General features: G+C 35.9%; 5 protein-coding genes and 1 pseudogene across 6 annotated transcripts in view; 4 read left to right on the forward strand and 2 right to left on the reverse strand.

Annotated features, from left to right (window-relative positions):
• Nucleotides 1–8,623: 8,623 nt before the first annotated feature.
• On the reverse strand, nucleotides 8,624–10,925 carry LOC139882931 (protein FAR1-RELATED SEQUENCE 5-like; annotated as a pseudogene).
• Nucleotides 10,926–15,494: 4,569 nt separating this feature from the next.
• LOC139882932 (probable RNA-binding protein ARP1) lies at nucleotides 15,495–17,078 on the forward strand. The gene is made up of 6 exons (XM_071867178.1): nucleotides 15,495–15,737; nucleotides 15,846–15,981; nucleotides 16,259–16,376; nucleotides 16,478–16,514; nucleotides 16,609–16,840; nucleotides 16,933–17,078. The coding sequence occupies exons 1-6, from the start codon at nucleotides 15,495–15,497 to the stop codon at nucleotides 17,076–17,078; spliced, it is 912 nt and encodes a 303-aa protein (XP_071723279.1).
• Nucleotides 17,079–18,504: 1,426 nt separating this feature from the next.
• LOC139882936 (large ribosomal subunit protein P1-like) lies at nucleotides 18,505–19,168 on the forward strand. 2 transcript variants are annotated; one of them, XM_071867183.1, is made up of 4 exons: nucleotides 18,505–18,576; nucleotides 18,810–18,942; nucleotides 18,979–19,019; nucleotides 19,115–19,168. In XM_071867183.1, the coding sequence occupies exons 1-4, from the start codon at nucleotides 18,505–18,507 to the stop codon at nucleotides 19,166–19,168; spliced, it is 300 nt and encodes a 99-aa protein (XP_071723284.1). The 2 variants fall into 2 exon arrangements, with proteins under 2 accessions (XP_071723284.1, XP_071723283.1); XM_071867182.1 differs by having other exon boundaries at nucleotides 18,810–19,019.
• Nucleotides 19,169–19,902: 734 nt separating this feature from the next.
• LOC139882933 (pyruvate dehydrogenase E1 component subunit alpha-3, chloroplastic-like) lies at nucleotides 19,903–22,421 on the forward strand. Its single transcript, XM_071867179.1, has 3 exons — nucleotides 19,903–20,157; nucleotides 20,456–21,236; nucleotides 22,144–22,421. Exons 1-3 carry the CDS (start codon nucleotides 19,903–19,905, stop codon nucleotides 22,419–22,421), a joined length of 1,314 nt encoding a protein of 437 aa, XP_071723280.1.
• Nucleotides 22,422–67,573: 45,152 nt separating this feature from the next.
• LOC139882934 (uncharacterized) lies at nucleotides 67,574–69,418 on the forward strand. The gene is made up of 3 exons (XM_071867180.1): nucleotides 67,574–67,900; nucleotides 67,990–68,877; nucleotides 68,963–69,418. The coding sequence occupies exons 1-3, from the start codon at nucleotides 67,574–67,576 to the stop codon at nucleotides 69,416–69,418; spliced, it is 1,671 nt and encodes a 556-aa protein (XP_071723281.1).
• A 2,004-nt stretch (nucleotides 69,419–71,422) lies between these two features.
• The window catches only part of LOC139882935 (protein MAIN-LIKE 2-like), a 1,046-nt gene continuing 379 nt past the window's right edge, over nucleotides 71,423–72,089 (reverse strand). Inside the window, exons 1-2 of the mRNA XM_071867181.1 lie at nucleotides 71,819–72,089; nucleotides 71,423–71,555 (exon numbers count right to left, since the gene is read on the reverse strand). The exon at nucleotides 71,819–72,089 is cut by the window's right edge and continues 379 nt beyond it. Coding sequence (XP_071723282.1) covers nucleotides 71,423–71,555; nucleotides 71,819–72,089 — 404 coding nt within the window. The remainder of the gene's footprint in view (nucleotides 71,556–71,818) is intronic.

The raw sequence follows: 72,089 nt of genomic DNA on the forward strand, positions 1-72,089 counted from the left end.
ACATTGAATTTCATCTATCATGAATACTTATAACTTGCACATCGAGTTAATTATCATGAAATTCAAAAAAAAAAAAAAAAAAAAAAGAGTTAATTATCATCACATAATTAGAGTAAAATATATCGAGCCATATTCAAAATTGGTTGGATCATATGCTTCATTTTCGATAGGTTCGGATCTAGAATATTGTCGATTTGTATATACTAAATTTTAGGTTTAAGTCCTTAATTAGGCATTTTATAAAAACTAAATCCATTCGATCGTCCCTGGAATATAGGATTTGATCTCATTTCACAAGGGTAATTAGTATTCGGAAACTCGGTCGAACCTATTAGCTAGCATGTGCATGCATGGACTTGTAACTAAGAGTAACATTGAATAATTGATTAAGAATATAAATATCTTGCTAGGTGAAAATGCTATATATGGGTCGATCTTGTTGATACAATTAGTTAGTATGAATCATATTAATTGTCCATCCGCACCGTAGTGGGTATCGACCAAAAAAATGGTATGTCGGAAACCTAGCAATCAATTTAGACCAACATATGCATATGCATTTGAGAAAACAAAATTGATTGGGTTAGAAGAATTGTCTTATAATTGGGGACCAACCGCCACTTGAATAGAACCAAGATGATTGTTAACTATATTGAAAAGCATAAAACGTACATGTCGAGGTGAAATGGAAAAGTGTGGTAAGCTGAAGCTGACGATACTTATTATTGTGATCATATGAATTACCTACATAATTTGTTTTCAACCAAGTAGTTGGTAAAAGAAATATCATGTAATAAGTATCGTCATGCAACAAAATATGCAAATTAAAATAAATAATTAAAAGATAAGGCCATCAATCACATTGCCGGTTAGTAACTAAAGTATAAAGTGGTTGCTCCGTCATTTATCATTTCGAAAACGATGATTAAAGGCGAGGAACTTAAGTGAATTCCTGAATGATTAGTTGTTAGACCTCTAAAAGTTTCTAACTAATTATATATATAATTTCACGTTTTGAAGAAATCTCATTTTGATTTTGAAAGTTTTTCAGGTCTTAATATATAATCAAGTCAGTATGAGGTGTGATGTTAATTTCGGTTTGACAATGGTAAAACCTATAACCATTATTCTATTATATTATTTTATTTTATTTTATTTTTTTTGTTGAATGTTACTTTTGGATCATTTGTATAATATGCTCGTGCACTTAAATGAATAATATTAGATTTTATACGTAGATTATCAAAAGTAATCGGTTTTTTTTTAATAGTAATCGGTTAGTTTTACTTTTGAATAAAAATCTGTGGTGATTTTAATTTCGTAATTACCAGGTACACGTCCGTCCTTTTATGAATGAATGAATGAATTTTGAGACGGAAATCATGATACGTATCAATTGAACTGAAAATGACTCGAATTTCATATTATTTGTTAGGTCAGTGTGATATTAGTGGGCCGGGTGACATGCTGCTACAGTTTGTGCTTACATATCCAAACTTCTTTTTAGTTTTGTGAATATTGGGCTAAGCAGCCAAATATGACCGTTGAAAAGTCAATGTTATGTGACTCTTGCATTGCATCCCAAGAAATAAATAATTACAACGTACCCAAAAAATTAAAATCAAAAATGAAGAAAAATCCACAGATTCATTCAACATTTTTTTAATACTTCAAATCAATTAATTTTGCTTTGATCATTCATCCGCCGAGGTTTCTTCTCATTCTATTGACATCTTGTCCATTAAATTGATATGCCTTTTCCAAGTTGATTATAATAATAAATAAAAGGTGGCCTTGATGTGAAACTAGCAGTGGATCCAACTTGGGCCCCACGATTTTGGCTGCTAAGCCCAGAAATTGTAAGTGCCGAGCTTCTAGTATCCACATTCGATTCGATAGAAAACCTAGAAAGAGTTGGAGCAATTACAAGCGAACTTGGACTTTATTGACACTATAGGCCAGTCCAACTAGATAAGGGCTGGGTTTTAGGCTTTAGATACTCAATATATAGCCCAAAACCAATTTATAGACTCTTCAATTAAACCAGTAATATCAAATTGACTCGACTCAACTATTGAACCGAAACTAACTCGATCTTATAAAATCTTCAATGTGATCGTTACAAGTTAGAACAACTATCCGACAACAGCTTCTTCTGGTCTCCCCGCAGCTTCTTGAAGGATCTTGGCCCTTTTCTTTTTAATAACGAGGAGACTAAACCCAGACTACGTCTAAAATAATGGCAGGCAAAATGCTTGCCTTCGGGAAGCCCGATTCAATCATGGTGAATGTGTACTGTGTGTGAGGGGGAGTAGCAAGTGTAATATCTCCGGTTTTTTGCAAAGAGTTTCCCTCCCATGCGCATGCTTTGTTTTTCTACAGAGAAAGAATGGATTCAATTTTGAAGAACAAATGATGCGTTACAACTTAGTAGAATAAAAAAATTATTCCACTGTGAGATGAGATGGTTAAACCATCAGAATCATAATTGCTGGTTGGAGTGTTAAAGTCTTTGGGGGGTCTGTCAGTACGTCTTAGAGTTTTTGTAGTGAGCTTGTGTTGAGAAGAGTCAATCAGACCATCGAGCTTATGGACTCTGTCGCTACGATTGGAGATCCCCAGTCTGAATTGTTGTTTCTATGGGCTTGTTCTAGCATCTCTAAGCTTTACTTTGTCTTACGTACTTCCCCTCCTAGCGCCTTTGTCTCGGCACAGACTTCCTTTGATTCTGCACTTCGCTTTAGTTTGGAGCGTATTGTTACAGCGTCTGGGCCTGGGTTTGGTGACTGGCAATGGTGACTTGCTACATTTCCTTTCCATTTCGGATGACTGGGTGTGTATGCCGTTGCGGATGTACTGTATTATGCCTTTATAGCCTCCCGTGTACAGACCTGTGATCTACAGATGCAGCTCCTCCGTCCGGCTGGGATCACGTCACCTGGTTCTACCTTCGTTGCTGGTTTGGATGTGTTCAATGAGGTTACCGGTTCTGCTATGCCATGTGACCCTAGTGAGATCGCTGCCCCGAAACTTATGAAGAAATTGGCAGATATATATTTCACAAAGGTTATTGCTTCTTCAGAATCAGTTTTCTCATTGACTCCTCGTCAGTTAGCTTTGTGAATGGTCGTACCTACAGGTGTGCATTGAGTTACCGATTAGGTGTGCCATTGTTCCGGGTGTCCTTACCTTGCCCTGCCTGTTCTAGGGTTTTTGAAGGAGACGCTGTGGCGATCATGCAGTGTCATGCGCTGGTTCTGTTGGCATCTAACATCGACATAACCTTGTTCGTGACACTCTTTTGGACATTTGCTTTCGCACGGGTATTTCTACAGGAAAGGAGGTGGATATCGGTTTGGTTGATGGTCATGACAGACCCCTACATCCTGGGGACATCCTGCTCTATTCTTGGGATATGGGGCTCGACGTGTGTGTTGATTTGACTGGGTCTTCTCCCTTGACCTAGTCCGAAATTGCTGACTTTGTCCCTAGACGTGTGGTGGAGGAAGCTGCTCGGCGCAAGTGTGTCAAGTAAAAGAATTTGTGTACAACGAAGGGTTATGGTTTTTTACCCTTCTCTTTCTCATCTTTAAGTGAATTGGAGGCGGGTGCTGTCACATTGCTCAAGCGGTTTCGGGAATTCTCCTTGATTCAGGATGTTGGAGCGCGAGCCTCTTTTCACATTTTCCCTAGGATAGATTTTGCTATTGCTAAAAAAGTGGGTGTCCAAATAGTATCTCGGTTGCCCACTAACTTCATATAATTATCGTTAATAATAAAATAATAATAAAATAATAATAATAAGAGTCGTCCAACTTTTTTCTGCCAAGTGATATTTACTGCAAAATTACATTAGGAGTTGCATGACAAACAAATAATTTGATTTCGATTCTTTATTATTAATAGCAAGTATTGAAATTTATTTGTGGTCCAAACATTTTTTTAGGAGTGATTTTCATTTGTTATTATTTGAATTTCTTTTTTATTTGTTGATTAAACTAGTCAGTGAATCCCGTCCGTTGGACTGAAATTCCGTACTTTATAAAAATTAATAATTTAAATATATCATATAATAATTATTTGTATTAAATATTATTAAATATATGTCAAATATTATATCAAAAAAGAATTATTTAATTTTATATCAATTATAATTATTTTAATTTTATTTCAAAATCTATAATCCTATTAGAATCAAAATTTAATTTTATTTTCAAAATAATAACCGTAGCAAAAAGTAAAAATTACATATCAAAATTTGATTTGATAATAAAATTTATAATTGCATCTAATCAATTCGGTTTTTTCTATTATTTAAAATATAAGATATGTTCATTTTAGTTAAGAATAGAAAAAAAATATAGTGAATTTTATTAGGAATAATAGTTTAATAAAAATTAGAAATAAAATAATATATATTATACTATGATTAGAATTTTTTTTTTAATAATATGTCCGTTTGATTAGGAAAAAAGAAGATATGTCCGTTTTAATTATAAATAGGAAAAAGAATATAATGAATTTTAATTAGAAAAATTATTAATTGTTTGAAAATAAGATATGTCCGTTTTAATTAAGAATAAAAAAAATATATAGTCCATTTATAATAGCTTAATAAAAAAATTAGAAAAATAATATATATTATAATTTGTTAGGAATAAATTTTTTAATAATATGTCCATTTGAATAGAAAAAAGAATACATGTCCGTTTTAATTAGGAATAAGAAAAAAGAATATAATGAATTTTACTTAGCAAAAATTTATTTAATAAAAAAATTAAAATATATATAGTGTATTATAATTTTATTAGAAATAATTTTTTAAATAATAGATAGGAAATTGATTAGGAATAAAATTATTATATTAAAAGAAATAATTGATAGAAATTTTATTAGGAATCATTATATTTTTATTGTGTTTTGATTTCCTAATTAAAATAGAAAAAAAATAAATCATTGACTTAAAATTGTAACTTAAAACCTAATTAAACTCAAATTCTAAATTATATGTGTCAAATTACTATTCATCAATAAATCGCCATGTGTCGAATTTTGATTTGGCAGTAAAATTTGCAATTGAATTTACAATTGAAACAAATTTAAGATTGAAAAAGTCTCGTTATTGTCTATAAGATTTTGATGTCATCCTATAATAAAACGATCAATAATCAAAAGATCGAAAAAGATAATTATTTCAATATAATTTTGTTGATTACAAAACAATAGAATGTTATTATGGTGGGAAAAAAACCGATCACAATAAAAACAAAACAAAGCTTCTCCTAATTAAAAAAAAAACCATCAATCACAATAAAAATAAAAAGAATCTTCTATTAATTAATTAAACAATTAGTAGTTGTATTGATGAGAGAGAAAAAAAAATCCCTACTAAGGTTTTTTTTAAAAAAAACAAAACTATCTTAGCAAAAAAAAATCGTACGGGAAACTTTTGTTTTACGGGTGTGAATTTAGTATGGTGCATATAGGTATATATATATACTCGTAAAGCAAAGAGAAAAGAGAATAAGAATCTCATATGATTAGGAATAAGTAATTGGTATCTGATTAGGAATAAATAATTGGTATTTGATTAGGAATAAGTAATTGGTAGAATTTTATTAGAAATCATTATTTTATTATTTTTTGATTTTTTAATTAGAATAGGAAAAAAATATTGACTTCAAATTATAACTTGATTTCTAATTAACTCAAAAATTTGATTCCTAATTGAAACGTCATGTGTCGGATATTGATTTGACAATAAAATTTTCAATTGAATTACAATTGAAATAAATTGAACAAATTGAAAAAGTTCTCTATTGTATATAAGATCGAATCAAATTAAACAATTAATCAAATAACGAATGATTGAACATACACACCTTTTTTTTTTTTAATAAAAAACACATTAACTGGTCAATCTGAGTCAGAAATTCATCGTATAATAATAACTTGACGGCCCATGCATCGCATAGTCTAGGCCTGGAAGAAATTAATAAAGGCCCACTAAAGAATAAAAAGCTGGAAATTAAATTATTATTACTAGTAGTAATAAAGAAAAGAAAAAAAAATGTAAGAAAAAAGCTTAACGCACTCTACTCCACTCCACTTGGAATTGGAATTGTGGACGGACATGTGCAAGTTCTGACGAAGTTCCTGCAATAGCCTCGCTGGAATTTCAGCCCTCTCATGTCATGTGGATCAGTCAACACAGCAAACAACGCTCTCTCATCTCATCTCATCTCATGTTTTCCTTTTCTGAGGATGTAGCTTAATTGGCTTGATTTCATAATCGGCTCGGCTCGGCTTTATTATCCCTCTTTTTAATTTCTCCAATCAGTGGCTAGATAGTAATTGGGTGTCTATATTTATTTAAATTAAACCTAATTAATATTTCATCCATTTTGGATTTCTTGCAACCATTCCCCACGACACGAACAAGATTCTGGCTCGAACAAGAAAATATATGCTACTACGTTTGCAAATTCCCAAATCCACCTTTTCCACTAATCCATATATATATATATATATATATATATATTATATATACACATACATATTCTCTACTCAAACCTCTGGTTTTTTACTTGAAACATAACCTTAGTAAATATAACCTTGCATCTAATGCAATTAACTGATTGAAATAAAGGACCATTAACCCATCTAAAGAGTATTTTTAAAGGAACGGTTCACATAGGTAAAATTTCATAGGAAAATGAAATTTGGGATGGAACTAGGGAGTTTAGAAGGGTTCACATATAACATCCAAAAGGTTGCAATTCCCCATTTTATAGGATATTCCACCCCTCCCCAAATTTCGGGCGATCTAATTTCCCAATGTTTATATTATTACTCTGATTACATTATATATATCTAGAGGGAGGATATATTGACACCAGGTTTAAGTCTTTTAGACTTACATCAAATCTCAGCCATCCATTTTTTTCTCTTTAATGGTCAAGATTAAATCATTAAAACTACTAAACTTCTGTTAACCCCTATTAAAACAAAGTCAAACTCACGTTAAATCAATTTTTTGTTTTCCAGTTATCCCGTTCATTCTCTTCTCTCCGGCACCGTCTCGCTCCGACACAGTGTCTCTCCGCTGCGTCGTCCTCCCTCTCTCTCTCTCCCCGCCCAATCGATCACTTCGCCTTACTGTCCGCCGACTCGTTTTCCGTCCCATCCGCCGGAAATAGAGCGAGCTCAAATATCGTTCGTCATTTTGTCTGGGTAAGTCGTTTCAAATATCAGTTCGATTGTTGGAGATGATTTGAAGTTTGAACTGCTTGTTGATTCAATTTCACATACTATTTATGACTCTTCGGCCTTCACTAATGTATGTTCAATCTCTCATTTTTTTATATCAAGTAAATAATCTTTTTCTTAATTTACAATTCATTTGATGAACTCCTTAAATCAGTGATTGTAATATCAAGTAAATAATCTGTTCGTGGAGGCTTGCTATTATTGATTTTGGCAATGAATTGTTCATGTTTGTTTTTTTCCTTCTATTAGTGTTCTCTATATCGGGTGCTTAAAGGAAGATGCAAAAACACTTGAATTTTCATAGTCTTGTTGGTTGTACCTTTACAGTAATCTATGATTATTAATCTCTTATCACAAAAATAATGTTGTATGTATATCAGTTACAACACTTTTTTAATTTATGTGAAAGTTGATTGTTAAAATGCTTCAAATTTCTCTTTTCTGTAGGATATACCCTCCTTGACCTCTGAAACCATAAAGGATCACCCAGACGTGTCATACATTATAATAGCGCCTCTTGAATTGCATGAGAAACTTGTGGTATGTAATTTATTCTGTATCGATTACTCAGCTAGAATGTATTCTCTTGTAGCTTCCCAGTATTCTATTTCGATTTCTTCCCTTGCCGAATGCACATTTTTAGATTTTAGCATGAAACCTGTAGCTGGTTAAACGTGAACTATCATGGCGCTATATTTTCAATCTGACTTGCATTATATACTTTTATTTCTCAATGATGAACTTGAAAGACTATTTTCTTTTACTTTCATTTTGATGCCCATGTAATTATATTGTAATTTTTGTTACAGTGCCAATGAGAAGGAATATCCCCCTATTGTGAATGACAGGATTAAACACTATTTAAGCCATATAGTTGGGGATGTCGATGAGTATGTAGTATGTGTTGGAACAAGTAGATGCAGGACCGTTGATACACTGTTTAAGCCATTACATGTATCATAGCAAATGTATTATATTATATGCAGAATGTTTATCTAGATTAATACAGTGAATGAAGATGTATATCTATACCAGGACCGATAACTTGTCCGATAGGACCCCTTTTTCGAATCATGTATTGTAGCTCTTGCAATAAAATGGCATTTTCACAATTCTTAATCAATAGGGAAAAAAATATAACTAAAGTAATTATTATGCGTCTTAAATCCCGCACCAATGGAAACTAGATAATAAAAACAAAGTAATACCATAAAATAATATGAAAAATTATGTTAACTCTAGATAATAAGAACAAAGTGCATCATTTCTTCTATGATCGAGTAATTTGTGTTCTCTGTTGCAGACCTTTCCGTGATGTATCAAAACTCATATTGTATCACCACAGCTAACTTTCTTACATAACCTGCAGAACAAAGTGATACTATAAAACAATACGAAAATTTGTGTAATTAATCAATCATAATAATTAAAATACAAGTCTAGTAGTTTTCACCTTATTTCTTGCAACTAATTCGATAGCGACCAAATTCTCCACAGTTTTTACACTTGCGCCTTTTCTTTTCTAATTGAGATAATTCAATACCGCTCTTGAATCACTTATTTTGCGTCTGTTTTTCATCATTCTTGCGTTGATTTTTTCCTTCTCTTTGTCGGCTTCTTTCTTTCGTCCTTTGGTATTTGCCACTAGGGGGTCTGCAATATGAAAATCTGGAAGTTCATCCACTTGTACATGGCTACCCATTGATGTTTGGATATTTGATTCTGAAAGAGGCACTTCTTTACTCGCAATCAATTCTATTTCCATGGAAGAAGCATCTTTAAAAGTCTTAGCTAGGTTATTCATGATGAAACTATAGATGGTCTCCGACTTTTCAGCAAGAGCGGCTAACTTATTAGCTTCATGACTCACATGCGTACCTCTTAATGCTCCTGACAATAGCGGATCACTAGAACTAGTTGTATCGTTTTGGCTGTTCCTTAAGCCCTTAGCAGCTTCTTTAGTCCAACGATACAATATATATTCACTTGGAATTTCAACAAAATTCTTAGCTTGAAATATTACCAAAATATGTCTACATAAGATCCCCATAAATTCATATAACTTACATTCATATTTGCACATCTTTGAGTTGTATGCCATTGTCACAATATACGAATCTCGAGGATAGAAATTGTTGGTCACTTTATATCTGGCTTCCAAGTCCGTCTTCTCAACCTTTTCTTTTGTAAGTTGATTAATCTTCTTAAGCTCCTCATAAAAGTACTTCTCAAAGATTTTTCTGGTATAAACAGATGCAGCATGCTCCTCAATTCTTGATCTAAGACTCAATATTCGTGACTTATGTATAGATTCATAGTCTTCATCTCTTTCTCTTTCGTAAATATGATCAATCGCCTTGTCATACTTGTCCATAAATTCACGTAGCGTAGTTGACTTATTAACAAAAGAACCAAAGAAATAATTCATGCTCTCACTTCTCTGAGTTGTATGCATTCCTGCAAAGAATGTACTTCTATTGTAGACAAGTATCCATGACTCCCTTATGTCATATAAATCACGAAGCCAATCATTCCCTTCTAAATTATAGGTAACCATTATTTCATGCCATTCCTTCTCAAAATCTTCAATACTAGGTGACTCTCAAATGCATCTCTTCAAGTCAGACTTAAAGGTCGAATTTTTGTGATAAACATGTGAAAGTTTCTCTGGAAACTTTTTCTTAATATGCCACAAGCATAGACGATGTCTAGTTTCAGGAAACACTGTAGCTACAACATTTTTCATTGCTAAATCTTGATCATTGATAATTGAAACGGGTGGTATGCCCTTCATAGCCTCCAACCATTCCTTAAAAAGCCATTCAAAGATTTTTTCAGTTTCATCTTGTAATAAAGCACAACCAAATAATATTGACTTACGATGATTGTTGAGTCCGGTAAATGGTGCAAATGGCATCGTGTACTTATTTTTTTGTAAGTTGTGTCAAATGTAACAACATCACCAAATATCTGATATGCCATACGAGCCTTTGCATCAACCCAGAAAAAATTTATCATACGATCATCATAATCATCCATCTGAATTGCGTAGTAAAATTCAGGATTTTCAGCTTGCTTCTTCCTACAAAACTCAAAAATAGCTTGGGCATCTCCAACATCTAAATTACGTCTACGCAAGGTTTTAAGATGATTCCAACAATCTTTGTTAGAGAATGAATGATCACCCGTATTGAACAAAGTAGCAACTTTCCCTCCTCATTAAACACCTCAATCAGATTCTTCGCTGCAACAGACATCTTCTTATGACACCTAAGATGCGAAACACTTTTGGGACTAACCATGAGATGATTATGATTGTTATTGTATTTTTTCACAACCCATTTGTCATTTTTTTTCTTTGACACTATAAGTAGTGCCTTACAACCTGTTCGTGCAGTAGAACACTTTCTCTTCTTTCTTTTTATCTCATGTTCATCTTTTGTAGTTTTGTCAACGTTCTTTTCGTGATGGCCCTTACATGAACAAACAAAATATTTATATTTGTCTTTACTTGACCGAGTGCGCAAGCCGAACCCTTTTTTAAAAGAAAATACCTCGTAGAATTTTCTAACTTCATCAATAGAATCAAATTGCATACCAATGTGAGGCTCGATTATTGGTTCTTCAATAAGAGAGTCGTCCGTAGAAAGAGACATACTGCCAATTTTAAAATACTGATATGTCAATAATTAGAAGCAATAGAAATAATTATCGACGAGTATCAAATAATTTATCTTAAAAACAATCTCTGTTTGCGGAGTTCTTGACTTGATGGCCTGACACTTTGATTTAAATACGTTTCTTTTTAGAAACAAACAATGATTTAAAAAATTTACATTAAAAGAGGACTAATCTATGAATTAACTTAAATAAAAACAACAGATTCAATATAAGACAACTAGTATAGTTTCTGTAATTGAAGAACCATAACTACTTTTTCAGTATTACCAAGATAGCTATAGTAGATAAAATCAATAACGAGAAGGTTCGTGTGATAGGCAATAAAAAAAATCAGTAACAATAAATTAAACGAATAGATAAGTACCTTGTTGAGAAGCGAGGAGATTTTGATTTTTTTTTTTTACGAATAAAAATTCCGATGAACCTATATGAAAGCTAGAAGAACGGCAAAAAAAAAAACAAAAAATAGGTTAGTTTGAGAATAATTAGTTAGAAGAAGAACGGCATAAAAAAAAACAATAGATAACAGAAGTTAGTAGTTTTAATTAGTTGTAATGATTTAATCTTGACCATTAATTGAGAAAAAAATGGATAGTTGAGATTTGGTGTAAGTTTAAAAGACTTACACTTGGTGTCAATATATATCTATATACCTCGACTAAAGTTGTAGTTAAAAAAAAAAGTGGTTTTTAAAAGTACCATAAAATTTGCATTCCAAACATTAATGATAGAACTACGTACCATGAAACCCGTGTCAATGTTGCACGGGTACGGGTACGAGTTTTCGTACCGGTACGGGTACGGGATACGACAAATCTAAAATTTATTTAGTAGGGATATGTTTTTTTAATAATATAAAAAATAAATTTTAAAAACAAAATAATGTCATATTACTTCAAAACAAAATAAAAAGAAATTCAAAATTATTAGTTATTACAATCCCATAATTCATAAAAACAAAACATCAAGAGAAGATGAAGCACTAGTACTAGCACTACTAACATGACCTGAAGAATCCATCAACTCGAAATTTTTGAACCCAAACTATCAATTGCAGCAAACAATAGGAATAATAACAAAACCTTAAAATTGGAGAAGAGAAGAGGTCGCTCGCTGGTGTGGTGGCCGAGGAAAGGAGGTAGACTCGTGGCAGAGGAGAGAGATGAGGAGGTTGTCGTAGGTGGCTGGTGGTTGTGGCGAGCCGGAGAAGAGAGGAGGGCCGTTGACGACAAAGTGAGGAGGAGTGGCGGACTGTCAAGGCAAAGGAGAGGAATCGTGGTTCGGTGGCCGGTGGTCGTGGCGAGCTGGAGAAGAGAGGACGCCGATGATCATGGTGGTGGAGATGGAATGTGTTGAAGTGCAATGGCGACTGGCGAGGAGGAGAAGAAGCAAAACCGATCACTTTATTTTTTTTTATTTTTGTTGTTTTATTTTCTAAATGCTTCATTGGGTCTGAAGAAAAATTTTAGGTTCAACCCAAATAATATGTCAATTGAATCAAATTTCTAAGATTAGATTGCAATTGAACCGAATCGGGTGTTCAATTTCGTTTCTTCTTGATAGAAATGTTTCTGCCGACGTTTCCTATAAATCAACAACATTTTCTATTTGTTTGACCATTTTTAGTACTCCCAATTTTATTTCGAAACATTTTCAATGCGTATCGATACTGGTATTGATACCGAAAATATTTTCGGTACGAGTTCGCCATATTAAAAAAGTATCCGTACGTCATAGATCATAGAGCCCTGTTATTCATATATATATTGTTGAAAGAAAAAAAAAACAAGACAATAATATGTATAGATGGTTAAATGGTCTTCATAATCATAGGTCTTAGTAAAGATTCTATACGATCATATTGAAAAGAAAATATTAAGATAATGGGCAGTATTAAATCAAGTAATAATTAAATCGGAGTAGTCTTTATGAAAAAAAATTAAAAAAAAAAAAAAAAACTTTCCTACTTCGAGATTCGTATCAGCTGTCGATGTCAACGGTTGTTTTAACATCCCAGAATTTTACTCAATCGTACGATGCAACAAAAATGGCGATCACTCGGCAGCAGCATTCTGACCTACTAGCCGCCAATAGAGCCGACAAACAGAGAGCTTAATTATTTCTATATTAAAAATTTATATACTCAAAAATAAATACAAATTTATATTAAAAAATTTAAAACGAAGTTTATATATATTTAAAAAGAAAGTTTGACTTTGACCAAAGTCGAATCTAAGTCCAACTGTCGTTGTGTGTGTTAGCGACTGTCATGATTCGATTTTCTTTTTTCGAATTATTCTATGCCTGAAATCTAAAATGATTCAAATTTGAATACTTACTACTGTAGTTATCTTATTTGACCATAAAAACGCCGGTTACTACGCTAAATAAGCGGGTTCTCTTAATTAAATTATTATATTTTTTTTACTACGTTTACAACACTATTTTTTTCTTTTATATCAACACAATTTTTTTTTTTAAAAAAAAATTAGTATATTTCTTTTATGTTTTAACTTTTACCATTTCTGTCCAACTGTCATAACAGCTCATAGTTTCCTACTTTCCTTACCAGGTTTAGGTTAATGATTTCTCTATCTAATAATCCTAGGTTCGTTCGTCTGATTGTCTCAGTGAATCTGGCTCAAATTAATCCAACTAGATTATAATTCTTAAATATTTTAATGCCAATCTTTCTTTCGTACAATTTTTATTATTATTATATTCAAGTTCTTTTTAATAATAATTATTTTTGAATCTCTTTGAATACTATTATTAATTTGCTAGAGTACCACATGCTGATTTTTTTTATTGTTTTTGAAGTTATTTTAATATGAATTTAGTGTCACTTTTAGCTAGGTGGTTAATGAAGTGAGTGGATATGATGTTTAGATAAACATAGTCTGTCAATTAATTTGGAGGTGGACATTAATACATTGCTTTCATCTTCTTGTTTTCTTCTTCTTCCTCTTTTTTTTTTCTTATGAGAATCTATTGCTTTCATATTCTATGATGCATTTATGGTGAGATGAGCCTATGACTATAAATAATTACATATCTTACAATTTTCAAATAAGTATCATATATAGCTAAGTATTTCATAGCTAACTGAAAAGATTTGACACCAATTTTTCATTTTATTTTTTACTTTCAGTAGGTTTTTATTTTCATATTATAGTTTATTAAAAAAACATAATCCTTTGAAAATAAAATAAGTCAACTGACAGTGAAGGATATTATTCGTCTCTATAAAATAAAAATAAAATAGAGAGAGATTCTTTGTCACGCATTAAATATTGAAAGTAAAGAGCGGGCAATTTGGTCATTATGAGGAAAGGAAGGAATAGCTGGCTGAGAATAAAAACAGGGGTACCAAGCAAAATGATTTTTGTTGATTTTTGGGTTAATTAATTTGATAATCCAAATAAGTAAATAGAGAATAAATATAATTTAAGAAATTTTACGCATATTAATATTATTAATTTTAATACATAAATTTTTAAAAATTTATTTTTTATATTTTTATTAAAATATTAATTGTTTGTAGAAAAATATTAAAAGAAGAGATTAAAATATAAAAAATACATTAATATTTTAAAAATATCATTTGTTTGAAGAAAAAAAATTTTCAAAAAACGTATACGGAGGGGAGTAGTTTAAAGTGAATTTAGGAGGTTGCGCCAGAAAAGTTTTGGCCCACAAAAACACAACCCCATTACCTGTACTTTTTTCCGTTAAGGGAAATCGCTGCAACTTCACAATCACAGCCAGAGAGAAAAACTTGAGAGAGAGAGATTGCATAGGAAGAAGAAGATCCATATAAACAAAGAAAGAAGAAGTGAGAAATATTGGAAGCAGGTTGAATACAGCGAAGCGAATTAGAAGAAGGTGACATGATTATGCAATTCAGGGCCCACAAAATGCTAATTAATTAATTAGTTTTTGTTGCATGGAGAGAGAAAGTGTTGATTGATGATATATACAGCAAATAAAGGTATGTCTTTGGTCTTTGATTGCATTTCATTGGATAACCTTGCCTACTGTTGTCTACCAGAAACTTTGTCCACTTACCAGCTTTATTTTGCCCCCCTCTCTCCATTCCATCTCATCTCTGTTAAATAATTTATTTATATGCATATACTAGTTCTATTACAACTAGTAACAATTTCATTTTTTATATATTCATTCAAATTGAAAATGCAGAGTTAGTTTTTTACTACTAGTCCTACTTTTTTCCTTTTTCTTTTCACTTCTTCTGTAAACATCACTAATGATTTTCTCGTCGAGGGTATATATCCTTCCTTGTTGAGGAATCTTAGGTGTCAAAAAGTGGCAGTTTTCTTTTATTTTTTTTCTTGTTACATGAACACCCCCCAAAATTAAGTAGTTTCTTTTGATCAATATACCATCATCAAAGAACAAACGGCTCTCTCTCAATCAATCAATATCTTTCTCATAAAAATCTTTCCTTTTTTTCTATATTTGGCTTATTGGGGAGTTGAAATCTTGGTTTTGTATTCTTCCATATTTTTTATTGGTGGTCATTCATGTCTCAACAAAGGCAATTTCAGATGGTGAGAGGAGGAAACAATAATAATAACAATAATCAACTAGGAGGAGGAGGAGGGCATCAATACAATGACACGACATTTACAAAAATCTTTGTTGGTGGTTTGGCTTGGGAGACTCAAAGGGATACTATGAGACTTTATTTCGAGCAGTTCGGAGAGATCTTAGAGGCTGTTGTTATTACTGATAAGAATACTGGGAGATCCAAAGGTTATGGCTTTGTAAGTAATTCCCACTCATTCTCTCATTAATACCAAAAGTGGCTCCTTTAATTTGTTTGTTTGTTTGTTTTAATGAAATTAGATATATGAATGAATTTATTTATTTAGGTTACATTTAAGGATCCAGAGGCAGCCATTAGAGCTTGTCAAAATCCATCTCCAGTAATTGATGGAAGAAGGGCAAACTGCAATCTTGCATCTCTTGGTGCACAGAAGACTCGCCCTCAGCCGCCTCCTCAACAAGGTATTGTTCACTTCATCTCAAGTTCACTTTTTTTGCAAAAGTAGTGATCATCAAAATATTCTCCTAGCATATTTGAATTATACAAGCGAAGTTGAAATGGATAATGCTTGTTAAAGGGGTTTTTGTTTTAGAGACTAAAAGCTCATGTGCAATGAATCCCTTTTCATCTTTAAAGTAGTAAATGCATAGAGAGCTGGCATTTTTATTATTTAAAAAAAAAAAAATGTTCCTTGACTTTCCTTGACTGTAGCATGATCTAATCCAACTGAAATTCCAGGTCCAGGAAGGATAAGACCTCAGTCAGCAATGGTGGTGCCGCCAGCTTACCACAGCTCGTCTTCGTCGCATATTCAGCAGCCTACCGGTCAATATACATTTCCTTACTCAGCTTATGGGTATGAAAGAATCCAGTTATCCCCACCCTTCAGTTTCAACTTTTAATCGACACGTCTCTATCCTTTAATGAGTTTCATTTGTTTTTGGACGTGTTCTGCAGATACTCTGGATATTCACAAGAAACAATGTACCCTTTGGTTAGTATTTTACACACAATTTGTTTAGTACTTTATGTGCATTGTTTTTTATTTTTCTGATCTTAATTAGTTTCATGATGATAACAATTTTCAGAACTACTACGGCGTATATGGAGGACAACAATTCTCGCCTTATTATGCAACTGGAGCGCCAGGAATGTTCCATAATTTTTACCCATTTTACGCAGCACCACAAAATAATCAATCTCACAACATTGGATTCCAGTATCCCCAAATAGTACAATACCCCTATTTGCCTCATCAAGTTGGCTCAGCCGGAATATTATCACTCCCTTCCTCAATGCCAATCACAACTACTTCAACCGGTAAACTCTTTACAAGCTTAACCTCTAATTCAATCTTGATATGTTTGTGGATATTCAATCTGATAAAATGTGAATTTACATGTGAATTGCAGCTCCGATGATGATAACAACGACAGGCGCAATAACGTCAACACAATCATCGCCACCAGCACTGGCAGCCGTGTCTGAAGCAGGGTCAGGTACTTCACAGGCGGCAGGAAGTTCCTCAGAACAAGTTTCATCGACTTCTCAATCCTAGTTAAGGAGTGTTCTACTATTCAAAGGACATGTGATCAAACACGCAACACAAAAAAGGGTGAACAATTCTGAAAATTCAGCATCTCAATTGATTGGTTGTTCAGTTGGTGTCATCGATCATATTCATATCGATACATGTTTGAGCTAGGAAGTTAGAACTTTTTAAGTAGCAGCAGTAGTCTTTTAGCATTAGGATGATGAATTCAATTTTAATTTATTGGTATAAGGTGGAATCCAAATATTGGCTTTGGATTCCATTTAGTTTAGGTACTAATTGCCATGTCATGGATACAGGGAGCATCCAATGACATACAAACAGTCCTTGTTCATATCTGGAAAAGTTATTTGGTTCAAAAGATTTGTTTTATATCTTTCGAACCAACCAAAATCAAAAAAAGGGGGAGAGCTCGAATGGCTCTGCCTCTTTTAACATTGTAATTCATTTGTCTTAGTCCATTGATCTTTCACTTTCGATTATCGTTCTTTTGTGTTTAATCCTCATATTGGAATGAATGGATGCTTCTTCGACAAGGGTCGATGAAGAGGTTATATTTAGAATCCAAATCAGAATGTGTTGTTGGTGTAATAACTTTACTTGTATTGAAAGAAAGTTAAAGCATGCGGGTCTGGACTGGAACACACATGTTGGTGGGAGAAGTTTCAGTGAAAAAGATAGAATGGAAGAACTGGAGAAGTGAATAATTATTCAACTTCTGTAAAAAAGTCATAATAGCACATATGCATATCACAATCATTCCTTTTTATCTGTTCCCTTCATTTCCAGTAAAACATACATTGTGGCATATTATGTAAAGTTAAAGTTGACAACACTTTGTCCAACATTATACATATGCATCTGTGGACTTGGCTGGCCAGAGGGGTGATTTTTAAAGTCACTCAAAATCGGAATCATCGAACGCAAAACACTCTAAAACCTTAAACGATTTGTATGATGAGTCCAATTTTAGGTGAGTTTCTTTATCATTACCGGGGCATCTCAAAAAAATTTAATCGAAATCAAAATTCCTTTTCTAGAAAGCCGAACCGACCATTTGTCATTCATAATCGATTCATATAATATCGGTTCGATTCAATTGTTGTTTTGAACAACCCCGGATCGGATGCTCCAAATAGCCCATTACGAAAATATTGGGGCCCATTCTCAGACCCCTTATAAATCTCCCTCGTAGTCGTCCATCACCAAACCCTATCGACCATCTTCATCCTCCTTGAGAGATCGGCGGTGTACTCTGTTTTCTCCAGAAACTCACAATTTGCAGATCACATCATCGGGTAATCATCTAATTTCTCATTATTTCTTAACATTATGTAATCATGATTTGATCAATATATGATGATATCATTGCGCGCGACTGAATTTTGGTATTTATATGTTTGTTCTTTGGTTGATGTATAGTTAAGGAACGATGTCGTCTCTTAGCGAGCTAGCTTGCAGTTACGCTGTCATGATCCTCCACGACGAGAATATCCCCGTTACTGTATCCTTTTTTCAATTATAATTCTCTGTATCTCTGAAATTGATACGTTTTATGCATGCGTATGACTTAGTACTTGCTTATTAGTACTTGCTTTGGTCTATTTTGCTTGTACACGAATCAATTGCATTATATCTTCACTTTATTATGTGAGCGTTGAATGGATTATATATTGAAATTTCCTTTCATGATGTTGTTATCTTCCTCGGGGTATCTCCTTAATAATATTATAATAGGCTGAAAAGATCACAACCATTGTCAAATCTGCCAACCTTGAAGTTGAGTCCTACTGGCCAAGCTTATTTGCCAAGCTAGCTTCAAACCGTGACATTGGCGATCTCATCACCAGTGTTGGTACTGGTGGAGGAGGTGCTACTGCCGCTGCCGTTGCAGCTCCTGCTGGAGGCGCCGCACCAGCTGCTTCTGCTCCGGCTGAGGAGAAGAAGGTACTTTTGAAAAACATAGTATTTATGATGAGTGTTGTGTGTCTAAATTTGTTATGAATTAATTGTGATCATCTATATATTGTGTTGTTTTACAGGAGGAAGCAAAGGAAGAGAGTGACGACGACATGGGATTCAGCCTGTTCGATTAGGATTTCTTATTTTCAAAAGTTTAATTTTGAAGTTTTAGCAGGGATTTACTCTTTTCTTCCTGCACACTCTTTTAGATTTTGTATTTTCTTTCTGCTTGTCAAGTACAATCTTAAAATTTTGAAGTGGTAATTGTGGAATTCGTCACAAATTTTGTCAAATGGGAATTCATTCTAAAGTTTTATGCCCAATTTTGAAGTGATTTGTTTTGTACATTAAATTCAAGTGACATTCGATAATCAATAACCTTGTGGTTGAATGTTCGACTCTTGCCGGAATTGAATCGACGTAGAAGACGGATTTTAATAAATGGAGTTTATTTAATTATAGGAAGAAGATGACAATATTAGCCTTTGAATTTCTATGCGTAAATTGCAATGTCAAACATTAATTGACCTTTGATGTCATTTTTACCCATTTGGCGATGAAGTGCAAAAGAATGAATAAGCCTCCAACTGTCTTTTGACTGTCCATATCGAAACGTTTCGTTTTGGTGACTACAACACTACGTCATGGTTGTATTGTACTGTCTGAGTTTCCAAAGCCAATTGTTCAGTGGGCCAGTGGCTAACATGAGGCGGACATTCCCATACTCTTTTCCCTCGTTAGCTCCGCCCGGTTCTTCCTCTTTTATTAATCACCATTTCATTTACTCCTTTCCCTCACTTTTCTCTCTCGATTTTCTCAGCTTCCAAACAAGACTAACTACCTATAGCGAAACGAGAACTGGGGAACAATGAGTTCGGCCACTTTCTCTGCCACCACTGCCGGGCCTCATCTCCCTCTGTATACCACCAGAGCTAGATCACATGACCAGAATCCTATGTTTGATCCTCTCAAGAAATCTGCTTCTTTTCTTGGATCTTCTACTAAGCTTAGCTTCAATTCTACAACAACGACGAAACTGACTCGGGCGAACTCTGTAGCTCGATCTCCTATTGTCGCTGTCTCTGAAGTTAAGGAGAAGAAGTCCAAACCAATCTCCAATCTGGTAAGTTTCAAATTCAATTTCCATTCCGTTTTCGTTTCCTTCTAGCTAATTCTGTGAATTATGAATCTCGAATTCGTCTATGTACAAGTTTCTTGTTAGTTTAGTGCATTGCTTCTCATCTGCTCTTTAGCTTAACTTGACGTTATAAACAAAGGGTTCGAGTCAAAATTTAAATTTTCATCTTCGGTTGTTTGGAATCTGGATTCATGACTTCCTCAGGCTCTCTGTTGAGTCTTGTGATTATAATTCAAACATTGCAGTATTATAATGTTTGTGTTTATATATTAAATGTATGCAGCTAATCACCAAGGAGGAGGGATTGGACCTATATGAAGATATGATTTTAGGGAGAGCCTTTGAGGACATGTGTGCCCAAATGTACTATAGAGGCAAAATGTTTGGTTTTGTTCACCTTTACAATGGACAAGAGGCTGTCTCAACTGGATTTATTAGGCTTCTGAAGAAGGAAGATTCCGTCGTTAGCACTTATCGTGATCACGTCCACTCCCTCAGCAAGGGGGTCCCAGCTCGTGCTGTCATGAGCGAGCTTTTCGGAAAGACTACTGGTTGTTGCCGGGGCCAAGGTGGATCGATGCACATGTTCTCGAAAGAGCACAATGTCCTCGGTGGATTTGCATTTATTGGTGAAGGAATACCGGTTGCCACGGGTGCAGCCTTCTCGAGCAAGTATAGGAGGGAGGTTTTGGGAAAGGCGGATTGTGATCATGTGACGTGTGCCTTTTTTGGTGATGGGACTGCTAATAATGGTCAGTTCTTCGAGTGTTTGAACATGGCAGCCTTGTGGAAACTCCCTATAGTGTTTGTTGTGGAGAATAATTTGTGGGCAATTGGGATGTCGCATTTGAGGGCAACCTCTGATCCAGAGATTTGGAAAAAGGGTCCGGCATTTGGGATGCCTGGTGTTCATGTTGACGGTATGGATGTTTTGAAGGTGAGGGAGGTTGCCAAGGAAGCAATTGACAGGGCTAGGAGAGGTGAAGGGCCCACTTTGGTGGAGTGCGAGACATATAGGTTTAGAGGACACTCTTTGGCTGATCCTGATGAGCTTCGTGATCCAGGTTAGTAGGTTGTTCTGCGTCATTTTGGCTAGTTGCTTTTTACGCGATTTCCATTGTGTTGCCTGTAGATTTAGTGGCTAATTTCAACTCTTGTGTTGTTGCGTCTCTGTTTTTCTTATTATGATTACTTCAGATTCTTCTGTGATTGAGTATTTAAACCTGTTGTTGGATTATTTATCACTGTGTGGTGGTTAAACGCAATTTTTGGGGAGTGCGGATTTAATTGCTAAGTTCAACTATAGGTTCATTGCGTCTCTGTTTTTGTTATTGTGTGTACTTAAGATTTGTTATGTGATCGAGTCTTTAAACCAGTTGTTGGATTGAACCTTGTGCCAAGTGGTTGCATTAGTACCCCAGAGCTATTGTTACGAAAAATGGAATCTCACTGTGTACCTTTTGGTTTGTGGCATTTATATTACTCGAAGCTATTTCCGTTGCCTTATATCGAGTGGCTACAGCCTAGAAAGGCCACCTTCAGTTGGATAGGAGTAGGACTGCAATAATCAACTTCTGTGCTAATTGACTAAATGTGCATAGACTTTCATCTTATGTTTCTTAGTAACTTATGATGCACTCTTCTATAGTTCTAAATACTTGAATACTTCCATCTTACGTGCTCTTCACGTAAGACTATTAATCATGTATTTTGCTGTTATTTGTTGGCTCCTAACTCCATGAAGAATTTTATTTATCCCTGTGTGGTGGTTAAAACACAATTATTGCGTTCAAGTGTGTTGGTTTCATCATTGTTCAAAATAATATGGCCATGATTAGAGTAATAGCCTTTTTGCCAGTGTCAGAATTCATTCCTGTGTCCTTAAAGCTGGATGTTGATATTGTCGTCTAATTCTAACATCAGATGATAGATATCCTTGTTAGTATAACATTGGTAGTTTGTGTTTGGCAGCTGAGAAGGCTCACTATGCTGCTAGAGATCCCATCTCGGCCTTGAAGAAGTACATGTTTGAAAACAATCTAGCAAGCGAAGCAGAGTTGAAGGCAATAGAGAAAAAGATAGATGAGGTTGTGGAGGACGCAGTTGAATTCGCCGACGAGAGCCCACACCCAGATCGCAGCCAGCTACTGGAGAATGTTTTTGCGGATCCGAGAGGTTTTGGCATTGGACCTGATGGACGCTACAGATGTGAGGATCCTAAGTTCACCCAAGGCACTGCTCATGTTTAAGGTTTTTGTTTATCCAATCTGCTGTTTTTATGTATCTACTGTCCAAACAAGTAAACTTTGTAATACGAAAAATGGACTGATGAAACTTAGAGTTTGTTCAATCAGCTATTTCATTGCAATCTCTGAAATTTGGAACAATGGATCGAACAAATTCTAGTATTTAAAAATGCTTAAGAGTTTGCTATTGGATTATGCAATTATCGCCATGCATGATTTAGACATTTTCCCATGGAGAATGAAAATCCGGGTCGTCTTGCTCGAGCAATTGCTCAATTCCAAATTAATTATGTGAACCGACCGACCAAACTGGAGGACCGAAAATTTCCAGTCAGCTATCGGTTGACAGTTTGGTCGATCGGTTTTCAGTTCGTTTCAGAATTTAAACACCGATTGACGTTCGGTTCGGTTAGAAATTTGGCCGGTGCCTATCCCTAACTAAGTACTGTACAACCAATAGAATTTCCCACAAAATAAATAGACAAACAGCGAACCCCGTCTGTATAGGATGAACGTGTCACCATCAACCAAGAAGCACTAAAATCAACAACGACTCACATGAGGAAATAAAACATTTTCTTCTCCCACAAAAATATTTGTCAGATTATTTCATGTATATATATATACGCGCAAATAAAACAACAAATTGCAAGTAATATAATAAGTTGTATTATTCATATATGACAACTAAACAATTGAGTATAAACATAAATATATGTGGAGCATGCGAATTAAATATATAAACAACGAACAATTAAAAGATAAGAAAAGTGATACGAAACCGAGGCACGATTTTGAATCGCTGTCCTTAAGACGTATTTGCCGCGTTCTCTCGATGCGCAACGCTATGACAATCGTCTCCCAGGATACAACGGTAAGAGGTATACCTTCGGAACACCGGCGCTAGTGATGAAGGTAAGAGCGGAACGTTTGGTCACCAAACTCTCTGACTCGACTAGACTAAAGTTGGAACAACAGTTCTGTGTAAAATGAATTTTGTGAGAAAAGTGAACGACTGAAGAAGTGGGAGAGCTGCTGTATATATAGGACGTGGACCACTACTTCGAAATTTGAAATAGAGATCAATTCAGTTCCGAAAAGTGTGCGTCCGTTATTATCCAACCGTAACAGCTTATCACATGGACATGGGATATATATCACGTTTTAATAATGACTCATCTTATCAAAGACACATCAAACACGTGATCTTTGCTCAATTAAATCGGCGGAACCGAAACACAATTGAACCGAACCAATAATGAAGCCTAATGAGACGATGGAGGGCATCGGACTTCATACTTCCAGAGGGATCCAGCATTTCGAGAAGTGTGTTGTTGGGAACTTGGGATCATCTACGAGCTGTTAAGCTTGACCGTAGAGAAAATGGTTGATGTTGAAAGGGGGCTCATTTTACAAAGGATTATGATATTACACTAGTTAATGTACGTGAGTTCTTGTTGTTGATGCATCCTGGCCTGGGACATTTAATATATCTACCAAAGGAAGCCTATGCTAAAAGTTGCTTGATTGAGCCGAATCCAGTTTACCTTGTTCAAAGGAAAATGCTGGATCTTGTACTGTTGGGCTGCCGAAATTTGCAATCCCCAGGAGAAAAAGATTGTTAAAGAGATGGAGAATGCGTTTCTCCAATGTTAGAGACCCTCAACTGGTAATCTATCTGAGGCCGAGTTTCAAGGATGCTCTGACTGTAACACACACTAGTGAAAGTGACACCATCAATTAGGAGGGACAAACGAGGAGATGCTTGTAATTCTCCCAAAACAAATAGATAGGTTATGAACATGAAATTTTATTCACAAGTCAATCGGTTTCTGGTGGTTGGTTGGTTGAAGGTGTATCATGAAACATCATATTATCTATAGCTTGTGCATTCATTACGTGATAAAATATTTATCTTCGTGGTTCTTTTAAAGCATAATTTGGCTCAACAATTATAATTTGGACAATTCATTGCAGTTAATTATGAGTTATGAGAAATAAGAAATCCTTGCAACTTCTTTGAAACTTGGATATTCACACTTGATTTTTCAGGAATGCTCCGTTCTACCTTGAAACAATATAATACGACTAGATGTAGCCACGAGGCTGTATTTGTTTGTAAACTTGGTTTGGCTGGGTCTCAGGTGCTCTCAACTTAGTTAATACTCCATGCACTAAACTCTTTTAATAATATAGATATACAAATTATGAAAATTAATACAAAGTTCGCCATCCATACCATATACTCTTTCACATGTATACTATTTCATCAGAGAAATGAAGGTGAAGTGAAGCTGCAATACGTTCGACAGCGTTCAGCTTGCAGACACCAAAGTTTCTTGGATCTGGAAGATTTAATGTGCAGCTCACATGGTAATCAGCATATATAACCATATGAGTTTTGTTAGTGCAAACTGCCTGTGTGAAGAAAAACCGTGTTACCCGATCCTGTTAGCACAGGTCTGCAGCAGTTTGTGTAAGTTGGCTATTTTCGTCAAAACCATTATGCAGAATATTTGATTCCTTCTTACAGCACAAACCACGTGTGGAAACCAGTAAATTACAGAATCCTTATGGTGATATGATTTGATTTGATTTAAATATGGATTTCCTAATCCATGAAGAAGACTTATTTAATTCCTAATCTAAAAAGGAATTAAATTAAAAGGAGGATTCTTATGTAGGACAATTCCTAGTCTAAAAAAGAATAGATTTCAGAAAAAGAGAGTTGTATTCCTATTCAGTAAAGAAGTCAATACAGTTTCTATTCTAAAGGGATTGACTTCCGATTTAATGAAGGAGAAGAAGACCTATTCCGATTAGGAATGTGATTGCCGTTTTAGTTAAGGAGTCTTATTCATAATGGGACTGCATCAAGTATAAAAGGCAGAAGACATAATTGGCTGAATGATACTTTCACGCTTCTTAAGGGAGTTAAGAAGATCACTTAGTAGCTAGGCGAGTTACGAGAATAGTGGAGTGTTAGATCCTCGTACATCTGAAAAAGGGTTGCGAGCAAGTCCTTGTCAGGCGGATAAGGCAAACGTATACGTGTATCTGAAAAAGGGTCGCGTGAAGTCCTCACCAGGCTGGTGGAGGCAACATTGTAAGTCCTAATAGGAGATTAGGCAGTTTAGGTAAGCAAGGAGTACACTTAGGAAAATAGGAGATAGGTTATAGATTTGCGAATTGTAACCACGAGTATTGTCCTATTGTTTCAAGTATAGTGGAATGCTGTTTACCTCTGGGCGTGGCCTCGCAGAGTAGGGAAACCGAACTGCGTTAACAATTCCCTGTATTATTTACTTTATCGTACTGTTTTACTGTACTGTGTTGACGCGTGCCTGTTAACACAGTTGTTTATTCTGTGCTAAAATTCCGCTGCTAGCACAGTCGCGATTATCTGTCGAATCAGGTTGGAACGAACCTTCAAAGTGGTAATACGTACATTCAAGTGGTATCAGAGCGGGTTCGAGAAAGTTTCTCTAGAAAAGATCTTGCGATATCGGACAATGGATGACAGAATTGAAGAGGGCGGTTCAACTATTCGTCCTCCTTTACTTACCGATTCCAATTATGACTATTGGAAACATCGGATGAAGTGGCACTTGAAAAGCCACGGTGAAGATATCTGGCGTGCCACACAGAACCTGTGGGCACCTCCTACTACCACTGTTAATGGTGTTGTAACAGTGAAGAGTGAAGACCAGTGGAGCACAGCAGAATCAGCCATCTGTACAGCAAACAACAAAGCTGTTAGCCTAATCCAATGTGTCGTACGTCCCAGTGTGTTCAAGATCATACAGAATCTTGAGACTGTAAAGGAATCATGGGATGCTCTCCAGCTCACCTATGAAGGGACGAAATCAGTTCGCCAATCAAAACTACATTTTATAGCAACCAGGTTTGAAACTCTAACTATGTCTGATAATGAATCAATTGCTGATTTTGAAAAGAGCCTACGTTGCATCGCTAATGAATCTGCTGCTCTTGGCGAGATAATTCCGGAATCTAAACTCGTGAGAAAGGTGTTGATTTCTCTACCGGAAAAGTTCAGTTCGAAGATGGATGCAATCAGTGAATCTACTGATTTCGAAAGCCTACGGTTTGATGATCTAATGGGAAAGCTTAGAACCCATGAGATGACTTTGGCTATGAGGAATAAAGATAAGTCTACATCTAAAACTAAACTTGTTGCGTTCAAAACTGGAGTGGAAGATGTATCTGCATGCACAGGTGAGCAACTTTCATTCCTCGAGCAGCTGGCATATTTAATGAAGAATATGGGAAACATAAATAGGGAGTCTAGCAAGACAGAATTCAAAGATTATTCTTCATCAAATTCCCAGAAGAGTAACCGAAACTTCCGAGCAAAGAATGAGTCAAGAAGTGATCAAAGGTTTAAAAAGGGATAATCCAGTAAAGGAAGAACCAGGTTTGAGAAAGAAAAGACACAGTACCATACATGTCAAGGTTTTGGTCACATTGCTGCCGAGTGTGCTAACACTCTTAAAGAACAAAAGAAAGTTCTCAAAGCGACATGGAGTGATGGAAATTCATCTGAAGACAAGTCTGAATCTAGTAGAAGTGAGAGTGAGTCTCTAGCCTGTAAGGCTCTTACAGCTCATGTATCTGTGAGCACAGCCCGTGAACATGTGAACACAGAAACTGTTAGCACAGTAGAGAACTCAAGTTCAGATGAAGACTCAGATAGTGACTACGATGGAGACATACATACTGCATTCAAAGACCTTCTTGAAAAAATGACTGAATCTCTAAGAATCAATGTCGGACTTGCTGACGAAGTAAAGAAACTGACAGCTGAAAAGAAGGAGTTCATTAAAGAGATTGGTAAATTGAAATTTGAATTGTCAAATTCTAAGAAGAAACTTGAGGAAGCCAACCGTGCCTTTGGAAAGAACCTTAATGTTTTTGGGATTGGCCACAAATCATCAAAAACTGAAAAAGGAAGCTGCAGTTCTGGGCATGCCAACAGGGTGACTAAACACAGAATTATATGTCACTATTGCAACAAACCCGGGCACATTCGTCCTAAGTGCTATGTCTTACAGAATGATATTCGAAACCTCATTGCCTCAAAACAAAGAAGACATCCAAGAAAAAAGGTTGATATCATCAATCACTCTCAACGTCATATTTGGGTGAAGAAGGAAGATTTGAGAAGCCTTATGTGCAAAGTCTCACCAAAACGGGCAGCTGATCGGAATGATGAACCTGGAATTTGTCAACTTCTATCTAATGATAACACACCTACTGTGGGAGCATTAGGGTCGGAAGGTGTTAATAGTAACAAAAACACACCTAGTGTGGAGGCGTTGCCTGTTAGCACAGATACCGGGAAAACTTGGGAATCCATACCTGCTGTCTCAAACCAGAATATGTATCCATCAACCAGAGCTCAAAAGAATCGTTCGCCTGAAGAGATCCAAATTGGTGGCCTGAAGAAAGGTGTGTTGACTGTCTACTGTGACAACACCAGTGCTGTAAACTTATTGAAAAATCCAGTACAACACTCCAACTTGAAACACATCCAAGTTCGTCACAACTTTATTAAAGAGCCATTAGAAGAGAAGAAAGTGGCATTGGATTATATCTCAACCGAAAAGCAAATAAAGAAGCTAGATGCAAGTCGCTTTGAGTTCTTGAGAGGAGCTCTCGGACCTTGCTCCACGACATGAGGTTTGAGATAAGTGTTCCTCCACTGTATATACCATTTTAATTATTGTTTTGTTTATTCCTTTTTGATAAAAAAAAAAAAAAAAAAAGGAAAAAAAAAGAAAAAAATTGGTGTGCGTTCCTACTATTAGGGAACAATGTTTGGGCTATGACAAGGTAAAATCTAAGGAAAAAACCTGATGAGATTGTGAGAAGTCTCTGGTTTGCCTGCTGTGGATACGGATCCTGTTAACACAGAAGATCCTGTTGTTGCTGATTTCTGTAGTAACCCTCGTGCTAAGGGGGAGTTCCGTCATGCTCATACTGAGGGGGAGCTCCATGATATGCATGCTGCAGTTGAGGGGGAGCAACACAATATATCTCCATCTGATATGGAGAATGCTGAAGAACCTGTTGCTGAAGTACCTGTGAGCACACTAGCAGTCAGTCCTTAAAAAGAGACAGAAAAGGCAACATTACAGGTTGTGAAAGCTCCGATTGCACGAAACTGATTCTCAGGGGGAGCTTTCTGATTTTTATTTAACACTCTCGTTCTATACGCACTTTATAGTGTAACTCTTTATAGTGTAACTCTTTTGGACCAGTTACGATTACTCTGATTTTTGCTAGATTGTTATCTCCTAGAGGTCCCTTGGCGATTTATTGACAAAAAGAGGGAGATATTGGAAGAGTCGTTCTAATCTGGCGGTCAAAACTGTGCACATCCGATAACACAGCACATCCGATACTGTGTTACCTGGAGTTTGTGAACACAGTTCTGCAATTGCACTTTACTAGTTTCCGTTTGATCACATGAAGTGAAGATTTGGTGTGCTGCCTATTGAAGTTGAAGATATGAAGATTATCACGAAAGGTTTTGTCAAAAATGCCAAAGGGGGAGATTGTTAGTGCAAACTGCCTGTGTGAAGAAAAACCGTGTTACCCGATCCTGTTAGCACAGGTCTGCCGCAGTTTGTGTAAGTTGGCTATTTTCGTCAAAACCATTATGCAGAATATTTGATTCCTTCTTACAGCACAAACCACGTGTGGAAACCAATAAATTACAGAATCCTTATGGTGATATGATTTGATTTGATTTAAATATGGATTTCCTAATCCATGAAGAAGACTTATTTAATTCCTAATCTAAAAAGGAATTAAATTAAAAGGAGGATTTTTATGCAGGACAATTCCTAGTCTAAAAAGGAATAGATTTCAAAAAAAGAGAGTTATATTCCTATTCAGTAAAGAAGTCAATACAGTTTCTATTCTAAAGGGATTGACTTCCGATTTAATGAAGGAGAAGAAGACCTATTCCGATTAGGAATGTGATTGCCGTTTTGGTTAAGGAGTCTTATTCATAATGGGACTGCATCAAGTATAAAAGGCAAAAGACATAATTGGCTGAATGATACTTTCACGCTTCTTAAGGGAGTTAAGAAGATCACTTAGTAGCTAGGCGAGTTACGAGAATAGTGGAGTGTTAGATCCTCGTACATCTGAAAAAGGGTTGCGAGCAAGTCCTTGTCAGGCGGATAAGGCAAACGTATACGTGTATCTGAAAAAGGGTCGCGTGAAGTCCTCACCAGGCTGGAGGAGGCAACATTGTAAGTCCTAATAGGAGATTAGGCAATTTAGGTAAGCAAGGAGTACACTTAGGAAAATAGGAGATAGATTATAGATTTGCGAATTGTAACCACGAGTATTGTCCTATTGTTTCAAGTATAGTGGAATGTTGTTTACCTCTGGGCGTGGCCTCGCAGAGTAGGGAAACCGAACTGCGTTAACAATTCCCTGTGTTATTTATTTTATCGTACTGTTTTACTGTACTGTGTTGACGCGTGCCTGTTAACACAGTTGTTTATTCTGTGCTAAAATTCCGCTACTAGCACAGTCGCGATTATCTGTCGAATCAGGTTGGAACGAACCTTCCAAGTGGTAATACGTACATTCAAGTTTTGTTCTTGACATGTATTATTCTTTTCATGTTTTGATCCCATGTTTTCATGTGCAGTGCAAATTACAGTGCAGAAAGAGCTGGGCACTATTTCTCAGCGTGTCCTCAAAGGCATTAATCTCCCCAATAACTTAATAATTTCAACAAGTTTTGTGCATTTTAATTCAAGTCAATATATATGGGCAGTTGGCATACATTTTCATTCCTGGCATAGGGCTAAGTTCTACTAGAAACTACGAATGTGGTATATAATCTAACTTTCCTTGTGTTTTGTGCCTCTCTCTCTATCTATGATAATATGATTTCGAAAGGTTTGAAGCCGTTGATTCAACTTTAAGAAGTCCTTTTGAGGACATTATGGCGTACACGCTTCAGTGGTCCTGGATTTAGAGGCCGTTGTTGTAGGTTCTGGTCAGGCTTAAGAAGCTGCGCAATTTGTGAGGGAAGAGCATCTCACAAGCTTCATCCTGAGTTGGCACGTCCCTTGAACAAAAACGCGGCTGCCGTCTTTGGCGAAGCGGACCAATGTGCTCTTGTTTTTTTATTTGATTCTTCATTTCATCTATATCATTTAGAGTTGCATTTCATGGTAGAAGAAAAAAAATACATTATCTCACATTCGAAATGCTATTGTAAGTTTTTTGTTAGGATATTTTCATTTCCTATTCCATTTTCTTCTTTCAAATGTATAGCAATTCTTCAATTGTTGAGACCTCCCTCCCCTGAATCTATTACATATCGGAATTCCGCGCTGAAGCTAAACAAAACGCAAACTCTATCATTCTCAAACAAACAGCTATGGCGAAAGAAAATGCAAAAATTATGTTCGATTACATATTCAGTTTCCACTTTCCAATATATCTTAAAAAAGCAAGATTCAAGCAAAGTGAAAAGATTAAGCTAGCAAACAGCTTGTAAAGCTCTATTAGTAATAATTTGTCTAGCCTGCGAAGCCCTGCCTCTTTAATAAATGGGGCTTTTAACTTTGTTGACATCTGAATAAGGCTACAACTCGGTAAGCTTTGGTAGTCGTATGATGTTAGTAATAAACTCGACTAGAGTTGAATAAGCCTACAACTCGTTATGAAGATAATTGAACAAGGCTACACTCGGTAATATCATGCTCTGGGCCAGCCTACACGTCACGAACAAACTGAACCAGCCTATAAATGCTCCCTCCATCTTCTTCCTCTTAACTAGAGCTTTGAATGGAGTAAATAACAATGTGATAGTAGAAGTTTGGTTGATGGATCATTTACGACGCTATATATGCTTTAGGTCGTACAATCAGCAAAAAGGACTTTGAATCGCTAGAGATGCCGAGAAGGAAGGAGTCGCTCATAAAATTATAAACGAACATATGCATGAAGAAGACGTTACATACCAGATTGTGTCCATCTCCCTCATGTTCAATTGCAAAGACCCAGCTCCGTTTCTAAGGATGAAGGTCTCCTTTCTTCTGTAACTGAGCTTGTCCTCATCATTCATGCCTTTAATTGCCATAATAATGTGCTGGGGCTTACCTTGGTGTCCCCTAAATACCTTTCCTCACTTTCATTGCACATTCCAGGTTCCCATATGTACAGATACTAGATTGTCTTGTCTCACCGGAGGGTGGTCAAGAATTGAAGAGGAAACCTCCGTGTTGGCGCAGATACAACAGGTGAGCCTGTGTTTTTAGCAAGCTGTTCCATTATAAGCTTCATATGATTGTACGCTTCTAGTCTTATCTTACCAAAATTATATTCTGTTTCTGCCTGAAAACAATGTTCAACTAGTTCATCATGATGTTCTTTCAGTGACGTTGAGAGCTGTAGTCTGCGTCCTAGTCTTATTCGCCATTGGTCGATGATGAAGTTGTGCTGGAATATATTGACTCGGTCCAGACCCATAGGTAAGTGGCTTATCATAACAAATTTGTCTGTAAAAACTGCCACAAATACTAGATTGGTCCCTCAACTTCAATGAGCTCCCATCTCAGCTGGGCCTGGGCACTAGCTATTGCAGAAGCACAACTAGAAACTGTGCGAATCGACAAGAGCTACAAAGGAAGTTTGATGCAAAGAAGCTCCAGTCTTTCCTTGTTGTCTCGGCTTCACCCCGTCCTTTCAACTGCTCCAGTAGCTCTTTCAGGGGTAGCTAACTCATCTTCACTGACCTTCCACTCAGTAATTCCTGTGGCTACTTTGTTGTCTCTTTCCCATACCCTTTTGTGATTGTTGCTGGCAAAAATTCAGTCTCCTTCCAGCATGTTAATACCTTTCCCTTCCTGTTAAACAGATTGGGCAAATTTGCAACACCGAGAGGTGACCTCGTGGTTTCTTCCCCGTCTCGTCTGGCTGGGAGAAGGTGGCGGTAAGGACTTATACAAACAGATAAAGAGGCTTTGCAGTGCTTCACTTCTGCATTGCTCAACCCACTGTATGAGAAACTTCACCACCAGAAAGTCTTTCTTCACCACCATCCTTCTCTCTAAAATTGCAGCTGGCTGTAACGTCTGTGTTTCATTAGAATTGAGCAAAGTAGGTAGCTGACTTGTGGAGCTCTGCTGAGAAGACTAACCCCCTAGCTTGCATTATAGCAATAAAGGCATTTTCACCCTCTACTGACCATTTAATTCTGTCTTTCTTAAAGCTCTGTCTCCACTGCATCGAGAAAGATCTCGATTAAATCAAGCTTGTAGTACCTCCTTTATTTTCGCCATCCTAACTAACTTGTATGGTCCCAAGATTCGATCTCTGTTCCATATCAAACCTTGCAGCCTTCCTCGTGTGTCCAACAAGAGCGATACCACCGCATTTCCTTGCATGGCTAACTTAAGAGCCCACGGGACCCACCATTTCCTTCCATCACTCCCCCATTGTGGAAACACACTTGTTCTCAAGTGTTGGTGAAGTGGTAGCCCCTTGAATAGCTGAGGGCCGACTAGTCATCAACTAGTTCATCAGTATGGGTCGGCAAATAAGAAACCAATACACTTTTCACATCCAACATACCTCTCTTAAGTTGCTCACAACGTACACACTTAGGATCTGTCCGTAAACCTCTCACCATCTGCATTGGACTCATTTATTTCCCCTTACACAACACTATTACATACACCTGGATCCCAACACCGTGTAACTTCTGCATTCTCTGTATCGGTCTTATCAGCAAGATATTCAACATGATTACAAAACTCGGACAGCCACAAATTGTGAATTTCAATCCACTCGTAGTTTTTACAAACAAAGTGTTTTGCATCTGTCTACTAGCTTTGTATCTCAATCATTTTATCGGACGTCAAGTGTGTATACTGTAATGAAATAGCTACATCATCAGCTGTCCATTTTTATGCATGCATATTATTTGTTCCAGGATCCCACAACTCGCTGTCATAATTTATTTCAACTTATGCATCAAAACCAGATTCGTCAAACCTGACGCACTCATTTGTTTCCAATTTGTCCAGGGATTAATTCTGTCAGATTGACTCAAGCCTTCAAACATCTCAGCTGATTCATCTCCAAGGTATGCCGTACTCTCCTTCACCTTAGAAATCTGTTGCTGCATTTTTCTGAAACTTTGGGATCTGCAATAGATCTGCAATGTTTGTTTCGACTGGTTTGTTGATTTTAGATAGCTGTTGACTCTGAATAATTCATTTTGTCCTGTGATGATTAATTGAGTGCGTTATATATGGTTCTCTTCATTGTGCCTTGCTGCGGCTAAAGCATAAACTGCCAAGTCATTGCATTTGAACCTACATTTCCCTAGATTTTACTTTAGAGCAGCGTAATGGAAAATTAGTTAACACTTGAGATTGAGTTTCTAAACTTAGAATATTTGTGTTTTCAGCTTTGTCTTCATGAATAAGTCTGTTCCACACATTCATTATCTTGGGCTACTGCTGGAACACAAACTGCTGGTACCTTAAAAGGCTAAGAAAGTGCAATTGACTTTTCCTCTTGCATTTCCATACGATTGTAAGTGCAGCATTCCGTCGAACTGTTTTTAGATGCAATTTAATTTTCACTAAAGAAAGCTTCCCAGCTAGTGAAGGAGATAGGTAGATAGGTCAGTAACTTTGCTCTAAGTTAACAAGAATGCAAGCTGCTAATGTTTTCTCTAAGTGTATCAATTTATCTGTCACTTGGTTCATTTTATTGTGAAATGATCAAATGAAGCTAAGTTTAAGAAGTCATCTGACTGGTTGCGGGCTGCCTTTCCGACTCATTGCTGGATTTTGAATGGACCATAGAAGCGAGGAGCCAGCTTCTGATTATTCCTTTCCAGCAAGGAAGATTGACTATTCGGTCGCAATTTCAGGTAAACCCAATCTCCAGGTTGAAAAGACCTTTCACTTCGCTTCGAGTTTGCTTGTTTCTTCATCCTGTTCTGTGCTTTGCTAAGATTTTCCTGTAATCTGATGTCTACAGCTTTGGCTTATCTATGAAGTAAGGATCTGAGACAGGCTGTCGATTAGTGTTTTATAAGCTTGCAATGCTTCTATATAGAAAATGAAGTAGTAAAATGAAGTGTATTGTGGTTCAAAATTTTGTAGGGTAAACAAATAGTTCCAATATAGAGGATTCTGATCTTTCTTTTAAATGATGGAACGGACAGAATATGTTGTCAATCAACCTTCATAATGCTATATGTCAGAGCACTTGAAACTTGGTTCATGATATGCCCTAATTACTAATACATATCGACAGTGTGCCATTCGTTCTTTTATTTGAAGCATCATGTGGAGTTGAATTTTGTTATTTTCATGATTATTTTTCATTTAAATGAAACATGTTGGCAAATTCCTTTCTGTTGCAGTGAGCTGTTTGCTGGTGTTACACTGATCTTCTTCAGGTTATTATTTCCCAATGTTCTTTTGTCTCCTAAAAATATTAAATGCTTCGAAAAAGAAAATAAGCCATTTCTCTTTTTTCTTTTGAATATCAAGTAATGAATTGCATAAATCTGTTATTTTAGCATTTCTATGTTACAATCACACCTTCAAATAGGTCCATTGTTCATGCTTTTATTAAGGCTTGAAAGATTGGAGGATGAAAACATACAATTTTATTTTTTTTAATTTTTTGGCAAGATTTTGCTTATGATGAATTACCAGGTGGTTTGACTCTGGTATCCTTGTTCTTTCCTTTCCATAAATTTTCAAATATGTTTGTAATAATGCTTTCATAATTTTGATATTTATACAGTCCTGCTGATGATGCATTGGTGAAAGCATTTACTGTCACAGGCGTCGCATTTAGAACTAAATTAGACGTGCTTCGTAAAATCAAAGGAGCTGTTCAGAAAGACTCACATCCTGGTTGCACAGCCATAGCATATCTTATTCTAGGAAACAAGCTTTTCGTCACTAACGTGGGCGATTGCTGGACGATTCTTTGCCGGGCTGGCAACCCCCTTGCTTTAAGTAGGGTGAGCTGAATCTTATGGAATCTTCTTTGGTTCATTTTGAGAAAATTTTGGGATTTTTTCTTTTTTTTCTGAATCTGTCGTTTATGCTTAGGGTCATTTTGCTAGCTGTCTTGATGAGAGGGATCGTGTTGCCCGGCCTGCGCCAGCAGTCAAGTTAAATGGCAAGTTGAACACATGGAGGGTTGGTCCTGCTGCTCAGCAGGTTACTCTCTGAAAATGTTGCAACATTCTAATACATCTATCAACAGTGTTTTGCTAATATTTTTAAACTTCAAGAGGCTCCATGTTTAATTCAGAAAATATCGTTTAATAGGAATATGCTTTATGTGAAGCCAGCCGTAACTGCACAGCCTGAGATAACAGAAACTCTCTTTCAGCAGAGGACGAATTCTTGGTAAGGATCACTTACTGGGAAAGTTGGTATTCATGCTTTGTATAATGTCAAGTATTTATTAAATAAGAAATCCTCTCTAACATCATTACCATCACTACCCTGGGTTGCTGGGTTGCACGCTGCGGATTGTTTTAGTCACTAGTCGCTATATTTTAGAAAATAATCCAAACATACCATTTATTTTAAAAAGCCCGAAATCAATCATTATCTTAAAATTTCTTTTACAAAAGGGTCCAACTTGAGCTTCTTTTGAAAATGACTAGTTTCAGATTTATTTTTTTAATTCAAGTCGTAATTAATGAGGTTAATGACTTGTTTGTCAAGGTAATGGCAATTGATGGACTGTGGGATGTTATGAGCAATACAGTTAAAGAAAATTTTACTTGGTTGAAAATGATTTGAATTTATTCTTGGTTTAATCAGGCTTCTTGTGAGTCCTTGTTCAAATTGAATTTCTATCTACCAGAACTGAAGACCACCTGGCTCATCTTTCTGTGTTTTGCATTTGCAGATTGTGGATTTAGTGATTGCTCTACTTCAAGTGGATCCACTGGAAGAGAAACTTGCAGATCGCCAGGTTAATTCAACTTCCTTTTATACTTAATTAGAAGCTTAAATTTTCCAAGCTTTCTCTGATCCTATTCTCCCATTTGTACCAATTTCATTCCATGACACACAAATCCTTTCTCGATTTGCAACAAAAATTGGCACAGATGCTCTCTCATTTGATTAAGCTAGCTGAAGAATTTAATGTTGTTGTCTACATGAACAACCAAGGTACTTGGATACATAAAGCTTGAAAAAAAAACAATCAAAATATAAGATGTGTGACTTTTAATTTAGTTTTAACTTTGCTTTGACTTGTTACTGTTCAATGCACTAAAAGTTAATTACGTGATGCTAATATTTCCTTCAAGTTGATCATGTGATACTAATAATGTCATTGTTTAATTGGCTACAGTTATTGCTGATCCAGGTGGTGGAGTATTCATATCAGATCCAAAGAAGCCAGCAGGAGGACATGTTCTAGCTCATGCTGCCACGATAAGAGTGATGTTCAGGAAAGGAAAAGGCGAACGTGTCTACAAAGTGTTTGATGCACCAAATATGCCAGAAGCTGAAGCAATATCCTTAAATTCACAATATCCTTACATTCTCACATGTTTATTGTTTCTCTTAAACTCGCTTGCTGTTCAGTTATCCTTGACTATAAAAAAGAAGCACGTTTTTCATATTACTGCCGGAAGAATCGCAGATGCAAAAAGACTAAAACAAGTTCAATTTTCAACATGATGCATCAATACATAGGAGCTATATAGTTGAATGTTTTTTTTTTCTTCTTTTCATTTCTTTCTTTAGTTATTGTGGTAATGAAAAAGAAAGTTAGTTTTATATATTTTTCACATTTAAAAGTAGTTTAACCTAACATAAAATTAAATAAAAGTATATTTACAAAAAAATGTTACCAGACATTTAATATTAAGAAATACAAATACAAACATAATCTCCTAGTAATGAAAAATCCTACTACTAGTCCTTCTGATCCAGGCTCCAAATGCCTACCAAGATAACATCTGTAGAACTCCGACCAAAAGACCTACGTCGCAAGATCCCTAATCGTTTCACCAAAAACATTTAAATATTAGTTAAAAAAATTGGGAAAACGAAATATAATTATATACTGTATTAGATACTACTTACCACCACGTAATGTGAGCTGGTACGAATACCGTACGAGGTCCACATCACACTGCCCGTAATCAGGAATACTGCTGATGGAATGGATATAGATGCTGCATCCTCGGTGCGATATACAGTCACCTGATGATTGAATTACAAGATATATCTAATCAGTAATTTAAAAATAAAAATTATATCCACCTTTTTTAATGATAAAATTATATCCACCTAATTGATTATTTACATTAAAAAACTAAAATAAAATATTCTTACCAGCGTACAAATGAATGGCCCGTAGGCAATGATCGAAGTCATCGCACATATCCAACCACTGACGGTGACACGATTCTCTCCAGAAAATAATACTAGGCTTGTCCCAATGGCCGTAAAATAAATCGAAAAACTCCACCCTAGTGTATTTAGAGTCCTGACCTATAAAATGTATTAAAAGGAAAAATTGACTCAATTATTTTCACAATCTAATCGATAAAACTAAACGGTTGGTTCTTCATATTTGATATTTAATTTGATATTATTTTTTATGTTTCATTTTGAATCTTTAATTCCAATATTTGATATTCTGTCGGTATATTTAGTTCCTCACGATTAATATCCGTATAAAAAATTAAAAACGTATCCATTATAACTAATGAAATCATTTCACATATACTATAAATAAAAAAAAAAAAAAAAAAAACCATCCCACATATCATATATGTGGACAAAATTATCCACATCATGTTATCTTTATTTATTTAATTTCAAAAAAAAATGTTCTCTATTTAATACTATGTACATATACATATGACTACCATCAATCCTATTTCAATCATTAATTAAATTTATTTATTCAAAAAAAAAAAATCATTAATTAAATTTATCGTTAAATTCTTCATTAATTTTAAATTAAATCCCTTTTTTGATTATTTCTTCATTAAATCCCTAGTCATCTCTTCACGCACACCCACCGCCATCTCCAGCTCAAACCCGCCACTCGTCCCCGACCATCCTCCGCCACTCTCCTTTCCACCACCGTCAACCATCCATCCCCCACTCTCCTTTCCACCTCATACACAAATCCAAACCCATGAAATTTTTGGTGGAGAGGTCGAGAGCCGTCAAATCACTGAACTCTAACGAGACATCCGACAAGTCTCCGACAGATAAGTTATCGGCGAGCCTCAATTCGTGAAGGTGAGAACAGAGAGATAGAGGCTGAGGAGATAAGCTGCCATTGACAGAATGAGTTTCCACACGCAGAGTCCGGATCCGACAAAACCCGGATGGAAACCCACCCGATATATTCGGCCTGGATAAGTCTATTGAAGCAACGCCGTTTTCTTCGCATGTAACGCCGGTGAAGTCGGATGGACTTTTCCCATCCGCCGTCAAAACCCAGTCTTTGAGCTTTCCATTCGGATCCTTGAGCTGGGTATTTTTGACCCGGATCAAGATTTCAGCATCACTAGTAATTGAAGAGTGAACCAGAGAAAAAAAACCCAGAAACCGTGAATATAGGAGAAAACAGAGAAACAAAACTGGGTTTGAGATTCGATGAAGCATTTCGTCAAACAGATGGAAAACTAAAACCGATTGCTTTGTTTAATTAAGGTTTTTTATAACATGAAGATGGTGACATGTACGAGGTAGTAATTAAGAACCAAGAATGGAAAACCCACACTTAAATTTTCAAAACGATTCACATGGGAGCAATGCTTACTGGGAAACTGTGTGTTGAGTGGTTTTGCTTTGAATTGAATGTTTTTTGTTTTGAGCTTGTGATGAAGAAAATGGCGGCCAGTCACGAGGAAATTGTTAATTAGAAAGAAAATGATCAGCAATAAAATTGTTAATTACAGTGAGATCTTTTTCGTTACAAGTTGCCAATCGGAAACGAAACAACAATAGAAAGCGTTTGCACTCTCTCAGGAAAGCCTATGGGAAATCCTTCAATAGAGGCTGCTATAAGCCTATAAAGCAAGAGGGCTGATAGGAAGTTGAAGGAGCTTGATTGAGCAAATATTAGTACTAATAGTGACAACCCGATTCTGGTTTTGTTTAATAAATTAGTGAGAGTGAGAGATAATTTGACCAAATGGTTGATGGTGGTGGGAAGGAGAGTGGCGGCGGGTGGTCGGGGACGGGTGGCAGGTTTGAGCTGGAAATGGCGGTGGCCAATATCGTTGGCGGCGGGTGTGTGCAAAGAGATGATTAGGGATATTTGATTATCAATGAAATTACAATTTAATTTTAAAAATAATATGGATGATTTTGTCCATGTATATGACATATGGGATGGGGTTTTATTGGTTATAATGGACACTTATTCAATTTTTTTTTGACAGACGTTAGTTGTGAAGATTAAATATGTAATTGTGAATATCAAATGTTAGGTCTAAAAATCCGAAATAAGACATGGAAGAAAATGTAACTTTAAACATCACCGATCGCTTAGTTTTGTCCAATCTAAACTATTTAGTCTATAAAATATTGTAATTCTTTTTTAACAGAAATTTACTTACCAAATGCACGCGTGACATGCATAGTCTGACGATACCAAACTCCGTCATGCACGTGATGACGCTAGACAGTATGAAAGTCCTCGCACGAGGAACGAAGGATCCAAATACAATCCACATCATCGAGCTAGTGATGGCGAGGGTATGTGAGAGTAACTCCCTCATAGCCCCGTCCGCTCTCTTGGCCTAAATATTGCAAAATTAGACTAATTTTAGTTTGATGGTAGCATGTCGGGGCATTCAAAACCAAACCAAAAACATCGAATGGAATCAAACCGACAGAAACTGAATCAAATTGAGCGAAATTTGTTATGATTCGATTTCAAATAATGGCCAGTTTTCGATTCGGTTTGGTTTGATTTTCCGTGAAAATAATAGTTTCAAAATGAACCAATCCGATAAGGTAATAAATATTCCTTCCGTATGTTAATATATGTTTTTTTAATTTTTCTAAATATATTAAAAATGTATATATTCATTAATATTGAACAAATACATCTTTATTTTTTTAAAAATTTATGAAAAAAAAGATAAAAAACATGTATTAACGATCATAGTGAATAATTCAAATATATATATATAGATTAGCTCTTATACTTTTGAAAAACCCTTAACCAAATGCGACCCGTTTGCATGATGAGTATCAAATCAACCGACCCGCTAATTACGTAGTACTAACTCTTCGTTAAATTAAATAATTCTAGGAAAAAAATAAAATACTACGTATAACTTACAGCGGTGAGACGGAACCAGCCGCCGTAAACATAACTCCTGTTATATGAAGAGGAGAGATCATAAATCAAATTAGTTACCGGTAATAATAATAATAAAAAAAAAAAAAAACTTTGTTCATGGAGAAAAGATGCAGAGAGAAACAAAAATCAAAACTTACTTACCTGAAGCCTAGAAGGTAAGAATTAGAAGATCCATCGTCCATACTAGTTTCGACACTAGTTGTTGAAATTTGGGTGCAGAAGGAAGGAAGAAGATGAAGAACTGGGAATTAGGGATTTCACGGACTCCTACCTATGTCTGTCATCTCAGAAAAGCTATTTATGGCCTTGAAGCAAGCTCTGCGAGCCTGGTACCAAGCCTTGCGGCAATTTCTTATTGATACTGGATTTAAAAATTATTATTCTGATGCTTCTCTATTTATCCTTAACTCGGATGCTGGTACTATTATTCTCATGGTCTACTTCTATCTCAAAAGAAGTATATTCAAGATCTACTTCATCATACACAGATGACAGACTCACGCCCAACATGCACACCCATGGCCAATTCATCGATTCTGACACTAACTTTAGGGACGACACTATCTGATTCTATAGAATACAGGCAAATTATGGGCAGTTTACAATACTTGCTGCTCACTCGTTCGGATGTTGCTTTTGCTGTCAAGAAGCTATCTCAATTTACTCACTCTCCGACAACTGATCATTGGCAGGCTGTGAAACGCCTCCTGCGTTATCTTGCCGGTACCATAGATGACGACATTCAGCTACACCGAGCTTCGAATTCCAGTCTTCATGCTTTCGCTGATCAGTTGACGTCTCAGTTGCTATAAGCCTATTCCGACGCCGATTGGGCTGGTGACAGGGATCATTTTTAGTCCATGGGTGCCTACAGCATCTTCCTCGAGCGCAATCCAATTTCTTGGAGTTCGAAGAAGCAGAGGTCCGTTGCTCGTTCTTCAACTGAGGCGGAATACAAATCCGTTGCTAATACTGCTGCTGAGCTTAATTGGATTTGTAATCTGCTTGTTGAACTCAATCATCATCTTCCTGGCGCACCCGTAATTTATTGTAACAACATGGGTGCGACTCAGCTCGCTTCGAACCCAGTTTTTCATTCGTGATGAAGCACATTGTAACGACCCGGCCCCGCCCCGGCCTGCTGGCCGTTCTCTTCTCGATCTCACCTGTACCGGCGGCACGACGAGCACGGTGTCGCCAAAGAATCGACAAGACTGTCTCCACATACCAACACACGTATTTCTAGCATGCTTTGTCCTCACTCGCACGCTCTCCGGGAAATTTCGAGAAACTTCCCAGACGGTCACCCATTCTCGACTACTCCTGGTTGAGCACGCTTAACCATGGAGTTTCTATCGATGGGCTACCGAAAAAAGTTGCAACTTGTTGGTATGGATAGTACAAATCAATTCTTTTAACCCATCGTCTTCCACGTACCTTTCCTTTCCAATGTGGGTCGTCACATTCTCAATGCGGGTGTTCACACACATCGCCATCAATTTTCACTTCATTCGTGACCAAGTCCAGGCTGGCGCTCTTCGGGTGTCTCATATCTCCGGTGATGATCAAACGATAGATACCTTGACGAAGCCTCTGCCAAAAGCTCGATTTGAGCTGCTGAAGTTCAAACTTGGGCTGCGTAGACGCCAGCCTGTTTGAGGGGGAGTAATAGCAATCAAATTCACTAATTCATGTCTAAATTGTTGTATTATCCTATTCCTATATGTATTAGGATTTTCATTAAATATAATCCTTAACTAATTAGATATTATAATTATATTATATAAAAAGTTATCTTGCTATTGAATAAAAACACATCATTCTAACTTAACACTCAGTTCTATCCTTCTATCACTTTACACCTAAACGCCCAAATACTTGACCATTCTCTATGTCTCTGTTGAAGGAGAGAAGTGGTAAGAGCTAAGGGAAACTGTGAAGAACATTTACTTGTCATAAAAGGAACCACTAGAGAACTAATGAGGTTACTCAAGGAAAATGTAGAGCAGATGAGCGTTTCACAATGAAGGCAGTTGGCTTCATCTCGGAGATCAAGGATGTTTTAGCGAAAGAGGAGGATCTTGAGAGTAACATGAAATTGGCTGATGAGCAGAAGCGCAGAGGGATTGTGATGGTAAAAACTCATGTCGAGTGCTTATGCTGAAAGAGAAGAAACTTATAGATCTGGAAAGAAATTGGTTTTTTTGCAGACAGTGAGCAGTTGAAGGATGGGTTGTCAAACTCAAAGTAAGAGATCTGAGATTAGAGAAACAATCTAACTATGGAGTTGAAATTGAAGGAGGAGAAAGTCGAGAGAAGTCGCGTTTAGAAAAACTCTCCCAGAAGAAAAGATAAATTGGAATAAAAAAATAAGCTGATTAAGAAACGTGTGCACAATGTTGAAATGAGAGAGAATCATGTTCGAGTGAAATTTCAAGAACTCGGAACTGAAGAAAAAGATATCGTATTGATTCAGAAGAAGATATTGTATCGAGAGAGAAGAAATCAGAAGCTATGCTGTGAATTGGTTTCAAAGGTATGCAAATTGAAGAATAGTGCAAAGAAAACAGATTAGCTGATTCATTTGATGCAGATTATGGGTTTGGGAGATAAAGATAAACAGGTTTTTGTCTCCTTACTTGACACTTTATTGTTTATGTAAAATTTCATCTCAACTGTTTTATAGACTTATTTGTGTCAGGTTTTATTCAAATACTTGTGGAGAAAGCTCAACAAGTTGATGAATTAATTAAATTTGCTCATGCATCATTAAAACAAAAGGCCAGCCCAGCCGATTTCCATTTCTCTGAACAAAAATAAACTTTAACTTGCAGGAATTAAAAAGACAGACCATGGACCTAATCTGTTCCATAATACCCCGACAAGCTAGGAAAAAAAGCCAGAGCTATTAAGACAATTAACAGAACTACGACATCAATTTCCAAAAGTAAATTCATTACACCAATCGATTTTGCAAAAAGAATTCCCATGTGGAGAGCGGCTGCTTCTGCTGAGATGATGTCCAGCTCTCTATTGGGGAATGTGGCTTTGTAAGAGATTACAGCACCGGAACTGTTATGGAGAACTGCTCTGAGGCACATCTTTTAGATTCTACCGAAAATTGCCTGTGTCACATTTAATTTTGAAGGTTCCTTGTGGTGAAAGTTGCCATTTGATTGAACAGACAGAGGAAAAATGGACACTGGAGGATTGCTTCCGGCAAAATCCTCTAAGAGTCTTTTGGCTGAGAAGGTTGTCGCTGATGGTAAAGCACAAGAATGATTAGCCCAGGCCTCATTTCTATTCTTCCATATCAGCCGAAGCAGCAAAGTGAAAAACTTCCGAGATTGAGAAGCATCAAATGAAGATGAGAATACCAATCAAAGAACTCCTCATTCCTCCATGGAGCAAACATCTGCTCCTAAAAAATAAACCAGCAGGCAATGCATTATTCCCAAGTTGACACACAAAGAAAGTAACCAATATGTTTATGTACTGTATATTGGTTCACCAATAATTTCATGAGCAATATGCATTTTGAGGGAGAGTTGTCCGAACCTATTACTCAAATGACAAAGTAAAAATTACATGCCAATAGAAATCATTAGGAAACACATTGGTTTGTTTCGCCAAAAGATGAGCAACCATGTCTGTATCTCAAAGGCAGTGAAATGAATCTGCCAAAGGTAATCCCAACTCATTGATACCTACCACCTCTAGGAGCAGCAAATACCCATGTCGAAGTCGAAAACAAACACAGTGTTTTGTGCAAACCAAAAGCTTTTGTAATCAGAGCCGGAGAGAAACATCCCTGAACATTGCAATATCTTACCTGTGCTCCGCAGTGCTTCAATTTCCATAAATATTGGTTTGGGTTCTTCAATAATAATAATAATATGCTAGAATGTTGGCAATATTTCCCATAGATATTTCTTATTTATTTAACAATGTAAAGAAGAGCGCTGGAAGCAAGAAAATAAATAAAATGAACACAAGAAATATCATAATTGAGGTACCAAGAGAAGCCGAAACGGATAAACCATGCATTGTATAGAAGGAACATACAGTCTGTCTGATACAGATAACTCAAACTTATACATACAACCAATCTCCCATTATAAAGGATGAACATTTAACAAAGAAACAAAATATTAGTCTAATTCGAAAAGATAAACTCAAACCACAATCCACGGAAAAAAATTAGTAAATCAAAAGGGCGAGGACTAACGAGGAATTTGGATTTCAATCCGATACAACTGCTCAATCAACACCCAAGTACCTCTGTTAAATTTGCATCTACAAATCCATATAGACGGGACGCTTTGCTTTTTTCTCTCTAGTTAGTTAGACAGGGACGGAGAGATGAACTTTCAGATAAATAACAAACACAACCAAATCAAAGCTACCTAAACAAAGACATACCTGAGAAATCGAGTTGATCTAGTTGAAGTGTGAGAGAGATTTGAAATGTCACCTGTTACTTTTTTTCGATATGATATGATATGATATGATAGGTACGATGAGTAAATTTTGCATATGTGGCGGGGTCATTTACGTCAATATGTGTGCTTTTCATTAATGTCCGCTTCTACCCGCAATTCAAAAGTCCGAAAGTAACACCAAGACCGAGTTCACTCCTCAAAGTGGCTTTTAGAATCAACGCTACAATATTGTTGGCTGAATGATTCATCTGATGAAGCCCATTGTCTGGCCCAAGTTTAAAGTTGCAGCCCATTGGTTCCAATCCGGCAGTGATGAGGGAAAATTAATCACTTGGCCTTATTGGCCTCTTTATTATGGAGTAATGTTATTCATACGAAATTTTATATACATAGTATGACGTGAAAAGACCAGTCCTGACGGGTATAACGTAGCAAATTAAGGAAAGTCATGTGAATACCTAAAAACTTTTAGGTGTATCCCGTGTTTCACGTCATCTTTACACCTGTGAATAATATGTCGATATGTGGAATGTTTGGAATCTCACAAGAAGTTTAATTACAATATTATATATATTTTATGGGGAAATGTGAACCCTTGAAAGAAAAAGATAAGATAAATATTTTATTTTTTATGGATCTAAAAAATTTCACGTATCGACATATCATTCGTAGATACAAGAATCTTGTGGTATACATGATGTACCTAAGAATTTTTCGTGAATATTATATGTAGGCATTTTGATGGATCTCTATGACTTTATTATCAAATCGTTCATAGGATTAAAAAAAAACATCTTATATAATGAAGTTCCTTTCTCTCGATAATGTCATTGCTGGCGCAATGTCTATCTCAAGTGGCCACAAACAATCTTTTCGTAACCAAACATGCATGTTCATTGTAACGGAAACATATTGTATTAGGAAATGGCTGATCCGGTCGCAATTTTTTATTTTTTTAAAAACCCAACTTCTTCCAATAATAAACCACCACATCCAACCCAACCTGGTAACCCACCAAGGCAAGCTTCTTTCCAACTCTTCAAGGTATCATGAATTGAAGAAGTTTTTTTTTTTTTTTTTTTTTTTGTGTGTCATATGTTTGGATTTAATTGTAGCATGTTTTACTGTGTGATCTTGTACTTTTTTTTATTAATTAAAAGGTTATACTTATATCGTGTTAATGACACTCTGTTTAGAATATGACACGTGGGAAGATAGAATGAGAGTGACTTGGCATGTCAATATATAACAAGTAATACATTTTTGTTTATGCAAAAGAAAAGCTGGAAAGTGCTTTATTTTTTTATTTTATTTTTAAGTTAAAAAGTGCTTTATTTACTTATGAGTCATGGACTCATAGATGGATTCTTTGTTTCTATTGCTTTTATTGATCCAGGAAATTGTAAGCTCCATTCTCGCATAATCCTTCTAGCCACCCTTCGACACCCAAAGTTGATGAAGTTGAAATACCTTCAACGGAGAACTCAATTGAAGCTAAATTAATAAAAATGTAAAAGTTAATTCAATAAACAATTTTAAAAATAAAAAATTAATAATTAATTTAAAAATTATACCCATCTATCATACAGTTTCAAATTTTTTGACAAGATTAAGAATATCAATGGTGGTCACCTCCAGCCAGCAGTGGGCAGTGGCCTGCTGCGTAGAAGCAGGTAGTGGCAGTGTGTTTGGTGGAGCGGTGAGTTTGATAAAAATTATAGAAATTTAGTTTGTTAATAATGGTTTCATGATATGCAGGTAAAATTAGAAAAATATATTAAAATTATCAAAATAATACTATCCATTACGATAGATAAATTTAGGTTAAAACCGCATATATTGAGATATAAATTGAGTAATTAAAAAAATATTAAAATTTAATTAAATGTACACACAGTATATGCTTTAAAAAATTATCATTGTTTTTTTTAAAAAAAAGAAAGTCATTATTAAAATATAATAGTTTTAAAAATTAAATTATCAATTTTTTTAATTTCTTTTAGTTTAAAATAATTATAATGTAATAAAAATGATGATGTGACACAGTCTGTAATACGTGGCAAATTTTTTTCCATATCATATATTATGTAATTAGCTTCAAATGTCACGCAAAATGAATTAACAAATAATTGTACCATCTGAAATTTTTAACTGTTGAAGAATATGATTGTTTATCGGGATCTAGCATAGATAAAAGATACAATTTTAATTTTTACCTTCCTAAAGTATATGAGATGTAGGTAAGTGAAAAAAATGATAAATTTGTACTCCACTCAATATTACATTAAAATAAAAGTTTATAGAGAGTCAATCACACGGATTGAAAGTACGTGGCATATATATCTGCTTCTATAGCGTGGCATTCATATAGTTTGACATATCCTAATTAAAACTAGTGCTTAAAAAGATTTATTAAAATTTAATTTCAGAAAAATGATTTGAATTTGGGAATTTTAGATTTATACTTTTTTAAGAAAAAAAATTAGAATAAAATTCTGTGTGACTGTATACGTTTAGAATTTGTTTCCTCTTATATTTTGAAAGTTATATATAAATAAACATGTGATTTTTATCTACACTAGGCATCTACTCTCTTTCGACCTGATTCTAAAAAAAAATAACTACCTAATTTAGCCATTTTGGTACATTCATATCTATTTGTATTTTTGATATATTCATTTTTGAATATATATCTAGACATAATTACATTTTAGAGTAGAGAGAGTATATATATATATATATATATATAGCGGATAACGTAGAAATCACGCACAGTATTGTTTCTAATATCCACATTTTGATATTCTTAAACCGTTATCGTTAACCAATTAAGTTCTCCAAAATGATGAGCTATTCACATGGCCATCTAAAAATTTTTATCTTCATGTTGTTGATTGCATCTATGGCTAATCCAACTTTGGGGAAATGGCATTGGCATTGGCCGAAACCTTGGTGGAGCACGGAGTTAAGCGTACGTATCGTTAACAACCTCACAAACTATGAACAACTAGATGCCAGTTGTACGAATGATGGTCAACTTCATGCAATAGAAAACGGTCAGTTTTATGAATACGGAGTCGATGCTGGCTGGTTTTGGATGAAGCGAAGCCATTGTGATTTATGGTACCCGAGGATTAACCATCAACATCATGTTTATATGAGATCGTTTGATGCACAAAATAGCCACTTTCTTTGGCAATGCGGCGATGAAAGATTATGCACATGGACAGCGACGGATCAAGGAATTGTCTTTAGGGATAACGGTAAAGATGGAATAGCGTGTTACTGGGACTGACCGTAAAGCTTAATTAAGTATGCTACCTTATATATATATATGCCATGAATAACTCTTATTTCTTTTTCAACAATGAGAAATAAGCAATTCTCAAACAAAAACATAAAAAATAAGCATAAAATAATTCTCTCGCAATCAGTCAAATATGTGATTAACGTTCATTTGCTTTCTTCCGGCAAATTTAGTGAACAATTATCCTTATTTCACTCTATGATACTACTTAACTATCCTTACAAAAATTATGATTAGTAAGCATAAAAAACTTATGAATAGTAGTACTTTTAATTTTGCTTTTATCTGTCAAAATTGATTTTTGAATTCATCCATAAATATATTCTTGCCTTTATATATGATCTTATTTTTGGATTGAATATTTTTTTTTTACGTTCCTAACGAGATTCAAGCCTTCTATTTTTTTTATGAAATATACGTTTCTTTAACCATCAAATATGATTATATCTAATTTATTTTATTTTTGTTTAATACATTAAATAGTTCATTTTCTTAACTTAACCAAAAAGAATAAAAAATAGATACAATCCAATAATCTTTTCGAAAAAAAAAACCCGAAGATATATTCAATAAAAAAAGGTATATCTTAACATAAATTATATCGAGATACATCCTTTTATTTGTCAACATATGTTTATATGTATATGTTTACTCCCTCATTTACTAATACATGCTTTTTAAATTTTTCTAGATACATTCAAAAAAAATATATATATATTCACTAATATTGACTAAATACACCTCCTATTAAATGCAAAAAAAAAAATTAAAAAAAATAAATATTAATAGACGAAGAGAATAGTATATGTAAAAATAAAATAAATAAGCGTGAACGTGTGATTACAATTTAAAAAATAATATACTTCCTAATGTATCATATGAAAAATCTATGATACAAAAAGAAGTATATTATTTTTAAATATATTATATGGAAAACAAATCGTATGTCATCAATATTTAATAAATAAAAATACTACCTAAATCGAATTTTATATCACTACTAGAATGCAATTTTATACCAAGGACATAAATTGCTATAATTTCGCTAAACATTCGCTGAAAAAACGATTTCCAACGGTTTCTCATCGATTTACCAGCGAAAACAGATGGCTGCTTAAAGGCTTGCTGGTAAATTATACCAGCGACTTTTCCAGCGATCTTACCAACGATATTATCAAGCAGCGACTTTTGCAGCGAAACTTTCGCCACCATCTGGTGGTGGTCTTCCATCGTCACCTGCACTATTCCGGCGACATAAAAGCTGGTATCATTACCTGCGGATATTCCATCGAAATATTTGCTACAATATCCAACTACAATTTTCATACAATTGCAGCGGTTTAGCAGCAAAAATTTAGCCACTAATACCAACAAATATTCCAGCAAATTTAGTAGCGAATTTATATTCATAATTGAGATACAATAATATTGTAGCCACAATACAATAGTGCACATTATTGCCAAAAACACATAATACTCATAAATAAAATGGTCACAACATAGTTTGAACATTTATCCATATCAAAAGAGCCCTCTAAAGAGTGTTCAATAGTTATAAGTCTTACAAAAGTGAGTACTTTTAATCTACATAGCAATAATTTATAGAAAAAAAAACTTAAATACTACCATTAGAAAGACAAACTAATGGTGTGGAGGAAACGACTTTCAATGAACTCCCAAAACTTGTCAAGTTTGTTGTTTACACCACCCAAGCCATCATCAACCTTTGTATGTAAGGTTCCCTATCCAACTCTGTGACACGAACCAGAAGATCGTCTCTTTCTTTGCTGAGAGAAATAAGCTCCTTCTCAAGTGCATCCACCTTCTCAGTGGCTAGCTCAAGAACACTATCTAGATTATATTGGCCAGATCACTTCTCCATCTCTAACACCTTAATCTGTTAGATAGCCAGCAAGTAGAAATAGCAAAGGAAAATCATATAAAATTTTGTGTACTCCAAATGAAGGATTGTTAGGGGAAAACTTCCTTTTCAGCCTCAAGCAACTTCCTTTTCAACAATCAATTTGTATCTCACTCATAGTTTTTTACATGAGAAAGAAATTATTGATAGATAGTAAACTAGAAATAAATAACGCTGATATGATGGCTCCAAGAAAGAATAATATCTCAGTTTCAAATTTCACGAGCAAATTTTCACTCTGCTTGTAAGTCCATTAAGTCACTGTCCCCTTGATATTTATGATGTAAGTCCGTTAATTCACTATTCCCTGATATACATAAACTTGTTAGTAATCCAAAACTTCATTAGCATGCATATGAAGTAACAGGAAACAGAACAAACCATGGATAAGCATTTCTTCTTGACTGGAATTTTTTGCCTGTTTGTGACATGCACGAGAGCACAAGGATCAGGTAAAGTACAGTCATCCCTTGCAACACTTTTATTATCTTCGTCTTTCATGCATGCATCATCCTCGACTTCAGTTTCCATCAATGTGTCAAAAGCTAAAAGTGGCCCACTAACACGCGCAAGTCTAATTGATTTCACAGCAGAATTCTTTGACACCTAGAAGCACAATATGACTGAGTCATCTACTGGAAGAAATAATATCTGCCTCAACAAGTTATTAAGCTTCCAAGAACTTTGACTTAATCATTATGATTAATCACTACGGATCACATCGACCAAACTATATATGGCCAATGCTCTTAACTAATGAACACCAATCACCTAATCACCTATAGATGAGGAATTTTTCTGACTATCATTGACTTTAGTGAACTTAAAAAACTAGATCTTTATTGCTGTAAATCATTAACTAAATAAATTAACTCGTTAGCAAAATGATACCAGACAAACTACCTCAAGGCCCCGACAGTCTGCAGAGATTCAGATTGAGAATATTTGTGCTGTTACTACTCCGGATTGGATGACCTTCCATGCCCTGATTTCCATAATATAAGAAATTTTTTGTGCAGTTTAATTGAGGAGTACAAGACTTCTGCCAGCAAGCATCATTGCGTTCGATGGCCAACATGTACCACAAGGCACCGACAGTCTGCAGAGATTCATCCAAAAAAAAGTCATATTTTTCTTAATGGAATCAACAATCATGAAAAGAGAGTTAAAATTTATAGACACAGTGAATAAGATACTGGTTATGAAGTTTTGTAAGGCAACCACAAACAGCATATAGCATCAATGAAATTAAGGTTCAAGGTCCAAAAGGCACTTACATGACTAGCAAGCATGTATAACTGCAGATAGTAGGCATCACCTGCCCAAGCAGTTTCTGCAAAAACTCCTGCTGTCCTTTTAAGGGGCTGAAGTTAAAGGTATGATTCTTAGAAATCTAGGTATGTATTAAAGCAGAACAATCCAAAGCAAAGCCTGCTTCTCGTCGCAAGAACATCAGAACCCTTTGATCTCTGTACGAATCTCCACACCACAATCTGTATATTCATAAAAGGGAAAGAAATTTAAGAATATAACATGGTTGGGGACAATAGATGAAAGGACGGAGATTTACTGAATATTAATAGTCAAATCGCACATCAAGGTAAATAGGTACTTCTTGACCGAAAGTCAGGCCACAGTTAAACAACGCTTATATTGGACCCTTAAATGTAAATCAATTTCAGTAGATATTTTGTGAAAATTAGGGATTGTTTACGGACAAATAAATCTGGATTCATGATAATGCTTTAAAGCTTAAGCAAGATACATGATTACTAAGTTAAAACTGGTTTTAAAGACTTGAGAAAAAGGGTCATAAACAATCAAATACATGCTCAAATCAATTATCATAAGTATTTACTTTCGACAACTAATGGCAAAACACGCAAGTAAACAAATCATTGCATATAAACTAATAGAAAGCTGAATCTGGAATATCATTTCACAAATAGATTTGATGTAAAAAATTATATAATTTCACAATTACAAATTGAGAGAGCGCAAAACCTTTCTTCATCGTCCTTGCTGGTGAGAGTGAGAGGGAGCACTATCAGGTTTAGTAAGAGGGAGATAGGTCACAATTTGACGGAGCAGCATTCGAGAGGGAGCGGCGTGTGTCAGGCGAGATGGAGGAACGTCGAGTCAGAGTGTCAACGAGTTGTGTGAGTTGGAGAGAGAGCGGCAAGTCATAGGGTTTTTTGTTTGTTTTATTTTGAAAACATTTTGATAATAAAATTCAATTTGGCGAAAATATTTGGGGGGAAATATTTTGAAAACACTCTATCACTTTACCAGCGACGTGTTTTGCCGCTAACTTTGCCGGTAATAGCGTATATTTTTACAGCGAATTATATCGCCGATAAGATGGTCGGAAAGTATTACTGGCGAAAGTGATTCGCTGGTAATTTTGCCGGAAATAATTGTGTACTTTTGCGGCGAATAATATCGCTGGTATAGTGGCCAGAAATTCTTACCAGTGTTTTGATTTGCCGATAACAGTGCTGATACTGCTGATTCGCTGCAAAAAAATTATCGACGACCAAACCGCTAGTAATTGCAGCGGATTAGCAGCGATTTATACTTTGCTGTAAAAAGTACGCTGGTAAAACAGTGTATTCTAGTAGTGTATTAATCAAACAAAAGGAATTATCTTCAATGCGTTCTTGAAATAAGTTGCGGAATTATCACGATATGTATCTGATCATCGGGGACTGGAAGTGATCTTCGAGCATTACATCATTGGTACAAATAATGCAGTTGCAAAACAAGGGCTGTCAAAGCTACCAAAAATACTGGACTCAGAAGTGGACGAAGGTCTGAATAGTACAGTTGATAAAGTTGAGGACCTTGGTGAAACACGGTCTCAACTAGTGGAGCAGAAAATTGAGACTGGAGAGGAAGTTGAATAAACATGGCGAAAAACTGAGGGACCTGGCTGGGCGAAACTCAAGGAAAACTCGAGGACTGCGCTAATAAAACCAAAGTAATTGACGGAAATGTATTTGGCGGAATATTGGAGAGAATCGATGGTTCACTCAAAGTAATTGACGGAAAATTAGAGAGAACCAACGGTTCACTCAACGTAATTGAAGGAAAAATCGAGAGAACCAACGGTTCGCTCAATGTAATTGTTGAAATTTGGCATTTGGCCCATTTAGGCCCAATTATACTTCAGCCCATTCCAACCTCATGTCTACCCTTACTTCGATCACATGCCTCCTATGTCAGATTGTTTCCCATGCCTGATTAGATAATAATCATATCACAAGCATGTTGTGTCTTTGTACAAGACACGCCATCTTCGCACAACTTCTATATAACCATCTCTTATTGTCTTGTAATATTTTTAGGCTGAACTATTATTTTTCCTGGTATTGTAATTCAAAGTGTTGAATGAAATTTTAGTTTCTATCAAAATATCAATTGTGTTCTTTGTTTCGTTCTTCAATTCCCAGAAATTCAATAGTAATTGACTGAAAAACCGAGAGAATACGTGCTTCACTCAAAGCAATTGACGGAAAAATCGAGTTATCTAATGGGAACATTGGATCACTTGATACAGATAATATAATTGATGGAACCGAATCGGTAGCACCGGCTGAACCGATCCAAGCAATTGACGGAAAACCCCAAATACAGCAAATCCCTAATTCGAAAAAAAATAATAATAAAAAAAAAAAGGATTTTGCTCGAAACCGGTATTTGACGAACTTCACGTTCGAAGAAATTGACGGAAACCAAGGAAGTAATCTACAAAAAACGTGAGGGCTTTTTCTATCCAGAAGGTAATCGGCCTACCCATGTCCTTTAATTGCATTTTAGTTCTTTTTCTCTGATAGTCATTTGCGCCTTGAAGGCTAGAACCCTAAAATTGCTGAGATTTGGGTAAAGTCTAGTCACTTGTCTGCTGTTAGAATTAGGTCACGCATTATGTTTCCTTGAGTCTGTAGCTAGTAATGTGTGAGGAGATTAGCTCCGAGCAAGTCATTTGGATGAAATGTGTTTAGCAAGTTGCTTGTTGTGTCTGTTTTTAATAAGAAGTATGTAGGAGTTAGGAATCTATGAATATTCAGTAGGTACACGAGTTATTTATGAGCTGTTGAAGATTATCCATGGAGGAATAATTCGCTAGAACAACGGTTCACTCGAACCATAGGTAACTTGCTGATGAAGTAACTTGAGCTGATATCCATCAAGTGTTCGATCAAATGCCAGTCTTGTTCAAATCAACACTTTTGAAGAATTTGCCGTCTCAGAAATTTACATGAGCCAAATGCAGAGCAAATGAAAGAAAGTTACTGCAAGAACAAGCCTAGAAGCTTCCTCTTTACCATTAGAAAAGTAAAAATTAAATTGTCTTGATGTCCAAGTAGTGTAGTTTTTGTCCTTTTGCCTTTTACCTAAAAGCAATGGGTTGTACTGCAAATACCGTTTTGAAAAAGAGCCAACGGTAGTTTTCTTATGCTTTGTTCTTACCATGCACAAGTTGAAGAAGGAAAAAACTTAGGTACGCTTCCTTACGTACGCTACGTACGCTTCTCTGCTTTAAACGGTTGTACGTTTGACCAACAGTACAACTGTTTAAAGCAGAGAAGCGTACGTAGCGTACGTAAAGAAGCGTACGTAAGTCTTGCCCGTTGAAGAAATAGCCTGATTTGATATGTTTTTCTCTTTAGAAATCAAAACATAACTATGATCTTACTTGTTGAAGGGAAAATGGTTTGAATCCTTTTATTTCGAAAACTGTCACATAAAAATCTCTCCTGTTAAATTTTCTCATTCACTGTCTGTGTTGCTGAGATTTAAAGTATCTAATGCCACGGTTTTGTACTCGTGGAAGATTAAAAACCACGCTAAAAAAACCCATGGCCATAGTTCCGCCATGTTTTACCGGCCGTGGAGAAGTTTACCGTGGTGGTAGCCCTATTTCCTACTAGCATTTTTTCTCTATTTCTATTAAAATTAAGTTAACAAAATTCTATATTCTAGTTTCCGATATGTAAAGTTCAGCTCTTTTTCTTGCATTTGGAGTTTATTGCAGTGGGGATCAGATTTCTCTACTTCATATATAGGAGAGTGATCCACTCACACCGTGTGTAAGTCTAATAGACGTACACCTAATCTGAGTCGTCCATTATTTATACAATCAATGGTTTAGATTAATCTGGTTAACCTCACTAACTTCACTTGTTAAGTGACCTTAATTCTCCGTTAGTTCTCTCCTAACCTTTTTTACTTTTCTTCCCGACAGGGCCTACACACAAAATTGAAAGTAATTCTATTTTTTTCCTCCTTCCTGGTATTATCTTCACCCTTAGGTTGTCGATTTCACTTTAATTAACAGGTAATATCATCTAACAATCATAGTTACGATTGATTTTCTTTTACCTCATAAACCTGTAGTTTTATCAACTCTCTTGAAAATGCAGAGGTTATTTATAGTTTTATCATGAATGATCTAGCTCAGACTTTAAGAGCAGCTTCTTCCATGGAAAAAGAATTGCTTGCGAATAAAGAAGTGCCTCTTTCACAATCAAACATCCAAATCGATGGATGACCCTTTACAACTATCTTCCACATTTTCATATTGCGGACCCAAAAAAAGTCAAATACCAAGGGACGAAAGGAAATTAAGGAGGGGAGAAAGAGCCGCTAAAAGAAATGCAAAACAAGGGATTCAAGAGAGGCATTGAATTATCGCAATTAGGGATGGAAAAAATGGAAGTGCACAAATTGGGGAGAACCTGGTAACTATCGAACTAGTTGCAAAAAAATGATGTAAAATTAATGATTTACGCCTTAACTATTATGATTTATTTATCTAACAATTGTTCATATTGTATTGTGGTATTATTTTGTTGTGCAGGTTTTGTAAGAGCTTAAAAATGTCATCTAGGACAAGTTTCAATTTCGTTTTGATTTAAATTTCTTCTAGATGACATTTTTAAGATGATGAGCAAGGAGCAAAAAAGAATCTTATGTTGACCACCTTTTTTTTTTTTTTTTTTTTTTTTATTTATTTTATCGGTGGATATTTCCTGGGAACTCCTCAGTAACGACCCATTTAATTCGACTTTGATAATCGTGCGATCGATGTCGACGTGTAGTTGACTTTCGAATAATTTATAATTTCGATCATATTGACGCACGTTTCTTTTCGATTTCTACGCTAAATTGAATTTCGATTTTTCTATGCATACGTTACTTTCGCGGCAAGTTACAATTTAAAGTGAGGAATTGATTTCAATTTAAATGCTGGTTTTGAAGTAAAATATGTTATAGATGTTCTACATACAAATGTATTCAAGAAGCATTCACAAATCCAAGTACACTCAAGTTACAATAACTATTACAAGAAACTCTATCACATTCATATATACAAAATACATGTCCAAAGTATACTACAATACTACATACACTACCACTTCAATATACTACATATTACTACATTAAATACAACCTACATTAAGCACTTCCATTCGGCAGCCCAAGTACCAAGACAAGGCAACCACATTCTGCCGGCCATATTCTCTTGACAGTGTGATTTCAAGGCAAGCTGTTCCCTTTTTGACCACTTCTACACAAGACAAATAAATAAGACAAAACAGATTTCTACACCAAATAAAGTTGCATACAATAATTGGAACTTGAAGCGCTTATTCAACAAAAATCAGGACAGCTATATCTTTTGCTAAATATTCAAACCAGCATGCCATGACTTATCAACCCAACAAAATTGACAATTCATAAACAAACAAGCAATGCAAGAATTTTTTCAAACAACCTACTGCCAAATTTTTCTAAGTCTATCAGCACTCCTACCTAGCAATTCAGCTCTCTAACATCATATAAACAACACCTTATAATCACTGATGGCAACAGAATCAAACAACCCATCACAGAATCAATTCGGCCAAAGCCTTCAATCAAAGCCAGCTAAATTTTTCTTTACCTAACAACAACTTATCTAATCAAATTCCTAGCTTATCTAGCAGCATAGAAACTTCTACTAATATTTAAACACACTACGGATCCATTAAGACAGCATGCATTGAATAAAAACAGAATTCATCCAAGAAATACCAAACACTCAAACTGTCAAAGAAAAACAGGGCATTCGGCTAAGGCATCGACATCCATTCCAACCATTCAAACAAGATATCGGTAATCAAAATTTGAAGTCACAAACCCTATCAGGTATAACATTAAATCAAAACTGTACAGATTCTCATTTTCACAGGATTCAACTTTGTAAATTTTCCAACCCTGTAAGAATTGAAAAATCTAACTCGAGAAAAGATTCAACAGAATCATAAGGGAAGGAATACTTATCTGTTCTCGACTGACCAAGTCAACGCCGTGACTGGTCGAGTCAACGCAGCCCAAATCCGGTCGAAACTCAGCTCGCTCCAGTAGAGAAAAAGTTTCCATTCGCCATCGTCAACCTTTATCCAACAGAATCCAACCTCGCAAAACACACAAAGAAAACGAGGTAAATTCCAAGCTCAACTAGTTATCGAATTAAAGTAAAATCTACATAAATAAGCTTAGAAACCAAAGGAGAACAACATATATAAGAATCAAGCAAAATCCCCAATATACACGAAGAACCCTAAATTAGTAAAATCGAAATTAAAGCTTACCTAGTCGAAGATAGAGAAAATTGAAGGTAGAATCATGATACTTGAGTTTAGACGAGCATTTTGATACGTGGTATGAGCTCTGACGTCGCCGGAATTGTCAAAGGCGACGTCGAGCAGAGAGATACGACGGAGAGAGTCGGAGAAGAGATGGGGAAGAAGGAGAAAGAAATGATTGGACCGATCGGTCCAAATCCTTTTTATAACAAATCACGAAAAATCGATTTTATGGTTAAACGACTAAACTTTCCTTCCAGGTTTAGCGTATTTACAAAAATACTAACAAAATTCTTCCGATCAACCAAAAAGTCAATATCTAAACCGTCTTTTTACAGCATAAAAATCGGTTCTTCCGGTTTATATCGATTCGAATTGGTTTGGTTCACCATGATCAGAAACGGTTTTGATTTTAAATCATCCGCACCAGAGTTAAAAGTCAATTTTACCCTTATTTTTTTAAAGTATTTAACAAAATACCAACTTGTCAGTTTTAATTCAAAGATTATTTTGGTCATTTTATAAAAAACCGAACCTATTTTATTTTCCAAACCAAATAAAATCATTTCTACCTGGTCCAAAATTATCAAATTTTTAAGGTAAGCTAAAAATATTATTTTTAACATAATATCAAAAATTTAATAATTTTAGAAGTCAGATTTAATTTATTTTAATCTCTGAGTTAATTAATGTTTTAAGAAATGATTTAAATATAACTAAGTGTTTCCAAAATTATTTAAAATCATATTTCAATTTGGAAAATTATTTAAATATAAAAATATTATTTCAATCATTTGAAATATTATGTAATTTTTATAATATTTATTCTATTATATATAATGTTATTAAATAATTAAACTAAATATGACTTTAAGATAATTATTAAAATAGGATAAATTGAAAGAATAAGTAATTATAAAAATTAGAACTATTACGACGAGAGTAACGAGTATGATTTAATTCGAGTAATTTTCCATTAAGCGTTAGCACTTACGAAACTAATAATCGATATTTCGATACGACGATACATCGCAAAGTCAAGCAGACGAAAAGATTCGAGGAGCAAAATACTGTGAGTGTTACTTTTTTTTTTAAATACGAAGAATATGTTGATGCTTTATGAAATAAATATATTACTATGCCATAGTTTTTGAATATCTGGCTGTTTTAAGTTCTATTTAAATATATGGCATAGATACGTTTTTTGAAAACTGGAGAAATCCTTCAAAGACCCTAAAGCAAAGTTCCCTTCACATTTTTTGAATAAAGAATTTAAAGAATAGATCTGTACTTATTATACATAGCACAGAATACGAACCCAAATAAAAATATTTTATTCACAGAGGGTTCGGTCGACTTTGTGGCGACCGAATCCGCCCACAGAGTACTTGGTCCTTGTGATCCCATGGTGACGGTCTGATCAGAGGTACGACTTCCCTAGTTTATCTAGTTGGAGTTTTGATTATTTACACCCAAGGTGACGGGTGTCGAGGTTATTAGAATACTATAATAGGTCGCTCCTGTTGTAGTCCTAATGTTTTTCACTGAAAGGGTTCGATAAGTTTCCACAGATGTTTTCGAGGGATTATATAAGTTTCTCTAAATGTTTTCGAGGAATTATAAGTACAAGTAATTTACAATGTTTATGAATTCAAAGATTTCCTTAAAGTGTTTTATAATGTTTATGAATTTCAAAGATTCTCATAAAGATATTTCAAAGAAATATTTTCAATAAAATCTCACTAAGCATTATAGCTTACAGTTTTCTACAAATAAAATGCTTTCTCCAGGTTAAGCAGGTTCAGGTTACGAGGCATCAATAGGGTCCGCTTCCGCAAAGCAATAGAAGGCTACGACGAATAGAAGGTACCAACGGGCCCCACACTAGGCCCACATGAGGGGTCGAAATACGGGCGCCAATCCTCTCTCAATATCAAAATGAAGAATCAGAACGATCTTTTTGTTTTTTTTTTTTGGAGTGTAACTGTTCCAGTTTAGGAATTTTTGAATTCGGGACTGGTAGAGCTAATGCCGATTGATGGACTTGTATCATTGCTATGTAATTTCAATATAATAGGCATACGTTAATTTTTCTAGTTTTTTTCTTTGCCCAAAGAATTTGAACACATTTGGATTTATTACATCTTGGTTACTAACTTCCTTATATAAGAAGAAGAGGCTTATTGATACAGTCTTCTTGATTACTTGGATGCAATCAAATATCATGACACAATCTTCTTGATTCTTGTTTCTCGAGCCGTTTCTGACAAATATCATTTTAAGAAATTTAAGCTCCTCCTATCTTAGAATAATAAGCAACTCAGATGATCATTGAGGCATCAAACTACTTTGAGGAACAAATAAATGCAGATGGATCCCATAAATCTGTTCCAAACCCCTGTTTCCAACTGTCCATATTGAATTCTTTCCCTTGAAGATGCTCTTACAAGTGAAAGAGAGATGCCAATTCGCTCAAATGATCAGCTTCAAGAGGACCATAAAGTTGAAAAAAATGCTTGCATTTTAGAAATCGAGAAATAGAGTATCATATTAACTTTACATTTAGGAGGACTACTTGCTATTTTCATCCCAATTGTATCAACATCCAAATAGAGACCTCCAATGCTGCATCAAACCTCTCTCATATGCATTTCTAACTCTCTTACAAAACCTGCAGAACAAAGTGATATTTTAAAACAATATGAACAACTCTGATATTAATAAATCATACTAGTAATAATTAAGGGACAAGTCCAGTAGTTTTCACTTTATTTCTTACTACTAGTTCGATAATGATCAAATTCTCCACAATTTTTATACTTGTGCCTTTTCTTTTCTAATTGAGATAATTCAATACTGCTCTTTATTTTAGGAGTCTGCAATATGAAAATATGAAAGTTCATCCACTTGTATACTTTCACCCATTGATGTTTGCAGGAGCGAAGGTAGGATGGAATTTTTTGGGTGTTCAGAATTTTTGATGCCAAAAATACTTGAATAATTAGAGAGGATATATATTTTTATTAACTTTAATTAATCTAAAAATATTTATATTAGTATGTAATTTTTATTTTTTTCAAAAATTTTGGGTGTTCATATATGAGTGAACGTGGCATTTTTTTACTCGTAATCAATTCTATTTTCATGGAAAAAATATTTCCAAAGACATTAGCTATGTCATTTATAATAAAACTATAAATGTTTTCCGACTTTTCAGCAAGAGCTGCTAATTAACTTAATAGTAGCTTCATGATTCATGTGCGTACTTCTTAATGCTCTTAACAAATACTGGTCGGTAGGACTAGTTGTATTGTTATTTTCTGTTCCTTAAGCCCCTAGAAGCTTTTTTAGTCCAATGATATAATATATATTCACTTGGGATTTCAACAAAATTATTAGCTTGAAATATTACTAAAATATGTCCACATAACATCCCCATAAATTCATGAAACTTACACTCTTATTTGCACATGTTTGAATTATATGTCATTGTCACAATGTATGATACTTAAGGATAGAAACCATTTGTCACTTTATATTTGGCCTCCAAGTTAGTCTTCTAAACCAATTCTTTTGTAAATTGATTAATCTTCTTAAGCTCCTCATAAAATTTCTCAAAGATATTTTTTGTGTAAACCGAAGCAACATGCTCTTCAATTTTTAATCTAAGAGTCATTATTCATGACTTATGTCGTAATTCATTGTCTTCATCTCTCTCTCTTTCTCTCTCTCTTAAATATGATCACTTGCCTTGTCATACTTGCCAACAAATTCACGTAGTAGTTGATTTTGTTAGGAATCTATGATTATAATTCCTAGTTTGTCATAAATTGATATATTACATAAATTGTAATAGGTATTTCTTTGTCAATTAGAAATAGATTAGGTATTCCTAAGTCAAGTAGGAAATAAGTTTATGTATTTCCTAGGTCAATTGAAAATAGGTTTAGTTCATGTGAGTATAAATAGATGAGTTCGTATAGAGAATCATCTGGAGTCTAAATTGAGTATGAATTAGTCTAGAGCAAAATGACTTTGTATAGAAAAGTACTTGGTAGGCTGGATCTCCTCGTTAATAAAAGCTCTTGAGTCTTGTTGTGGATGTAGATCTGTTTTGATCGAACCACGTAAATCTTTTGTGTTTTACTTTCGTATTCTTCCTATTACTTTATCAATATATTCCGCACATTGTTGCCAATCGAATCCTAACAGTTGGTATCAGATCCATGGCGGCAAAATTTTGAAATCGATAAGTTTGATGGTTCCACTATTTTTAATCTTTGGAAGGTGAAGGTGGAAGGTCTCTTGTGTCAGCTGGGTTGTCGAGAATTCATAACCGAAGAAGGTGCGCTAGAGGCGTGGGATGTTGAGAAGAAAGTCTCCATGGAAAATAAAGCACATGGCACTATTTTATTATCTCTTTTAGATAATGTGTTGTGAGAGGTGATAGATAAAAAGACTGCGATAGAGTTTTCGGATGCGTGGGGCGAAAAATACTCAATGCAGAATCTAACTGGAAAGATATTCCCGAAGAGGAGAATGCACCAATTTAAACTCCGAGAGGGAGATTCAATGATGAGTCATCAGGATGCCTTTAACAAGATGATTCTTGATGCTGAGGCGGCTGGGATAAAACTTAGTGATGAAGATAAAGGCTCTAATCTTGATATTATCACTACCACCATCTTGGGAGTACTTCACGGATACCATGCTCTATGTTAGAGATATGATTACATTGACAACTGTCAAGAATGCTCTTTTGCTGAAGGACATGGACAAAGACAGCGTAAGTTTCAAGTGCTGAAAATCAAGGTGTGGGTTTGGTAGCAAGATACAAAGGCAAATCGAAAGTCCCGTTAGATTTGTTGGATAAACCTCTGTTTACTGAAAAGTTAGCTTGTGTGTGGACAAGTTGGATTTTGATAAACCCTAAGTTATCCTTAAGGCTAATTGTTGAAGGTGGGAAGAGCTTGAAGACTATGGAATTTGTATCAAGGGGGATAATTGTTAGGAATTTATGATCAAGATTCCTAGTTTGTCACAAAATTAGTATATTATTAAATTGTAATAGGTATTCCTTTATCAATTAGGAATATATTAGGTATTCTTAAGTCATGTAGGAAAATAGGTTTATATATTTCTTAGATCAATTGGAAATAGGTTTTAGTTTATGTTAGTATAAATAGATGAATTCGTATAGAGAATCATTTGTGGATGTATTAGTCTAGAGACTAATACATTTGGAGTCTAAATTGAGTATGAATTAGTCTAGAAAAAAGTGTCTTTGAATAGAGAAGCACTTGGTAGGCTGTATCTCCTCGTTAATAAAAGCTCTTGAGTCTTGTTGTGGATGTAGATCTGTTTTGATCGAACCACGTAAATCTCTTGTGTTTTTACTTTCGTATTCTTCCTGTTACTTTATCGATATTATTTCGCATATTTTTGCCAATCAAATCCTAACAAATTTATCAAAAAAAAAACCAAAGATCGAATTCATTCTCTCACTTCTTTGAGTTGTATGCATTCTTGCGAAGAATGTACCTCAATTATAGACATGTATCAACTACTCTCTTACGTCATATAAATCACGAAACCAATCATTCCTTCTAAAAATTAAAGGTAGCCATTATTACATCATATAAATCACGAACCAATCATTCGCTTCTAAAAATTATAGGTAGCCATTATTACATCATATAAATTACGAAGCCAATCATTCCTTCTAAAATGTATAGGTAGTCATTATTTCATGCAAATCCTTCTCAAAATCTCCAAACTGACTCTCAAATGCACCTCTTCAAGTTAGACTTAAAGATTGAGTTTTATGATAAATATGTGAAAGTTTTTCTATAAACTTTTTTTTCTTATATGCCACAAGCAAAGCATTTTTCAATGCTAAATGTTGATCGGTGATAATTTAAAACGGTAATATCCCCTTCATAGCCTCCAACCATTTCTAAAATGTCATTCCAAAAGTATTTTCAATTTCATCTTGCAATATACCACATCCAAATAATATTATTGACTGCATGACCGGTAAAAGGTGCAAATGGCATCTTATACTTGTTAGTTTTGTAAGTTGTATAAAAAATAATATCGTCAAAAATATGATATGCCAATCGAGCCTTTGCATCAACCCATAAAAAAATATCATACGATCATTATAATCATCCATCTAAATGGCATAGTAAAAGTCAAATTTTCAGCATACTTGTTCCTTCAAAACTCAAAACAGCTTGATCATCTCCAACATCTAAATTACGTCTACGGAAGGTTTTAAGAAGATTCCAACAATCTCTATTACAGAATGAAGGATCACTTGTATTGAATAAATCAACAAATTTTCCGGTTGTAAAAGTGCTTGTTGATTGTAAAATATATATTACAAGATGTTGTTTAGCATTCTCTGTTATTGTGGCGGTGAAAGGAATGCACAATTAGTCAAAGTTTGGACCATTAATACTAACGGGTGGAAGATTGTTGGAAAATTATGATTTATTAGCGATTAAATTATGTTAATTAATCCAAAATAAAGGAGAATTGTTGTGCAAGTAAATGACATTGTATACCAACCATTAAATACTTAAAACAAAAAATATCAGAATAAGAATTTCTTGAAATTGAAATTTATGCACTCCATATGAGGTTTTAAAACTATTATGGATAAATGGACACAATTTTGAGATTAGTTTATATATTATGAAACTAGACATCCTAATATTTTTTTCGACTAAATTGGGTTCATTTGACTCAAACAGTTTTGAACCAAAGTTTGGGTTCAAATTGGAAGGCAAAAGTGGAAATAGTGTATTGTTTTGAAAAGGTGCATTTCAAAAATAAATAAACAGTTATATCTCTTCATAAATTTGCCTATATAAATGAGATGTCTTTTTAATTTAGAAACACATAATATTGAGCACTCTTCTTCTCTAAAATAAGATTTCTTTCATCCTTGTTCTGTCATGAAAATTGGAATATTGCTATTTCAATTCTCAAGACATGTTTAGTAAAGTTTTGAAGAAAAACTATCCATAAATCAAGTAAAAATATAGTGGTGCATTGTTTTCTTAAAAGCATTGATCCCTCAATATCTAAACATCCATCCAACAAAATATTCAAAGAATTTGACGTGTGCATCAAGCAACAATCGACTTTTGCAACAATTAACATCAATGTTTGTTTTCTTCATCTTGCCAAAAGCCAAATTAAAGTTTGCTACATCCTGAAGTTCTACTCTGTAGTAATTTCTAACAACATGCAATCTCATTGACTGCTCTTTCCAAAGGTAACAAGTAGCAAATGCTTCCAGATTTTGAATTATCAAAAAATTTTAAAAATAACTATACCAAATTGGTAATTACAATTATTTTCATCTTATCAAGAAAGGAGCGACTGTAGGTGACTTTGGTAATCCAACTGAACATTTACAACGATACACAATAAATTTCAATATTACTGTCATTGAAAAACCAAGATTCTATCATTCTTATTGACTGCTCTTTGTGTGACTTCCTCTCAGCTTGTGGCAAGCATAAGGGTTACAGTAACCAAGCAGGACGACGGCACAGATTATGGAAAAGTAGAGTTCCACATCTCACAGGACTGGACAGGTTTCAGTCTAATTAAAGGTTTATTTTATTGATACAAAAACTGTGGAACATTAAGATGCAACCGACTAAATTAAAATTGGTCGGATTGGGTGAAGCACACGATGGAGAGAGTCTCGTAATAATAAACTAAGCATTGCATACTTAAATGTCTTATTGCTGATAAGAATAAGCAAATTAGATTCTCTCAACTGAGATTTAATTAGAATCTCTCAACTGAGATTTAATTGCTGCTTGGTGATGAAGTTGTGTAGCGTGTCCAAGAAGAAAATGGGTGAGGAAATGACCATAACGATAATTAATATATATATCGAATTTCCTCGACTCATATTTGTGGCAAGATAAAAGTGATTAGCAAGTTAAGGGTCCTCTATATGCCAGTTAAACAAGAAAAAATGTTTTGGAAGGTGACAATTCAGTTCATCCAAAAGTATTATATTTTTGCAACTTAAGACACGAGGCAGCAGAGCTGGTTGCACTGAAAATTAAATTAATTGGGTTACACATGAATAATGATGTAAAATCACTTTGCAACAATTAATATTAGGAAAATCACTTCATTTAAAACCACTCCAAAAACATTTTTCATTTTTCATAGCTATGAAATATGTAAACATGATTTACAAAAATTTATGTTATTTGTGTCGATGCTTCTCCTTCTGCATACAATAATTGTGAAGTGTGTTTGGGAAAATGATTCAGGCTTTTAGGTTAAGCGTTTGTGAACTAATCCTCGACTTTTATTCATAAAAAGCTCACTTTCTTATAAAAGCAAAGAACTGTGAATAAAAAATTTCTCATTAACGTCCTCAATGGTTTGCTACAAAAGAGTTTATGTATGAGCTGCTGCTCCTGAAATTCCATGGTGTGATTTTGAGAGTTGCAACGTGTGGATACTGTTTTTGCTGTGGTGTATCAAAGAAAAAGACTTGAAGAGTGAAAGATTGTAGAATTATGTTACTTTACTTCAGTGGAAAGTTTAATGACCTGGAGTTAGCGTGTCCAAGAAGAAACCGGGTTAGGAAAGCAGTTTGGCCCATGTATTTACTGATAGTAATAGAGCAATGTAGATGAGAAGTGGCCGCTGGCGTGTGCTGTCGGCGTGATGTCTTAAAGGTAATTTATTACTACCTCCGTATCAAAATACATTATGTTTTGAATTTTTAAATTCATCCAAATGAATATTTATTTGGTCAACAATCTTCATCAAATACATATCTATTAATTTGGATGGATCTAAAAATCCAAAAATATTATATATTTTGATACAAGTAGTAATTATCTACCCGAGAATTCGATCTAGTATATTATTAGGGGCGCGATACTGTTGTATGACGGAACCCTAGAAGGTGGACATGCATAACCATTCCTGGATTCGGCAAAACCGGGAATGCTAATTACCACTATGCCCGGATTCGGGAAACCGGGATTGTCTATACCCGGTAACCTCAACACCGGGAATGAATTTCCCGTGCCCGGTACCCTCAACACCGGGAATAAAACCCGGTAACCTCAACAACCGGGATCAAGCTTTTCCCGGTTTCACCAACACCGGTTTCTTTGTTCCGTATATGAGGTATCCGGGAAAGTTTTTGCCTATAAAACAGACTCGGCGCAATATACATTTTCACAATCTCTTCATCTTTTTCACAATCTTTCAAATATTCAAATCATAATTTTATCTTCGTACTGATTTAGATTTTTTTATTTAATATGTCTTCATATTTAAATTTATATTGGACGAGTTCTGTACAATATGTCAATGGCAAGATCAGTCTTTGTAGTGTTCCCGACGCAACGCACTTGATCGAAGATAGGTTGAGTTATGATGATTTTTCAAAAGTGATGTGCATTTATGCTGGCATTGAAAGAGAAGCGGTACAATTGAGGCTAATCTACGTATACGTCGTTGATAACGGTGATAAACAATGTATCGTGATCAATGATGATGCTACATTATCATTGATGTATCAACATCAATCTTGGAGTCGTGACTTGTTCATAAGCTACCATCCGATTCATAATTCGGGTCGTACACCGGGATTCAATACCGGGAGAGAGTCGAGCAGTAGGCCGCGCGGACGGCGGGGATACGGGCCCTCGGACGAGGATCACATTGTTCCTCGCGTTGCAGATTATCATGTCTTCAGCAATATGGATGGACCTGATGAGGTAACAAACCGCCTCTATTACCTACTCGTCCAGAGTTATAGGATGATGACCCTAGCACCATAAAGCTCGGAACGCATTTTTCGAACAAGGAAGAGGTTCAGGGTGCGATAGCCCTATGGTTAGCTAGGCGGGGAGCGGAGTACCGCACTATTGTGTCAGATCAGACTGTATGGGCGGCAGAATGCGTAAATCGTCCAAACAGACGTGATAAGAAGCCGTTTAACGGTACTGTATGCAACTGGAGGATCCGTGCTTCTTTTAAGGGCGAATATCGCACGTGGCAAATGACAGTCTGGTGCGAGGGACATAATTGTGACGGAGCAAACAACGTACAGGATGATCGAAATATCTCGCAAAATCATGTTGTCCATGTCATAATTGGTAAGATTCGCAACCGTCCAAGTTATCGAATCAAATCCATTGTTGAAGACTGCGAAACATATTTCGGCTGTAAAATAGGGCGGAAGAAATCTTGGGACGGCAAGCGAGTGGCGATGAACACGTTATATGGAGATTGGGAGACAAATTTTCGCCAACTGCACAGTTACATGCGAGCTCTTGAACACTGCAACGATGGGACGAAAGTGCAGTGGAAGTTCAAGAAGGAGGACGGGGTGATAAATAGTCGGAGGAAGATTTTTAGGTACGTATTTTGGTATTTCGGTGCGACGAAACTCACATTTGAACACAGTTACCCTGTAGTTACCGTTGACGCAATGCATCTCCGAGGCGCTTACAAGGATAAGGCGATAGTTGCGCTTGTGAAGACTGCTAACCACAGAGTCGTCCCAGTCGCATATGCCATCATAGATGAAGAATCGAACCACAGCTGGTATTGGTTCTTGAAATACCTAAAGAAATACGTTCTGCACGATACGTTCACTTGCATCATCTCTGATCGTCACTCGAGCATCCTTTCTGCTATCTTTAATCCATTACTTATACATATTTCTCCGCACAGGTTCTGCATGGAGCACGTTCGTGCGAATATGATGGCAAGCGGTCCCGAAGAAGAAAGGAATATATGGGTTATGTTGGGCCGTGTCTACCGCGTTGGATCAGGCAAAATATATGAAGGCTTGGACAGATCTTATAGAAACGAGTCAGCAGGCAGCTACATATCTACAACATATTCCCCTCGATAAGTGGACATTGTTCCAAGACGGATTCTACAGATGGGGCGTAACTACTTCTAACGACGCGGAGAGTTACAATAACGTTCTTAGAGGCGATCGATTCTTGCCAATAAGGCCATTCGTCCAGGCCACTCACGCAAAAGTTATGGCGATTTTTACAGACGAGATGGCGAAAATAAATAGGTATAGATCTGCTCTTACACAGATCCCTTCTCAAACATTCGAATACAACAGGATGAAAGCGAGGCGGTACGAAGTCTCCGTATATCCAAATTCTCCTGGCCGTACGTTCAATGTCATATGTCCTCCGTTGCGTCTCGGAGTTCCGAGCCGTCAACATACTGTACAATTTGACATGGGTTCATGCACATGTTTAGAGTGAGACACTTATAGAATTCCTTGTTCTCATGCAATGGCTGTTGGAAAGGCACTGGGCTTTCGTCGACTAGATCTGGTTCATTGTTGTCACACATGGAATGGTTGGAGACAACAATTCAGTGGTGTGTTTCATCCTGTGCCTAATGAGTGGCCCGAACCCGATTTTTTGCTCCTACCGGATGACAGTCGGATGGTTCATCATTCCGGACGAGGTCGTAGAAGAATTAATAGACGACGATTGGGCGCGAGGGACTACGCGATGAGAACAGGTCAAAGGACACGAGGGTGTAGCAATTGCAATGGACGAGATCACGACAGGAGGACATGCACGTTAACTCATCCACCTGCCAATAGATTGCCGTTGAACATGTTGTACGATCCATACGGACTTCAAGGAAATGCGCCTCTCGATGATGACGAGTACGATGATGATTTTGAACATTTCGACTACGATGAGGATGACAGTGAGGACGAAACTAATGAATCTGGTGAGGATGATGATGGAGGCGATGATGAAGACGACGACGATGACGACGAACCTACGACGACGAAGATGACGATGATGTATAATCATATGTCTAATTTATGTGAATTTTCTAGTTATTGAAAAATAAAAATAAAGTATTATTTATTACATATTAATATAAATAAATTATTATTCATTACAACTGCGAACAAATATAACTGTAAAGTCATCCGTAGAACCAACTGTCCCTCCTCTTCATCTGACCCCGACCTATGCGATCCTGTCGCTGTAACTCCGTCTCTTCTACTGGTGGGTCGGGATCGTGTCAGTCTGTGATTGGACGCCCTGAGAACTGGACCCGATACCTAAACCCATATGAACGTCTGCAGAATATGAGCGACGAGGAGTCTCGTACGTGTAGGTTGTTGCTGCTGCGCATCACCGGCCCAAATCTCATCCAAGCTGTACTATATGGGTCCGAAGTCCCATGTGCGGCTTAAGGTACGAACTGATGAAATGATGAAGTCGCGTCGGCTAACTGATCAGCACTAAAATCCGGGGCGGCTAACATATCAAGGAACCTTAAGTTCACTTCTTCTGAAAACAAGCCACCGCTCCCCAATGTCTGTACCTCTGGCACAGTACCTAATCGTGGATGGCAGGCGGATGTAGAGTGATCGGATACAGCAGATGATCTGATACAGAATGTCGACTAGGTCCAGCATGCTGATCTGATACAGAACATCGACTAGGTCCAGCAGACGGGAGGGACCCGCTTCATCGCGACGACCGGAAACGGACTGAACGCCGGAGACAGAGCGATGAGAGGGACCCGCTTCTTCGGTGGGACGTACTTCGGGAGGAGGCACTCTGGAACGTCTGCCGCCCCCCAACACCCGTCTCCCTAACCGACTCAAAAACGACCTGGAATGTGGAGGATTGTAACTCTGACTGGGATTCTCGTGGACGACTCCTTCATCCATAGTATCGGTAGTATTGCGGATTGGGAAACCAGTGGCCTCCATCAAGTCTTTGATCCTGGTCGATATCTGCCTGTAATTATCCACATGCTCGGCGAGATAATCGACGCCGCTATACGTCTCCTGTAGGTGGGACATCCACCGCATGAGGTGGCTCAACTCTACGCTCTGCAATTCAATGCCCAACAAAATATAATATGAGTTAATAATTTTCAGTACAGATTCATCAACGTCATACTAATATGAAATTAGTAACACGTACCAGAGCATGTGATGAATCGGTGCGCCCATGGTAGCTTGCAGCGGGTGGCAAATGTGGATCCTGTACAAACTCCACGGTCTTACGTAGGTACCATGGAATATAAGCGGCATCCGACATGGGCTGATGTGTAGGGACACGCAACGACACGGTTAGCTCGATCGTTCCACTGCTCAACGTAATCAGCATGCTCTCGTGCCAAATTCTTGGGGTGTGACGACCTCTTCATTCTGTGTAATCTCTGAGTATCGACCGCATTGAGAGGATCGACTGGAATAAATTGGGTGCATCCAAACTGACGCATCACTCTGTGTGGGTAGTGTCCCTCCACAACATAGTAGTAGTGGAGGTATGTCCTGGACATCCAAATGTTCTGACCCCGACAGCATCCAGCCAATAAAGAGTCCATGTGGGCGGCGTATGACGTCCATTCGAACTAAAAGGGAATGAACAAATTAATTTTTAGAAATAAATTCATATTATCGAAGAATTATTTAAAACATGACGGGAACTGGGAAGAGGGAATACCTGCGACGGAGTCATCAAAGATGGCTGATCCCTATAGGCCAGGAGACGTGACTCGGAACAGTGGTCCTGGACAAAGGTCTGGTCCATCTATGTAGGAAAATCGTGAAATTCAGATGCGTCCCAAAATAAACTATGAATTTAGTTATATCATTTGAGGAGTCGTGAACTAACCGTGCTGCAAATGGGAAGCCCTCTGGCTCCAAATATCCTCGATCACATCTCGGTCTAACCTTAAGTATCCTCGACCATGCCCAAGACTGCACCAGTAGCCCGCACATGTTCGTGGAATTCTCTCCTGAACGGGCAGAGTCGCACAATGCGCGATAGGTGTATGCAAGAAGGGCGCTGCCCCAACTCAATTGACCGCAATTCTTTGGATCTTCCAGGAGCTGCAGCAGGAAAAGATCTATCTTGTTCTGGCTCTTATCTGGGAAGAAGCATC

Source organism: Rutidosis leptorrhynchoides, unplaced genomic scaffold (assembly GCF_046630445.1).
Source record: "Rutidosis leptorrhynchoides isolate AG116_Rl617_1_P2 unplaced genomic scaffold, CSIRO_AGI_Rlap_v1 contig327, whole genome shotgun sequence".
Classification (NCBI taxonomy): Eukaryota; Viridiplantae; Streptophyta; class Magnoliopsida; order Asterales; family Asteraceae; genus Rutidosis; species Rutidosis leptorrhynchoides.

Excerpts from the sequence above, each read along its gene's own strand:
- LOC139882932 (XM_071867178.1), top strand. The coding sequence starts at position 15,495 with ATGTCTCAACAAAGGCAATTTCAGATGGTGAGAGGAGGAAACAATAAT. Across the intron at positions 15,982-16,258 it reads TCAGCCGCCTCCTCAACAAG|GTCCAGGAAGGATAAGACCT; the intron begins GTATTGTTCACT and ends CTGAAATTCCAG. Across the intron at positions 16,515-16,608 it reads AAGAAACAATGTACCCTTTG|AACTACTACGGCGTATATGG; the intron begins GTTAGTATTTTA and ends AACAATTTTCAG.
- LOC139882934 (XM_071867180.1), top strand. The coding sequence starts at position 67,574 with ATGTGCATTTATGCTGGCATTGAAAGAGAAGCGGTACAATTGAGGCTA. Across the intron at positions 67,901-67,989 it reads ATATGGATGGACCTGATGAG|GAAGAGGTTCAGGGTGCGAT; the intron begins GTAACAAACCGC and ends TTTTCGAACAAG. Across the intron at positions 68,878-68,962 it reads ACAGGTTCTGCATGGAGCAC|GCAAAATATATGAAGGCTTG; the intron begins GTTCGTGCGAAT and ends GCGTTGGATCAG.
- LOC139882933 (XM_071867179.1), top strand. The coding sequence starts at position 19,903 with ATGAGTTCGGCCACTTTCTCTGCCACCACTGCCGGGCCTCATCTCCCT. Across the intron at positions 20,158-20,455 it reads CCAAACCAATCTCCAATCTG|CTAATCACCAAGGAGGAGGG; the intron begins GTAAGTTTCAAA and ends AAATGTATGCAG. Across the intron at positions 21,237-22,143 it reads TGATGAGCTTCGTGATCCAG|CTGAGAAGGCTCACTATGCT; the intron begins GTTAGTAGGTTG and ends TGTGTTTGGCAG.
- LOC139882936 (XM_071867182.1), top strand. The coding sequence starts at position 18,505 with ATGTCGTCTCTTAGCGAGCTAGCTTGCAGTTACGCTGTCATGATCCTC. Across the intron at positions 18,577-18,809 it reads ACGAGAATATCCCCGTTACT|GCTGAAAAGATCACAACCAT; the intron begins GTATCCTTTTTT and ends ATATTATAATAG. Across the intron at positions 19,020-19,114 it reads CTCCGGCTGAGGAGAAGAAG|GAGGAAGCAAAGGAAGAGAG; the intron begins GTACTTTTGAAA and ends GTTGTTTTACAG.